The sequence below is a fragment of the Lampetra planeri genome, chromosome 63 (genome assembly GCF_965212315.1).
Source record: "Lampetra planeri chromosome 63, kcLamPlan1.2.h2, whole genome shotgun sequence".
Lineage (NCBI taxonomy): Eukaryota > Metazoa > Chordata > Hyperoartia > Petromyzontiformes > Petromyzontidae > Lampetra > Lampetra planeri.
Window position 1 is genome coordinate 3369925 of NC_136169.1, and position 69005 is coordinate 3438929.

The 69005-nt window shown below is 45.1% G+C and overlaps 7 protein-coding genes across 7 annotated transcripts; all 7 read right to left on the minus strand.

Annotated features, from left to right (window-relative positions):
- Positions 1 to 3281: 3281 nt before the first annotated feature.
- On the minus strand, positions 3282 to 7276 carry LOC144736815 (ZP domain-containing protein-like). The gene is made up of 8 exons (XM_078619459.1): positions 7125 to 7276; positions 6057 to 6128; positions 5181 to 5365; positions 4985 to 5085; positions 4319 to 4621; positions 4131 to 4227; positions 3658 to 3829; positions 3282 to 3439 (listed from the first exon to the last, which is right to left on the minus strand). The coding sequence occupies exons 4-8, from the start codon at positions 4996 to 4998 to the stop codon at positions 3336 to 3338; spliced, it is 690 nt and encodes a 229-aa protein (XP_078475585.1). The 5' UTR covers positions 4999 to 5085; positions 5181 to 5365; positions 6057 to 6128; positions 7125 to 7276; the 3' UTR covers positions 3282 to 3335.
- Positions 7277 to 12363: 5087 nt separating this feature from the next.
- LOC144736818 (CUB and zona pellucida-like domain-containing protein 1) lies at positions 12364 to 16351 on the minus strand. The gene is made up of 8 exons (XM_078619461.1): positions 16205 to 16351; positions 15125 to 15196; positions 14250 to 14434; positions 14054 to 14154; positions 13398 to 13700; positions 13210 to 13306; positions 12740 to 12911; positions 12364 to 12521 (listed from the first exon to the last, which is right to left on the minus strand). The coding sequence occupies exons 1-8, from the start codon at positions 16275 to 16277 to the stop codon at positions 12418 to 12420; spliced, it is 1107 nt and encodes a 368-aa protein (XP_078475587.1). The 5' UTR covers positions 16278 to 16351; the 3' UTR covers positions 12364 to 12417.
- Positions 16352 to 22152: 5801 nt separating this feature from the next.
- On the minus strand, positions 22153 to 26122 carry LOC144736788 (CUB and zona pellucida-like domain-containing protein 1). The gene is made up of 8 exons (XM_078619423.1): positions 26016 to 26122; positions 24943 to 25014; positions 24056 to 24240; positions 23849 to 23949; positions 23183 to 23485; positions 22995 to 23091; positions 22529 to 22700; positions 22153 to 22310 (listed from the first exon to the last, which is right to left on the minus strand). Exons 1-8 carry the CDS (start codon positions 26086 to 26088, stop codon positions 22207 to 22209), a joined length of 1107 nt encoding a protein of 368 aa, XP_078475549.1. The 5' UTR covers positions 26089 to 26122; the 3' UTR covers positions 22153 to 22206.
- Positions 26123 to 31028: 4906 nt separating this feature from the next.
- On the minus strand, positions 31029 to 35018 carry LOC144736787 (CUB and zona pellucida-like domain-containing protein 1). Its single transcript, XM_078619422.1, has 8 exons — positions 34873 to 35018; positions 33793 to 33864; positions 32918 to 33102; positions 32722 to 32822; positions 32066 to 32368; positions 31878 to 31974; positions 31405 to 31576; positions 31029 to 31186 (listed from the first exon to the last, which is right to left on the minus strand). The coding sequence occupies exons 1-8, from the start codon at positions 34943 to 34945 to the stop codon at positions 31083 to 31085; spliced, it is 1107 nt and encodes a 368-aa protein (XP_078475548.1). The 5' UTR covers positions 34946 to 35018; the 3' UTR covers positions 31029 to 31082.
- A 5785-nt stretch (positions 35019 to 40803) lies between these two features.
- LOC144736819 (CUB and zona pellucida-like domain-containing protein 1) lies at positions 40804 to 44736 on the minus strand. Its single transcript, XM_078619462.1, has 8 exons — positions 44634 to 44736; positions 43561 to 43632; positions 42674 to 42858; positions 42463 to 42563; positions 41797 to 42099; positions 41609 to 41705; positions 41158 to 41329; positions 40804 to 40961 (listed from the first exon to the last, which is right to left on the minus strand). Exons 1-8 carry the CDS (start codon positions 44704 to 44706, stop codon positions 40858 to 40860), a joined length of 1107 nt encoding a protein of 368 aa, XP_078475588.1. The 5' UTR covers positions 44707 to 44736; the 3' UTR covers positions 40804 to 40857.
- Positions 44737 to 52742: 8006 nt separating this feature from the next.
- LOC144736820 (CUB and zona pellucida-like domain-containing protein 1) lies at positions 52743 to 56723 on the minus strand. Its single transcript, XM_078619464.1, has 8 exons — positions 56570 to 56723; positions 55495 to 55566; positions 54623 to 54807; positions 54425 to 54525; positions 53759 to 54061; positions 53571 to 53667; positions 53116 to 53287; positions 52743 to 52900 (listed from the first exon to the last, which is right to left on the minus strand). The coding sequence occupies exons 1-8, from the start codon at positions 56640 to 56642 to the stop codon at positions 52797 to 52799; spliced, it is 1107 nt and encodes a 368-aa protein (XP_078475590.1). The 5' UTR covers positions 56643 to 56723; the 3' UTR covers positions 52743 to 52796.
- Positions 56724 to 62019: 5296 nt separating this feature from the next.
- On the minus strand, positions 62020 to 66017 carry LOC144736776 (CUB and zona pellucida-like domain-containing protein 1). The gene is made up of 8 exons (XM_078619393.1): positions 65906 to 66017; positions 64813 to 64884; positions 63912 to 64096; positions 63716 to 63816; positions 63060 to 63362; positions 62872 to 62968; positions 62396 to 62567; positions 62020 to 62177 (listed from the first exon to the last, which is right to left on the minus strand). The coding sequence occupies exons 1-8, from the start codon at positions 65976 to 65978 to the stop codon at positions 62074 to 62076; spliced, it is 1107 nt and encodes a 368-aa protein (XP_078475519.1). The 5' UTR covers positions 65979 to 66017; the 3' UTR covers positions 62020 to 62073.
- Positions 66018 to 69005: the final 2988 nt, after the last annotated feature.

A 69005-nucleotide genomic window follows, 5' to 3' on the forward strand; every position in this document is an offset into this window, starting at 1 on the left:
GTTGTAGCCCAGCAGGACGCTATTTCGCGATATTCGCAGTCACTCTCATTGACGCACTTCATCACGTAGGCGACCTGTAAAGACGTTCAATGGAGACCCATGGGACAGTCATGGAATTTAGCACTGCACAGGGATGTGCAAAGTGTCTAATGATGGCACACACACGAAGAAGAGCCCAATACATTTGTTCTGCCTCACGGCAGGTGTTGTGCTCTGTGGAAGGAGTGGGGGTGCAAGAACACAGGAACTTCCTGTTTTGAGGTCGAGTTTGGTCACGTGAACAGGAAGTTCGATTCGACAGCCTTTCAGCCACGAGGCTGGGGGTCCGCCATTACAGAGTTCAAGATGGCGGCACACATCGCATCCCAGTGAAGCCAGCTGTAATTGTACGTTGTGGGACTTTAAGAAGCATTTTATGCAAGTTCGTTTGTGTTGTAATACTGGGAATGCTGTAATGTTAGAATTCTGTAAATGCCTTTATAATGCTGTTAAATTGTTACGATAAATACGAGGCCTAGTCAACGAAGCCTGCAACTTTCCTCATTGTGAATGTTACTTGTAATTTAATAAGTCGAGTCAAACTTGTACCCAAGTAACTATATTGCGATCTTGAGAGCAAGGATGACGAAATAGCTCATCCACAATTTAGTGTTGTGTAGTACTGTGCATCTGGGGTGCAGTGTGATGATTAAACGATGTGCCTTTAACACAGTATCTTATTCTCTCGTATAGCTATTCAGTACGAATGTGGATCGACCAGGTGCCTGGTCGATCCAGGATCTATTGTCGAGTTCAGGCTATCCAAGGCAATGTTATGATGATGTAGTGTTCATTAATTGTATTGATATTACCAAGTATTAACATATGCTGTATTTGTGCTGCGTTTATCCATCAGTTTTACCTCGTTCAATTCAATAAATTACGTTTGGAGTCGAATGTTCACCCTGGCTCGAGGGTTTATTTGATGCGAGGTTAACTACTCGGATAGCAGTGCACCGCAGCGCACAGCGAGGCCGAGACAACATTTATACAATGAGAAACCCCCACAATCGTGCAGGTCAGAATTAATGCCACGAAGTGCATTGCATGTTGACCAAATTTTGCGCTTTGAGCTGGTGCTCCGTATAAAAGCAAAAGAGTGTGAATATTGAAAGCTTTGTATATTTAACCTTTACAATGCAAAATATTTCTACGTAGTGCAGATAATGCGTTTGTGCCCTTTTCAGAACTGTTCCAATATTAAAGTTAATGCCTGCTTGGACCACCAGCACTAGAACTACAAATCTGCAATGATAGTTAAACCAGTGTATATTCTTTTGGTAAAGCCACGTATAGAAACAAAAATATCACGACGTTTCGATCAAAATACAAGCAATCATCAGGTGAAAAATAGCGGGAGCTGCAGAGGCATGATGTTAAAGGTTTGAGATGGTGTAGCCCAAGGGTCATAAGCGAAGTGGGCGAGGCTAGAGATGAAATTTGCAGACCAGGTATAATGCATCGCAATTGAGAGATTGTCTTAGGTGGCAGTTGTGTCACTTGCACAGCAGTGTTTATTACCCGCAAGGATCATAGATGGGGACAGTTCCTCAATCATGATAGCTCTCAAGCCACGTTTGGCAGCTCGATGTCCTTCAAGAAGTACACCAGCAGGGTTAAATTTGGCATTTAAAAATCACAGGTACAAATCTTGCACTCGTGCAACAGAATTTCCTCCATTTAGTCCTAAAGTCATGAAGCTTGCTTGAGGAGTGTTCCACTCGTCTTGACCGATATTTCATGTTGATAACCAAGGAGATCCACATTTATTAAGACGTTAAACCTTACTTTACAGGAATAGACGATTCTAAAGGATTGCATATGCATGGAGGCGTTGATGAACGGCAAGCAAAAGGAGAAACAAGTTGGCTACTATTATGCACAAGCGAACGCAATTGGTATTGAGTAAACATTCTAACAAACCACACCAAAACCCTGCCCATGGCGTTGGTTTCAGGTCGACAAATCCGAAATTTGCACGAAAAAAATGCTTTTGAAAATCAGGTTCGATTTTTTAAATTACCACCCCTCTTGTTTAAGGTTACTCTACACCAGGAGCGTGGAACCTTTTTATGCCAAGGGCCATTTGGATATTTATAACATCATTCGCAGGCCATACAAAATTAGCAACTTAAAAATTAGCCTGTTATTGAACGAGTCCTACACCTGCGGTTGCCTTGACAGGGCCAGACCAAATGATTTTGCGGGACTTATACGGCCCAGACATTCCCCACACCTGATCTAGATTGACAAACTAATTTCTTTAGAACTGCTTTGTTGTCGAGTTTGTTCTACTCCCCCCTGCACCTCCACTTAGCACAGTTGGCCAATGTACGGTGCGAAAGTTAACATACAGTACATACCACCGCGACAATATACTGCTCTTGACGCAGTTGTTTGCCAGCCGGAATGTGGAATTGGAAGCAGTAGTCGTCTTTGCGTGTACGTAACACAAAATAAACGACCCTAGTTGTTGCAAACGATGCATCGCTATCCTCCACTGATGCTCCCCTGCTTTTCGGCAGGCTCTGGCATTCGTGCGAGGCCGCTACTGCCATAGTAGCACCCTTGTGCCTCTTTCCCAGGCCTGGAGCCGTACGACGCCAAGCACAGGCCCAGGTGCAAGAGCAGGAGGAGCAGACGGCATGAGAACAGACACCTACTCGCACGCAGAGACGTTGCCACCCCTCTACCAGCACTGACGATGATACCAGTGATGAAGACGAACACGTTCCTTCAGAGTGGGCAGTTAGAACTTGGTTGGACAGCACATTCGTGCACGACAGACAGACAAATAATCCCTAGTGGGCAGTGTGGAACTGTTGTGCCTACCTGTATGCCTCTATAAGGCCCACACCAAGCACATGCTCGCACACCCAATATTATCATCGATGTCCTTAGAGCAAACACCACAGCCAAGTGGTAAGGTGGTCACGTGTACAGCAAATCCACATTCATAATTGAGAACGGTTTCAAGCAATTGCAACTATAAAAACAGGCAACAGCATGTTTTGTTAAGATCTTTCCCAATTGCTCAACGTTGCAAGACGCCACTGGTCTGATGCTGGGCCTCAAACCGCAAAATTTGTAGCTACAAGCAGTCACACCATGAAGGTCACCAAGATCTGGAAAAATGTAACCTTTAAAATCCCATGTTTATGTCAGCCAGTGTCACAAGTGGAAAGCGCGCAAGGCGACCAGGTGAAGAAGTTTCATAAAATAAGCGCCATTGAAGTCATAAATCAGTTTGAATCCATGCTTTATTTTCTATCACGTGCACACGTTATACATCTGCATCACTTCTTAGCCAGCATCTTCTTTGAAGCAAAGCCCAAAGCCACAAGGACGATGGAAGCAATCGCTGCAATGGCCACAACACCAGGGTAGTCCAGGACCTCCGCTGCAAATTGGAAAAGGCAACTGGGTAAGGCAATGTATAGAAACATGTCTGCAACTAGACATTTGTATACGTTTAGCATGAAAATTGGTTTCCAAATATAGAACCCTGTAAGACCCATTTTTAGCCTGTGGTAGGAGTTCTAAAATTCGGATTTAACAGTATAGACCCCAAAGTAAATTAGGAAACCGTATTGAACTGGTAAAACGTAAAAATCGCACAGCGGGATAGGGCGGCATCCTCGCTGTAGACAAAGGGTCCTCTGGTGAAGATGTAGACCGGGGTATCCACGGTTTCCAAGCTGCTCCTCCTTTTTCTGGCCAGACATCCTTGATGGCAGCGAGAGGCAGTCAAAGAAGCCTTGCAAGCTATCAATGCAGCGTGGATGTACACCTGCAGGAGTGAAAGGGAGGTTTACAATAAAAAAAAACAGCACGTGCAATTTAAGGGGATGTGAACGCCCCAGGAGACACCCAACAGAATCATTAGCAAGCAATGTTTTACCATTGGGGCCAGTCCAAGTTGATAAAATGAGGAAAACCCATTGCACAACAGAAGTTCTAAATTAGACAAATGAGGCAAAGTTGTAAATTCTCCAGGCCATTTTTGATGCAAGGCAAAGCATAGCGCCAAGGCTCGACCCTAGCACTCGAAGTTTATGATAGCTTTTACCATGATGGGACATTGAGCTCACGTATTTTTTATCTTGAGCAGTGAAGGCAAAGGCTGGGAAGGTGAAGCGGCGGGCAGTGGCGGTGACGGTGACGTTCACAGTGCTGTCACGCAGACACCTACAGAAAGACAGGCCACAGATTAGGCAAGAAATAGAGGCTCAAGGACACTTCAGCCAGTGTCAAGCGCGAGAAAAGAAAAACGACGCACCCTTCTTTCACGAGATAATATTTCAGCGGATCAAGGGGGCTAATGGTGGGAGTTGCGTAGAGGTCGACGGTGAACAGGGAAAGGTCGAGGCCGGTCTTGAGGGACAACTGGAGATAGAGGGTTTGACGCAGCTGCACCACTAGGGGGTAGTCGGTGGGCAGGTATGGCGCCAGGAACGTTGAGCTTTTGTAGAAATCCATCTTCAGTTCCAGTTCGGCATAGACGGTCTGGTTGAGCACAACCTTGGTGCTGTTGGGCTGGAGTGCTAAAGACGACAAGAGCTCCGTCCTCGGAATCTTGCAGCTATTATAAAAATGAAGGGGATAATGCAAAGAAAAGCGCATCAGTGTCTCGGTCTGAACAAATTAAATCCTATCATTACAATAGCAGAGTTTAGTTCAAATTACGGTGCATCAAGCCATTCTCCTCAAAAATGGGTCACGTAAACAAGTACCAATCATGTTTTTCAGTTCGGCAGTCAGTTGTGAAACTGATGATAAAATGTAGCTTTTGGATAAGATCTTTCATTTGAAGGCATGCCAATATCCAGGAAATTAACAGAAGGGGTGGTTACCACAGGCTTGGTCACGCCATTACGTGGCATTGCAAGAATGACATTTAGGTAACTGAGAATCTACGTGTCAAGCATGGGTTTTGGTCACATACATTGCATTGACCATGATGTACACGAAGTCGTAGGTGATGATGCCGAACGTGGTACTGGGCAGAGAAATCGTTTGAGAGAAGACGAGGTCTGTGCTTGTTTCCTGTGGGGGGGAAGATACAAGGCCGATTAGAACCGATTGAAAAAAAGTAGGAAGTCAAGTTAAAGCACTTTATATTTAAAGTGAATATTGGAGACCTCAAAGACGGTGCCACATTCTCCGAGCGAGATGTTGAACGTGATGTACGGCCCAGATTATGTCAATCTGCATGCAGGAGCTGCAGAGTTCATGACGAGATCAGAAGCGCCATAGCCCAGCAGAACGCTTTTCGCGATCTTCGCAGACATCCTCTCCTTGATGCACTCCACCTCATAGGTGACACCTGTAAAGACAATCAATGAGACCCACGGACAGTGATTAAATTTAGCAAAGCACACGGTTATACAAAGTGTCTAATGATGGCACACGCAAAGAACAGCCCAATACGTTTCTAAAAATGAGAAACCTCACAAATAAGAGTACAGGTCAGAATTAATTTTACTTAATGCATTGCATGTCGATTAAATGTTTCCCCTTGAGCTAGTGCTCCGTGTAAAAGCAGAAGGGTGGGCCCATCGCAAACTTTGCATATTTAACCCTCCATGTAAAAATGAGATTTCTACGTAGTGCGGAACATGCGTTTGTACCCTTTTGAATACTGTTGTAATATAGCAAATACAAATTTAAAGCTTGTTTGTACCAACTGCACATCATGCAGCTTCATTGCCTTCCCCCACCACCAAACCTCCAAATCTGCAATAGGAGTTAAACCAGTGCACATTCTTTGGGTCTTTCCGTAAAGCCACGTAGAAAATAAAATAAAGTTTCGATCGCAACAAGCAATCGTCGTGAGGTGAAAATAGGAGCTGCCGAGGCAGGATGTTATAAAGGCTTGAGATGGGTGTAGCCCAAGGATCAGCGAAGTAGGTGGGGCCAGAGATGAAATTGCCAGACGAGGTATACTGCTCGCAATCGAGATTGTCTTAGGTGGCAGTCCCGTGTCACGTGGACACGTGCACAGCATTGTGTATTACCCGCAGGGATCGTAGATGGGGGCAATTCCTCATCATCGATAGCCCTCAAGCCACGGTTGGCAGCTCGATGGCCTTCAAGTAGAAACACAACAGCAGGGTTAAATTTTGACATTTAAAAATCAATGGGTACAAAGCTTTCACCCGCGCAACAGCATTTCCTCCATTTAGTCCTGACGCTTGCTTGAGGAGTGTTCCACACCACTCTTGACATATTTTGTCCCGGTAACCCGGGAGATCCACGTTTGTTAGGACGTTTCCAGGAATACTAGACGAGTCGAAAGGATTGCATGCATGGAGGCGTTGATGAACGGCAAGCAAACAATAAGAAACAATTTGGCTATCATTATGCAAAAGCGAACGCAACTGGTATTGGGCAAACATTCTAAGGACACGAAAACCCTGCCCATGGCGGTAGTTTCGGTCGACAAATCTGACTTTTTACGAAAGAACGTTCGAATCACCGTCTCACTTCAGGTTAATCCAAATAGGACCAAAAAAGGCAGGATGTAAAGTAGGACTAATATTTCGTGAACTTTTTTCAACATGTGTTGCATAGTAAGCGTGTCGAATAAAAATACCCCCTACAAGTAGCGTGTAGCACACGTACTGCACACCACGATAAGCGTACGTGGCTGAAACGAACACACGACCTGGAACCAGCAATGGGCTGCATTGGAGACAAGATGGCACGTGTGCGTCTGCAGCAACGCAGGACTAAATGTATACGCGAATGTTGCAGTCAAATTAACTAGGGCCACCATTAGAGTTCACTCAATGTGGATTGCACGTAACACCAGACGTTTATTAAAACTTGCCAGGCAAAGTCTGAGAAATGAAATAGATTCTTAGGCGACGTTCCGAGTAGATGACTAATAACAGAGAACGCAAGACAGTCTGATACATTGCAGCAATTAAAAAAATATTGTACTGCATTTCTGTTCGATAGGTTCTGAAATCAATAGGTTTCATTGCTAAGCGTACGAGTTGCCATGAGAGCTGTACTACGCTTAACAACTTACTCTTCACAAGCTTAAAATTACGCTGCGAGTGACGCGTGAGAAGCCTCACCTACGAAGTCCGGATCCGCAGACAAAACACCGACTGCGCAGAGCACCACGACCCAGGAAAGCAGAGACTCCATGTTAATTATCAAGTGAGAGACAAGAGAACGGGGGTCTTATTCGGCCATTTATAGTCGCTGAGGTGTTCCTTCTGATTGGTAGCAGTGGCACGCTGTTCAATTACCTCGTGTCTCTCATCGATGCTTTGTGTTTCGATTACAATGCACTTACTTGAATCTGGTATGCAGGCATTACCCCTCAATTAAGGAGCGTACAGTCCACTGTGCTCAGGTGTACGAGAACATGTTGCTCGCTTGTAGTAATTCAATGATTTGATTATTTTTCAACAATAAGGGGTGTGGAATCACTTATGGAACCTAATTGAATTTGTTTAAATTGTATACATCAATACAAACAAGTAAACCCGTAAAAACAAAGTTTTTCACTCTAAATCCTTTATACGCGTGGCGGCTAGAGTCCTCTCGTCCTCTGGCTTGAAAAAAAAATTTCACGAAAATTAATTGTCACACACAACGAGTCTGTGTGGAAAATGTCAGCTCGATTGGATCACGGGAAGTGGGTTAAAAAACGAGCGAAATATTTGCACGGTCCTAAGCAAGCAAGCGAACTTAATATAAAGGATTTAAAATATATTCGCCTGTGGAGGACGCGGGGATCAATCCCGCGACCTTTGGCATGGGAAGCAAGGGCGCTACCAACTGCACTACTCCGCCACGGCCTGTGGAGGGGTTACGCTCTGGGCTCTTATACTGTGACGTTCAGCCAAAGCGATGAATGAGTTCTATTTGAATATATGTAAAATAAAAACATTTTGCCTAAAAAGTGTAAAATTTTGGGAATTTTTTTTCACGAACATTAATTGTCTGGCACAACGAGTCTGTGTGGAAAATGTCAGCTCGATTGGATCACTGGAAGTGGGTTAAAAAACGACCGAAAGATTTGCACGGTCGTAAGCAAGCAAGCAAGCACGCAAGCAAGCAAGCACGCAAGCAAGCAAGCACGCAAGCAAGCAAGCAAGCACGCAAGCAAGCAAGCACGCAAGCAAGCAAGCACGCAAGCAAGCAAGCGAACTTAATATAAAGGATTTAAAAAATCACACTCGTCCCACTTTATGAACGTGCATATTTAAAGGATTCATGTAATCAAATCTATCTAAATGTGTGGAATCTCGCAAGTTCTGCAGGGACTAAGCCTGGTTTTGGATGGGTGCACACCAGTGCAAGATACCTCGGCCTTGCGATGAAGCCAAGACATGGTAGTACATAAATTGACGCATTTTACGGAAAGAGTTTTGCATTAATTTGGTCTGTCTTAAGATTGAATCTATCTTTTTAAATCCTTTATATTAAGTTCGCTTGCTTGCGTGCTTGCTTGCTTGCGTGCTTGCTTGCTTACGACTGTGCAAATCTTTCGGTCGTTTTTTAACCCACTTCCCGTGATCCAATCGAGCTGACATTTTCCACACAGACTCGTTGTGCGAGACAATGAATGTTCGTGAAAAAAAAATTCCCAAAATTTTACACTTTTTAGGCAAAAAAAATTTATTTTACATATATTCAAATAGAACTCATTCATGGCTTTGGCTGAACGTCACAGTGTAAAAGCCCAGAGCGTAACCCCTCCGCAGGCTCTGGCGGAGTAGCGCAGTTGGTAGTGCCCTTGCTTCCCATGCCAAAGGTCGCGGGATCGATCCCCGCGTCCTCCACAGGCGAATATATTTTTAAATCCTTTACATTAAGTTCGCTGCCACGCATATAAAGGATTTATAGTGAAAAACTTTGTTTTTACGGGTTAAACTTATTATAGCTTCAAATGCTATGTTCTTGTATTCGTGGGTTTTCTTTGGTTACTCTGGAATCCTCCCACGTGTCTTAAGAATGGAAGTGGCTAAACAACCCAGAGCAAAACATCTGCCTTAAGGGGCCGTCCATAAATGACATCACGCGATTTTGGACGATTTTTTACTCCCCCCCCCCCACCATCGGCACACGGCATCACAAATATTCAGACCCCCCCTCATATATGACGTCACAAAGCTCTTCCCCCCCAAATCGCTTTAAACTATTGTCATTGTAGTGCGTATTTAATGTGCCCCTGCACTGATGGTGTAAGAGAATACATTTTTTAAAAAGTATATTTAATTAAATAGAACGTGTTGATGTGACGTCCCATTTCTCAACCCCCCCCTCCTCACACATCGTCACAAATGTCTGACCCCCCCCCCAGGTGCGTGACGTCATTTATGGACGGCCCCTAAGACTTATCGCGGCTTCCCTGGTGGGATATATAGCATTGCAAAAGTGTATTATTACTCTATTGGTACCTCATTTGCCAGTAAAAATATGAGAATTGGTTTATTACCCTTTTATCTGTCAACAATGTTTTTTTACTGGCAAATGAGTTACCAATGGTGTAAAGGCTTACCCCGAACTCTCATACTCTGATGGTGCATTGTCTTTGAGTTGTGCGCCTTTTGGCGTCATCTGGTCCAACCAATGTGAGACTAGGCTCGAAGGAAAGTTGTCTCGGGTGTGGGCCAATCAACTTCAAGGACAGTGCATACATTATCAGAGTTATGTTTTTGTTTGCATTATGACTGCATGTATTGTGGTCTATGCAAACATGACTCCTCGTAAAAAGGTGTCAGTTTTGTTGCCAGATAAAAGGGTAAAAAAACTATTATCATTGTATTATTACTCTTCATAATGCAATCATCATTATCAACGTTAAATCCGCGATTGGATGAAAGCCTCGACAAAACGCAGCCACTTTTCACGACCCCGTGGTGCAATAATCTGCCTCGCACCTGCAAATGAACTGATTTTCTCGCTCCATCTCCCTGCCGGATTACCCTCTCAGATGCGTTGCATTGCTTGAATGTCTCGGTTATTCAATTCCCCCAATCATAAGTAACTCCCTGTAGGAGAATCTAAACGATTATTTACAGACCACTAACGTAATTTACACAATTGCAATAAAAGACTCCGTCAGGCACTTCTGGTCTCCGTTGGTCTTTTATTCAAGTTATTTTTCCGCACCCCGTTGGTCTCCTCCGCGGACCAGCATCATCTGGCACATGCCCCGCACGCGCTTCCTCCTCAGCTCCTCCACTCGTCCTCAAACCCAGCTGGTCCTGACAAGGGATCAGCATCTCCTCTCGCGTGCCACGCACGCTCCTCTCGCGTGCCCCGCACGCTTCTCTCACGTGCGCCACACGCTCCTCCGTTAGATCCTCCTCGCGTGCGCCCCGCACGCACTCTCCTGTTAGTCGCTCCGATCCTCCCCGCTCCGCACACCGCTGGCCGATGGTGTGCCGAAGCCCCATCAGCCACGTGGCTGATGGCGCGGCGGCCCCCCAACGTGGTCCTGCTTCTTCACTCCATCAACTGGCCCCGATCTCTCCCGGGCTCCCCTCTATTTCGTCTCTCCCACGTGACCCTGACTCCTCCCTTTCCGGATCGTCAGATCCGGCCTTCCCATACTACCCCGCTGGCTCCACCTCCATTCACCTCGCTTCCCATTGGAGCCGAGGTGAACGGTGGCCCCTCCCACACGCCCCCCATACCGGGCTCCGCCCCCAATACCCTGGGCCGTGTGATTCGGCCAGAGCCCAGCAGCAACCCCATTTACGCTCGCATTACACAATTACTGGTGACTTTCCTATAAAGCAGATATCTGCATGTTGTTAATGTGTGAACGCTGATGGACCAATTTAATAGCGAAGACAAACATCGTTTTGCTAAAAAAATCTATATAGATGTTATTGGAAGGCAGTACATCTCATTATACACACAGGGATAATCTTAATAATATTTTAATTACTTTCACTTTTATTTGAAATTAAACTGTCTATCAAGTTCTAACATTTCAATTGGACCTCATAGACTGTCAAGAAATTCGTGCGTTTTCGTCAAGGTGCAATCCATTATTTTTTCAAACCACGTTTGTGAAAAACCTTTCAAGTTGCCTACTTGGCATTGGAAAAATTTGGTCACCTTGTATGTAATGTTGCCAAAAGTGTAGCAATTAAATCGTTGTGCAATTCCGATTATACCATGTTTCAAGCCAATAATATTGGCGTCCAAGAGCTTTGATGATCAGCCATTTCTATTTGTAATCCACAAAGCTCAAGCACAATGTAAAACCTACATCTTATTAGCTCTAGCGTGGATCATAGGCCACTAAAGATCAAATGGTCACTTCGAGGATGGCGTGTGAGTGCAGACACGAATAGCATTGACCAGTGCCAGATTATCCTAGGAGCAAAAGTAGCTACATATGCTACTGGCTCCGTACCTGCTGCCTTGCGCCAAATGCTTTGAAGCTATCAATTTCGGTTCAGCGATTCTTCACTTGCTCTGTTACGATTGCCTTCAACTTTTATGAACGACCGGTTTCAAGGTTAGTTAATTTGTCATCAGCCGACTGCATCGCAAGTGAAACGAGTATTTAAAAAGTAGAATAAAAAAATTGGACTTTTTTTTTTTTATTTCGAGTCCAAGATATGCTACATGACCTGCACGAGCTTCTTCCGGCACGGATCTTGGCATAGAGTTCCAGGATTTTAGGCATTTTCAAAGGGACAGTCCCTGTAAAAATGTGAAGCAATGTAGCCCTGAACACGTTCCTTCGGAGTGGACAGGTAGGAACTTCGTTGGACAGCGCATTCATGCGATCCGTGTCACGCGGCGTAAGCTGCGTGGTGCGGCACGTCACGTGGTGCCGAGCCCACCCAGAGCACTCCATGAAATACAAATAGAGGGCGTGGCTATGCACGACAGACAAAATCCCTGGTGGGCAGTGTGGAACTGTTGCTCCTACCTCTATATAATGGTCCACAACAGCTAGCACAACCAATATTATCATATGTCCTTCGACCAAACACCACAGCCAAGTAGTAAGCTTTGGTCACGTGTACAGCACTGGAGCAAATCCATTCATAAGTCAGAATGGTGTCAAGCAATTGCAACTATAAAAACAGGCAACAGCATGTTTTGTTAAGATCTTTCCCAATTGCTCAACGTTGCAAGACGCCACTGGTCTGATGCTGGGCCTCAAACCGCAAAATTTGTAGCTACAAGCAGTCACACCATGAAGGTCACCAAGATCTGGAAAAATGTAACCTTTAAAATCCCATGTTTATGTCAGCCAGTGTCACAAGTGGAAAGCGTGCAAGGCGACCAGGTGAAGAAGTTTCATAAAATAAGCGCCATTGAAGTCATAAATCAGTTTGAATCCATGCTTTATTTTCTATCACGTGCACACGTTATACATCTGCATCACTTCTTAGCCAGCATCTTCTTTGAAGCAAAGCCCAAAGCCACAAGGACGATGGAACCAATCGCTGCAATGGCCACAACACCAGGGTAGTCCAGGACCTCCGCTGCAAATTGGAAAAGGCAACTGGGTAAGGCAACGTATAGAAACATGTCTGCAACTAGACATTTGTATACGTTTAGCATGAAAATTGGTTTCCAAATATAGAACCCTGTAAGACCCATTTTTAGCCTGTGGTAGGAGTTCTAAAATTCGGATTTAACAGTATAGACCCCAAAGTAAATTAGGAAACCGTATTGAACTGGTAAAACGTAAAAAACGCACAGCGGGATAGGGCGGCATCCTCGCTGTAGACAAAGGGTCCTCTGGTGAAGATGTAGACCGGGGTATCCACGGTTTCCAAGCTGCTCCTCCTTTTTCTGGCCAGACATCCTTGATGGCAGCGAGAGGCAGTCAAAGAAGCCTTGCAAGCTATCAATGCAGCGTGGATGTACACCTGCAGAGTGAAAGGGAGGTTTACAATAAAAAAACAGCACGTGCAATTTAAAGGGATGTGAACGCCCCAGGAGACACCCAACAGAATCATTAGCAAGCAATGTTTTACCATTGGGGCCAGTCCAAGTTGATAAAATGAGGAAAACCCATTGCACAACAGAAGTTCTAAATTAGACAAATGAGGCAAAGTTGTGAATTCTCCAGGCCATTCTTGATGCAAGGCAAAGCATAGCGCCAAGGCTCGACCCTAGCACTCGAAGTTTATGATAGCTTTTACCATGATGGGACATTGAGCTCACGTATTTTTTATCTTGAGCAGTGAAGGCAAAGGCTGGGAAGGTGAAGCGGCGGGCAGTGGCGGTGACGGTGACGTTCACAGTGCTGTCACGCAGACACCTACAGAAAAGCAGGCCACAGATTAGGCAAGAAATAGAGGCTCAAGTACACTTCAGCAAGTGTCAAGCGCGAGAATAGAAAAACGACGCACCCTTCTTTCACGAGATAATATTTCAGCGGATCAAGGGGGCTAATGGTGGGAGTTGCGTAGAGGTCGACGGTGAACAGGGAAAGGTCGAGGCCGGTCTTGAGGGACAACTGGAGATAGAGGGTTTGACGCAGCTGCACCACTAGGGGGTAGTCGGTGGGCAGGTATGGCGCCAGGAACGTTGAGCTTTTGTAGAAATCCATTTTCAGTTCCAGTTCGGCATAGACGGTCTGGTTGAGCACAACCTTGGTGCTGTTGGGCTGGAGTGCTAAAGACGACAAGAGCTCCGTCCTCGGAATCTTGCAGCTATTATAAAAATGAAGGGGATAATGCAAAGAAAAGCGCATCAGTGTCTCGGTCTGAACAAATTAAATCCTATCATTACAATAGCAGAGTTTAGTTCAAATTACGGTGCATCAAGCCATTCTCCTCAAAAATGGGTCACGTAAACAAGTACCAATCATGTTTTTCAGTTCGGCAGTCAGTTGTGAAACTGATGATAAAATGTAGCTTTTGGATAAGATCTTTCATTTGAAGGCATGCCAATATCCAGGAAATTAACGGAAGGGGTCGTTACGACAGGCTTGGTCACGCCATTGCAATTATGACGTTTAGGTAACTGAGAATCTACGTGTCAAGCATGGGTTTTGGTCACATACATTGCATTGACCATGATGTACACGAAGTCGTAGGTGATGATGCCGAACGTGGTACTGGGCAGAGAAATGGTTTGAGAGAAGACGAGGTATGTGCTTGTTTCCTGTGGGGGGGAAGATACAAGGCCGATTAGAACCGATTGAAAAAAAGTAAGAAGTCAAGTTAAAGCACTTTATATTTAAAGTGAATATTGGAGACCTCAAAGACGGTGCCACATTCTCCGAGCGAGATGTTGAACGTGATGTACGGCCCAGATTCTGTCAATCTGCATGCAGGAGTTGCAGAGTTCATGACGAGATCAGAAGCGCCATAGCCCAGCAGAACGCTTTTCGCGATCTTCGCAGACATCCTCTCCTTGATGCACTCCACCTCATAGGTGACACCTGTAAAGACAATCAATGAGACCCACGGACAGTGATTAAATTTAGCAAAGCACACGGTTATACAAAGTGTCTAATGATGGCACACGCAAAGAACAGCCCAATACGTTTATAAAATGAGAAACCGCACAAATAAGAGTACAGGTCAGAATTAATTTTACTTAATGCAATGCATGTCGACTAAATTTGTCCCCTTGAGCTAGTGCTCCGTGTAAAAGCAGAAGGGTGGGCCCATCGCAAACTTTGCATATTTAACCCTCCATGTAAAAATGAGATTTCTACATAGTGCAGAACATGCGTTTGTGCCCTTTTGAATACTGTTGTAATATAGCCAATACAAATTTAAAGCTTGTTTGTAACAACTGCACATCATGCAGCTTCATTGCCTCCCCCCACCCCCAGCACCAAACCTCCAAATCTGTAATAGGAGTTAAACCAGTGCACATTCTTTGGGTCTTTCGGTAAAGCCACGTAGAAAATAAAATATCAAAGTTTCGATCGCAACAAGCAATCGTCGTGAGGTGAAAATAGGAGCTGCCGAGGCAGAATTATAAAGGCTTGAGATGGGTGTAGGCCAAGGATCAGCGATGTAGGTGGGGTCAGAGATGAAATTTCCAGACGAGGTATAATGCGTCGCAATCGAGATTGTCTTAGGTGGCAGTCCCGTGTCACGTGCACAGCATTGTGTATTACCCGCAGGGATCGTAGATGGGGGCAATTCCTCATCATCGATAGCCCTCAAGCCACGGTTGGCAGCTCGATGGCCTTCAAGGAGAAGCAAAACAGCAGGGTTAAATTTTGACATTTAAAACTCAATGGGTACAAAGCTTTCACCCGCGCAACAGCATTTCCTCCATTTAGTCCTGACGCTTGCTTGAGGAGTGTTCCACACCACTCTTGACATATTTTGTCCCGGTAACCCGGGAGATCCACGTTTGTTAGGACGTTTGCAGGAATACTAGACGAGTCGAAAGGATTGCATGCATGGAGGCGTTGATGAACGGCAAGCAAACAATAAGAAACAATTTGGCTATCATTATGCAAAAGCGAATGCAACTGGTATTGGGCAAACATTCTAAGGATACGAAAACCCTGCCCATGGCGGTAGTTTCGGTCGACAAATCTGACTTTTTACGAAAGAACGTTCGAATCACCGTCTCACTTCAGGTTAATCCAAATCAATTCAAACAGGACCAAAAAAGGCAGGATGTAAAGTAGGACTAATATTTCGTGAACTTTTTTCAACATGTGTTGCATAGTAAGTGTGTCGAATAAAAATACCCCCTACAAGTAGCGTGTAGCACACGTACTGCACACCACGATAAGCGTACGTGGCTGAAACGAACATACGACCTGGAACCAGCAATGGGCTGCATTGGAAACAAGATGGCGCGTGTGCGTCTGCAGCAACGCAGGACTAAATGTATACGCGAATGTTGCAGTCAAATTAATTAGGGCCACCATTAGAGTTCACTCAATGGGGATTGCACGTAACACCAGACGTTTATTAAAACTTGCCAGGCAAAGTCTGAGAAATGAAATAGATTCTTAGGCGACGTTCCGAGTAGATCACTAATAACAGAGCACGCAAGACAGAGTCCGATACATTGCAGCAATTAAAAAAATATTGTACTGCATTTCTGTTCGATAGTTTCTGAAATCAATAGGTTTCATTGCCAAGCGTACGAGTTGCCAGGAGAGCTGTACTACGCTTAACAACTTACTCTTCACAAGAGTAAAATTACGCAGCGAGTGACGTGTGAGAAGCCTCACCTACGAAGCCCGGATCCGCAGACAAAACACCGACTGCGCAGAGCACCACGACCCAGGAAAGCAGAGACTCCATGTTAATTATCAAGTGACAGACAAGAGAACGGGGGTCTTATTCGGCCATTTATAGTCGCTGAGGTGTTCCTTCTGATTGGTAGCAGTGGCACGCTGTTCAATTACCTCGTGTCTCTCATCGATGCTTTGTGTTTCGATTACAATGCACTTACTTGAATCTGGTATGCAGGCATTACCCCTCAATTAAGGAGCGTACAGTCCACTGTGCTCAGGTGTACGAGAACATGTTGCTCGCTTGTAGTAATTCAATGATTTGATTATTTTTCAACAATAAGGGGTGTGGAATCACTTATGGAACCTAATTGAATTTGTTTAAATTGTATACATCAATACAACCAAGTAAACCCGTAAAAACAAAGTTTTTCACTCTAAATCCTTTATATGCGTGGCGGCTAGAGTCCTCTCGTCCTCTGGCTTGAGATGGCTGCAATCTATGGGTCAGATGATTGTCTGCCAGTATTAAGCAATTGGTAATTAAATATTTAATTTGTTTTCCCTAAACAGTGTAAAATTTTGGAAAAAAAATTTCACGAAAATTAATTGTCACACACAACGAGTCTGTGTGGAAAATGTCAGCTCGATTGGATCACGGGAAGTGGGTTAAAAAACGAGCGAAATATTTGCACGGTCCTAAGCAAGCAAGCGAACTTAATATAAAGGATTTAAAATATATTCGCCTGTGGAGGACGCGGGGATCGATCCCGCGACCTTTGGCATGTGAAGCAAGGGCGCTACCAACTGCGCTACTCCGCCACGGCCTGTGGAGGGGTTACGCTCTGGGCTCTTATACTGTGACGTTCAGCCAAAGCGATGAATAAGTTCTATTTGAATATATGTAAAATAAAAACATTTTGCCTAAAAAGTGTAAAATTTTGGGAATTTTTTTTCACGAACATTAATTGTCTGGCACAACGAGTCTGTGTGGAAAATGTCAGCTCGATTGGATCACGGGAAGTGGGTTAAAAAACGACCGAAAGATTTGCACGGTCGTAAGCAAGCAAGCAAGCACGCAAGCAAGCACGCAAGCAAGCAAGCACGCAAGCAAGCAAGCAAGCACGCAAGCAAGCAAGCACGCAAGCAAGCAAGCACGCAAGAAAGCAAGCACGCAAGCAAGCAAGCACGCAAGCAAGCAAGCGAACTTAATATAAAGGATTTAAAAAATCACACTCGTCCCAGTTTATGAACGTGCATATTTAAAGGATTCATGTAATCAAATCTATCTAAATGTGTGGAATCTCGCAAGTTCTGCAGGGACTAAGCCTGGTTTTGGATGGGTGCACACCAGTGCAAGATACCTCTGCCTTGCGATGAAGCCAAGACATGGTAGTACATAAATTGACGCATTTTACGGAAAGAGTTTTGCATTAATTTGGTCTGTCTTAAGATTGAATCTATCTTTTTAAATCCTTTATATTAAGTTCGCTTGCTTGCGTGCTTGCTTGCTTGCGTGCTTGCTTGCTTGCTTACGACTGTGCAAATCTTTCGGTCGTTTTTTAACCTACTTCCCGTGATCCAATCGAGCTGACATTTTCCACACAGACTCGTTGTGCGAGACAATGAATGTTCGTGAAAAAAAAATTCCCAAAATTTTACACTTTTTAGGCAAAAACAAATTATTTTACATATATTCAAATAGAACTCATTCATGGCTTTGGCTGAACGTCACAGTGTAAAAGCCCAGAGCGTAACCCCTCCGCAGGCTCTGGCGGAGTAGCGCAGTTGGTAGTGCCCTCGCTTCCCATGCCAAAGGTCGCGGGATCGATCCCCGCGTCCTCCACAGGCGAATATATTTTTAAATCCTTTACATTAAGTTCGCTGCCACGCATATAAAGGATTTATAGTGAAAAACTTTGTTTTTACGGGTTATACTTATTATAGCTTCAAATGCTATGTTCTTGTATTCGTGGGTTTTCTTTGGTTACTCTGGAATCCTCCCACGTGTCTTAAGAATGGAAGTGGCTAAACAACCCAGAGCAAAACATCTGCCTTAAGGGGCCGTCCATAAATGACATCACGCGATTTTGGACGATTTTTTACTCCCCGCCCCCCCCCACCATCGGCACACGGCGTCACAAATATTCAGACCCCCCCTCATATATGACGTCACAAAGCTTTTCCCCCCCAAATCGCTTTAAACTATTGTCATTATAGTGCGTATTTAATGTGCCCCTGCACTCTGATGGTGAGAATACATTTTTAAAAAAGTATATTTAATTAAATAGAACGTGTTGATGTGACGTCCCATTTCTCAACCCCCCCCTCCTCACACATCGTCACAAATGTCTAACCCCCCCCCCCCCCCAGGTGCGTGACGTCATTTATGGACGGCCCCTAAGACTTATCGCGGCTTCCATGGTGGGATATATAGCATTGCAAAAGTGTATTATTACTCTATTGGTACCTCATTTGCCAGTAAAAATATGAGAATTGGTTTATTACCCTTTTATCTGTCAACAATGTTTTTTTACTGGCAAATGAGGTACCAATGGTGTAAAGGCTTACCCCGAGCTCTCATACTCTGATGGTGCATTGTCTTTGAGTTATGCGCCTTTTGGCGTCATCTGGTCCAACCAATGTGAGACTAGGCTCGAAGGAAAGTTGTCTCGGGTGTGGGCCAATCAACTTCAAGGACAGTGCATACATTATCAGAGTTATGTTTTTGTTTGCATTATGACTGCATGTATTGTGGTCTATGCAAACATGACTCCTCGTAAAAAAGGTGTCAGTTTTGTTGCCAGATAAAAGGGTAAAAAAACTATTATCATTGTATTATTACTCTTCATAATGCAATCATCATTATCAACGTTAAATCCGCGATTGGATGAAAGCCTCGACAAAATGCAGCCACTTCTCACGACCCCGTGGTGCAATAATCCGCCTCGCACCTGCAAATGAACTGATTTTCTCGCTCCATCTCCCTGCCGGATTACCCTCTCAGATGCGTTGCATTGCATGAATGTCTCGGTTATTAAATTCCCCCAATCATAAGTAACTTCCTGTAGGTGAATCTAAACGATTATTTACAGACCGCTAACGTAATTTACACAATTGTAATAAAAGACTCCGTCAGGCACTTCTGGTCTCCGTTGGTCTTTTATTCAAGTTCTTTTTCCGCACCCCGCTGGTCTCCTCCGCGGACCAGCGTCATCTGGCACATGCCCGCACGCGCTTCCTCCTCAGCTCCTCCACTCGTCCTCAAACCCCGCTGGTCCTGACAAGGGACCAGCATCTCCTCTCACGTGCAACGCAAGCTCCTCCCGCGTGCCCGCACGCTCCTCTCGCGTGCCACGCATGCTCCTCTCGCGTACCCGCACGCTCCTCTCGCGTGCAACGCAAGCTCCTCTCGCGTGCAACGCAAGCTCTTCTCGCGTACCCCGCACGCTCCTCTCGCGTGCCACGCACGCTCCTCTCGCGTACCCCGCACGCTCCTCTCACGTGCCACGCACGCTCCTCTCACGTACCCCGCACGCTCCTCTCGCGTGCCACGCACGCTCCCCTCGCGTACCCCGCACGCTCCTCTCGCGTACCCGCACGCTCCTCCGTTATCTCCTCCTCGCGCGCGCCCCGCACGCAGTCTCCTGTTAGTCGCTCCGCTCCTCCCCGCTCCGCACGCCGCTGGCCGACGGTGTGCCGAAGCCCCATCAGCCACGTGGCTGATGGCGCGGCGGCCCCCCAACGTGGTCCTGCTTCTTCACTCCATCAACTGGCCCCGATCCCTCCCGGGCTCCCCTCTATTTCGTCTCTCCCACGTGACCCTGACTTCTCCCCTTCCGGATCGTCAGATCCGGCCTTCCCATACTACCCCACTGGCTCCACCTCCATTCACCTCGCTTCCCATTGGAGCCGAGGTGAACGGCGGCCCCTCCCACACGCCCCCCATACTGGGCTCCGCCCCCAATACCCTGGGCCGTGTGATTGGGCCAGAGCCCAGCAGCAACCCATTTACGCTCGCATTACACAATTACTGGTGACTTTCCTATAAAGCAGATATCTGCATGTTTGTCAATGTGTGAACGCTGATGGACCAATTTAATAGCGAAGACAAACATCGTTTTGCTAAAAATCTATATCGATGTTATTGGGAGGCAGTACAGCTCATTATACACACAGGAATAATCTTAATAATATTTTTTAATTACTTTCACTTTTATTTGAAATTAAACTGTCATTTTGATACCTGAGCACGTTGGCAGCCTTTTCTATCAAGTTCTAACATTTCAATTGGACCTCATAGACTGTCAAGAAATTCGTGCGTTTTCGTCAAGGTGCAAGCTGTTATTTTTTCAAACCACGTTTGTGAAAAACCCTTCAAGTTGCCTACTTGGCATTTGGAAAATTTGATCACCTTGTATGTAATTTTGCCAAAAGTGTGGCAATTAAAGCGTTGTGCAATTCCGATTATACCATGTTTCAAGCCAATAATATTGGCGTCCGATAGCTTAGATGATCAGCCATTCCTATTTGTAATCCACAAAGTGCAAGCACAATGTAAAACCTACATCTTATTAGCTCTAGCGTGGATCATAGGCCACTAAAGATCAAATGGTCACTTCGAGGATGGCGTTTGAGTGCAGACACGAATAGCATTGACCAGTTCCAGATTATCCTTGGAGCAAAAGTGCTACTGGCCCTGTATCTTCTGCCTCGCGCCAAATGCTTTCAAGCTATCAATTTCGGTTCAGCGATTCTTCACTTGCTCTGTTACGATTGCCTTCCACTTTTATGAACGAAGGGTTTTAAGGTTAGTTAATTTGTCAGCCGACTGTATAGCAAGTGAAACTAGTATTTAAGTAGAAAAAAAATTGGTGTCTTTTATTTATTTCGGGTCCAAGATATGCTACATGACCTGCACGAGCTTCATCCGGCACGGATCTTGGCATAGAGTTCCAGGATTTTAGGCATTTTCAAAAGGGACAGTCCCTGTAAAAATGTGAAGCAATGTAGCCCTAAAACACGTTCCTTCGGAGTGGACAGGTTGGAACTTCGTTGGACAGAGCAGTCCTGCGATCCGTGTCACGCGGCGCAAGCTGCGAGGAGCAGCACGTCACGTGATGCCGAGCCCACCCAGAGCACTCCATGAAATACAAATAGAGGGCGTGGCTATGCACAGACAAAATCCCTGGTGGGCAGTGTGGAACTGTTGCTCCTACCTCTATATAATGGTCCACAACAGCTAGCACAACCAATATTATCACATGTCCTTCGACCAAACATCACAGGCAAGTAGTAAGGTTTGGTCACGTGTACAGAACTGGAGCAATTCCATTCATAGTTGAGAATGTCAAGCAATTTCAACTGTAAAATAAGTATAACCCGTAAAAACAAAGTTTTTCACTATAAATCCTTCATATACGTGGCAGCTAGAGTCCTCTCGTCTGGCTTGAGAAGGCAGCCACCTATGGGTCAGATTATTGCATCGCACCATTAAGCAATTGGTAATTCAATATAATATTTTTTGTCCTAGAAAGTAAAATTTCGGAAAAAAATGTTCACGAACATTGTCACGCACAACGAGTTGTGGAAAATGTCAGCTCGATAGGATTACAGGAAGTGGGTTAGTAAACGACCGAAAGATTTGCACGGTCCTAAGCAAGCGAACTTAATATAAAGGATTTAAAAACAGGCAATAGCATGTTTTGTCAAGATATTTCCCAATTGCTCAACGTTACATCATGCAAGATGCCACTGGTCTGATGCTGGGCCTCAAACCGCAAAATTTGTAGGTACAAGCAGCATCGCGCCATGAAGGTCACCAAGATCTAGAAAAATGTAACCTTTAAAATCCCATGTTTATGTCAGCCAGTGTCCCAAGTGGAAAGCATGCAAGGCGACCAGGTGAAGAGGTTTCATAAAATAAGCGCCATTAAAGTCATAAATCAGTTTGAATCGATGCTTTATTTTCTATCACGTGCACACGTTAAACATCTGCATCACTTCTTAGCCAGCATCTTCTTTGAAGCAAAGCCCAAGGCCACAAGGACGATGGAAGCAATCGCTGCAATGGCCACAACACCAGGGTAGTCCAGGACCTCCGCTGCAAATTGGAAAAGGCAACTGGGTAAGGCAACGTATAGAAACATGTCTGCAACTAGACATTTGTATACGTTTAGCATGAAAATTGGTTTCCAAATATAGAACCCTGTAAGACCCATTTTTAGCCTGTGGTAGGAGTTCTAAAATTCGGATTTAACAGCATATCCCCTGAAGTAAATTAGGAAACCGTATTGAACTGGTAAAACGTAAAAAACGCACAGCGGGATAGGGCGGCATCCTCGCTGTAGACAAAGGGTCCTCTGGTGAAGATGTAGACCGGGGTATCCACGGTTTCCAAGCTGCTCCTCTTTTTCCTGGCCAGACATCCTTGATGGCAGCGAGAGGCAGTCAAAGAAGCCTTGCAAGCTATCAATGCAGCGTGGATGTACACCTGCAGAGGAGTGAAAGGGAGGTTAACAATAAAACAGCACGTGCAATTTAAGGGGATGTGAACGCCCCAGGAGACACCCAACAGAATCATTAGCAAGCAATGTTTTACCATTGGGACTGTTGGGCCAGTACAAGTTGATAAAATGAGGAAAACCATTGCAGAACAGAAGTTCTAAATTAGACAAATGAAGCAAAGTTGTAAATTTTCCCCAGGCCATTCTTGATGCAAGGCAAAGCTCGACCCTACCACTCGAAGTTCATGATAGCTTTTACCATGATGGGACATTGAGCTCACGTATTTTTTATCTTGAGCAGTGAAGGCGAAGGCTGGGAAGGTGAAGCGGCGGGCAGTGGCGGTGACGGTGACGTTCACAGTGCTGTCACGCAGACACCTACAGAAAAGCAGGCCACAGATTAGGCAAGAAATAGAGGCTCAAGGACACTTCAGCCAGTGTCAAGCGCGAGAATAGAAAAACGACGCACCCTTCTTTCACGAGATAATATTTCAGCGGATCAAGGGGGCTAATGGTGGGAGTTGCGTAGAGGTCGACGGTGAACAGGGAAAGGTCGAGGCCGGTCTTGAGGGACAACTGGAGATAGAGGGTTTGACGCAGCTGCACCACTAGGGGGTAGTCGGTGGGCAGGTATGGCGCCAGGAACGTTGAGCTTTTGTAGAAATCCATCTTCAGTTCCAGTTCGGCATAGACGGTCTGGTTGAGCACAACCTTGGTGCTGTTGGGCTGGAGTGCTAAAGACGACAAGAGCTCCGTCCTCGGAATCTTGCAGCTATTATAAAAATGAAGGAGATAATGCAAAGAAAAGCGCATCAGTGTCTCGGTCTTAACAAATTAAATCCTATCATTACAAGATCAGAGTTTAGTTCAAATTACGGTGCATCAAGCCATTCTCCTCAAAAATAGGTCACGTAAACAAGTACCAATCATGTTTTTCAGTTCGGCAGTCAGTTGTGAAACTGATGATAAAATGTAGCTTTTGGATAAGATCTTTCATTTGAAGGCATGCCAATATCCAGGAAATTAACGGAAGGGGTCGTCACGACAGGCTTGGTCACGCCATTACGTGGCATTGCAAGAATGACATTTAGGTAACTGAGAATCTACGTGTCAAGCATGGGTTTTGGTCACATACATTGCATTGACCATGATGTACACGAAGTCGTAGGTGATGATGCCGAACGTGGTACTGGGCAGAGAAATCGTTTGAGAGAAGACGAGGTCTGTGCTTGTTTCCTGTGGGGGGGGGGGGGGGGGGGAGATACAAGGCCGATTAGAACCGATTGAAAAAAAGCAAGAAGTCAAGTTAAAGCACTTTATATTAAAAGTGAATTTTGGAGACCTCAAAGACGGTGCCACATTCTCCGAGCGAGATGTTGAACGTGATGTACGGCCCAGATTCTGTCAATCTGCATGCAGGAGTTGCAGAGTTCATGACGAGATCAGAAGCGCCATAGCCCAGCAGAACGCTTTTCGCGATCTTCGCAGACATCCTCTCCTTGACGCACTCCACCTCGTAGGTGACACCTGTAAAGATATTCAATGAGACCCATGGACAGTGATTAAATTTAGCAAAGCACACGGTTATACAAAGTGTCTTATGATGGCACACGCAAAGAACAGCCCAATACGTTTTTAAAATGAGAAACCTCACAAATAAGAGTACAGGTCAGAATTAATTTTACTTAATGCATTGCATGTCGATTAAATGTTTCCCCTTGAGCTAGTGCTCCGTGTAAAATCAGAAGGGTGGGCCCATCGCAAACTTTGCATATTTAACCCTCCATGTAAAAATGAGATTTCTACGTAGTGCGGAACATGCGTTTGTGCCCTTTTGAATACTGTTGCAATATAGCAAATACAAATTTAAAGCTTGTTTGTACCAACTGCACATCATGCAGCTTCATTGCCTTCCCCCACCCCCAGCACCAAACCTCCAAATCTGCAATAGGAGTTAAACCAGTGCACATTCGTTGGGTCTTTCGGTAAAGCCACGTAGAAAATAAAATATCACAAAGTTTCGATCGCAACAAGCAATCGTCGTGAGGTAAAAATAGGAGCTGCCGAGGCAGGATGTTATAAAGGCTTGAGATGGGTGTAGCCCAAGGATCAGCGAAGTAGGTGGGGCCAGAGATGAAATTTCCAGACGAGGTATACTGCGTGGCAATCGAGATTGTCTTGGGTGGCAGTCCCGTGTCACGTGGACACGTGCACAGCATTGTGTATTACCCGCAGGGATCGTAGATGGGGGCAATTCCTCATCATCGATAGCCCTCAAGCCACGGTTGGCAGCTCGATGGCCTTCAAGGAGAAGCACAACAGCAGGGTTAAAGTGTGGCATTGAAAAATCAATGGGTACAAAGCTTTCACTCGCGCAACAGCATTTCCTCCATTTAGTCCTGACGCTTTCTTGAGGAGTGTTCCACACCATTGACAGATTTTGTCCCGGTAACCAGGGAGATCCACGTTTGTTAGGACGTTTACAGGAATATCAGACGAGTCGAAAGGATTGTATGCATGGAGGCGTTGATGAAGGGCAAGCAAACAATAAGAAACAAGTTGCTATTATCATGCACAAGCGAATGCAACTGTTATTGGGCAAAGTCTAACTACACCAAAACCCTGCCCATGGCGGTGGTTTCGGTCGACAAACCTGACTTTCCACGATAAAAAAGCGTTCAATTTTTTTTAAATCACCCTCCCGTTTCAGGTTACTTTATATCAATCCAAACAGGACGCAATAATTCAAAATGTAAAGTATTACTAATATTTTATGAATTATAGTCAACATGCGTTGCATAGTAAATGTATCGAATAAGCATACTCCCTCCAAGTAGCGTGTCGTACACGTACTGCACACCACAATTAGACTGCGTGGCTGAAACGAACACACGACCTGGAACCAGCAATGGGCTGCATTGGAGACAAGATGGCGCGTGTGCGTCTGCAGCAACGCAGGACTAAATGTATACGCGAATGTTGCAGTCAAATTCACGATGGCCACCATTAGAGTTCACTCAAATGGGGATTACATGTAACACCAGACGCTTATTATAACTTGCCAAGTCTGAGAAATGGATTCTTAGGCGACGTTGAGTAAACTTCTAATAACAAAGAACGCAAGACAGTTCGATACATTAAAGAAATTCAAATAATGTACTGCACTTCTGTTCGATAGTTGCTAAAATCAATAAGTCTCATTGCCAAGCGTACGAGTTGCCATGAGAGCTTCATTACGCTTAACAACTTTCTCTCCACAAGCTTAAAAACACGCATGGTGAGTGCCGTGTGATAAGCCTCACCTACGAAGCCTGGATCCGCAGACAAAACACCGACTACGCAGAGCACCACGACCCAGGAAAGCAGAGACTCCATCTTGATTCTCAGGCGAGAGACAGGAGAACGGTGGTCTTATTCGGCCATTTATAGTCGCTGAGGGTTCCCTCTGATTGGTCGCAGTGGCACGCTGTTCAATTACCTCGTGTCTCTCATCGATGCTTTGTGTTTCGATTACAATACACTTACTTGAATCTGGTATGCAGGCATTACCCCTCAATTAAGGAGCGTACAGTCCACTGTGCTCGCTTGTAGTAATTCAATGATTTGATTATTTTTCAACAATAAGGGGTGTGGAATCACTTATGGAACCTAATTGAATTTGTTTAAATTGTATACATCAATACAAACAAGTAAACCCGTAAAAACAAAGTTTTTCACTCTAAATCCTTTATATGCGTGGCGGCTAGAGTCCTCTCGTCCTCTGGCTTGAAATGGCTGCAATCTATGGGTCAGATGATTGTCTGCCAGTATTAAGCAATTGATAATTAAATATTTAATTTGTTTTCCCTAAACAGTGTAACATTTTGGAAAAAAAATTTCACGAAAATCAATTGTCACACACAACGAGTCTGTGTGGAAAATGTCAGCTCGATTGGATCACGGGAAGTGGGTTAAAAAACGAGCGAAATATTTGCACGGTCCTAAGCAAGCAAGCGAACTTAATATAAAGGATTTAAAATATATTCGCCTGTGGAGGACGCGGGGATCGATCCCGCGACCTTTGGCATGGGAAGCGAAGGCGCTACCAACTGAGCTACTCCGCCACGGCCTGTGGAGTGGTTACGCTCTGGGCTCTTATACTGTGACGTTCCGCCAAAGCGATGAATGAGTTCTATTTGAATATATGTAAAATAACATTTTTTTGCCTAAAAAGTGTAACATTTTGGGAATTTTTTTTCACGAACATTAATTGTCTGGCACAACGAGTCTCTGTTGAAAATGTCAGCTCCATTGGATCACGGGAAGTGGGTTAAAAAACGACCGAAAGATTTGCACGGTCGTAAGCAAGCAAGCAAGCACGCAAGCAAACAAGCACGCAAGCAAGCAAGCAAGCACGCAAGCAAGCAAGCACGCAAGCAAGCAAGCACGCAAGCAAGCAAGCACGCAAGCAAGCAAGCACGCAAGCAAGCAAGCACGCAAGCAAGCAAGCAAGCACGCAAGCAAGCAAGCACGCAAGCAAGCAAGCGAACTTAATATAAAGGATTCAAAAATCACACTCGTCCCACTTTATGAACGTGCATATTTAAAGGATTCATGTAATCAAATCTATCTAAATGTGTGGAATCTCGCAAGTTCTGCAGGGACTAAGCCTGGTTTTGGATGGGTGCACACCAGTGCAAGATACCACGGCCTTGCGATGAAGCCAAGACATGGTAGTACATAAATTGACGCATTTTACGGAAAGAGTTTTGCATTAATTTGGTCTGTCTTAAGATTGAATCTATCTTTTTAAATCCTTTATATTAAGTTCGCTTGCTTGCGTGCTTGCTTGCTTGCGTGCTTGCTTGCTTGCTTACGACCATGCAAATCTTTCGGTCGTTTTTTAACCCACTTCCCGTGATCCAATCGAGCTGACATTTTCCACACAGACTCGTTGTGCGAGACAATGAATGTTCGTGAAAAAAAATTCCAAAAAATTTACACTTTTTAGGCAAAATTTTTTTATTTTACATATATTCAAATAGAACTCATTCATGGCTTTGGCTGAACGTCACAGTGTAAAAGCCCAGAGCGTAACCCCTCCACAGGCCGTGTCGGAGTAGCGCAGTTGGTAGCGCCCTCGCTTCCCATGCCAAAGGTCGCGGGATCGATCCCCGCGTCCTCCACAGGCGAATATATTTTAAATCCTTTATATTAAGTTCGCTGCCACGCATATAAAGGATTTATAGTGAAAAACTTTGTTTTTACGGGTTATTCTTATTATAGCTTCAAATGCTATGTTCTTGTATTCGTGGGTTTTCTTTGGTTACTCTGGAATCCTCCCACGTGTCTTAAGAATGGAAGTGGCTAAACAACCCAGAGCAAAACATCTGCCTTAAGGGGCCGTCCATAAATGACATCACGCGATTTTGGACGATTTTTTACTCCCCGCCCCCCCCCCCACCATCGGCACACGGCATCACAAATATTCAGACCCCCCCTCATATATGACGTCACAAAGCTCTTCCCCCCCAAATCGCTTTAAACTATTGTAATTGTAGTGCGTATTTAATGTGTCCCTGCACTCTGATGGTGTAAGATAATACATTTTTTTAAAAAGTATATTTAATTAAATAGAACGTGTTGATGTGACGTCCCAATTCTCAACCCCCCCCTCCTCACACATCGTCACAAATGTCTGACCCCCCCCCAGGTGCGTGACGTCATTTATGGACGGCCCCTAAGACTTATCGCGGATTCCCTGGTGGGATATATAGCATTGCAAAAGTGTATTATTACTCTATTGGTACCTCATTTGCCAGTAAAAATATGATAATTGGTTTATTACCCTTTTATCTGTCAACAATGTTTTTTTACTGGCAACTGAGGTACCAATGGTGTAAAGGCTTACCCCGAGCTCTCATACTCTGATGGTGCATTGTCTTTGAGTTATGCGCCTTTTGGCGTCATCTGGTCCAAACCATGTGAGGCTAGGCTCTAAGGAAAGCTGTCTCGGGTGTGGACCAATCAACTTCAAGGACAGTGCATACATTATCAGAGTTATGTTTTTGTTTGCATTATGACTGCATGTATTGTGGTCTATGCAAACATGACTCCTCGTAAAAAAGGTGTCAGTTTTGTTGCCAGATAAAAGGGTAAAAAAACTATTATCATTGTATTATTACTCTTCATAATGCAATCATCATTATCAACGTTAAATCCGCGATTGGATGAAAGCCTCGACAAAATGCAGCCACTTCTCACGACCCCTTGGTGCAATAATCCGCCTCGCACCTGCAAATGAACTGATTTTCTCGCTCCATCTCCCTGCCGGATTACCCTCTCAGATGCGTTGCATTGCTTGAATGTCTCGGTTATTCAATTCCCCCAATCATAAGTAACTCCCTGTAGGAGAATCTAAACGATTATTTACAGACCGCTAACGTAATTTACACAATAACTGGTGACTTTCCTATAAAGAAGATGTCTGCATGTTGTTAATGTGTGAACGCTGATGGACCAATTTATTAGCGAAGACAAACATCGTTTTGCTAAAAATCTATATGATGTTATTGGAAGGCAGTACAGCTCATTACACACACAGGAATAATCTTAACCATATTTTAATTACTTTCACTTTCATTTGAATTTAAACTTTGACATTTTGATACCCGAGCACGTGTTGGCGGCCTTTTCTATCAAGTTCTAACATTTCAGGCAATACATTTTAATTGGACCTCATGGTTAATTGTCAAGGAATGTGTGCGTTTTCGTCAAGGTGCAAGCCGTTATTTTTTCAAACCACGTTTGTGAAAAACCCTCGAAGTTGTCTGCATGGCATTGGAAAAATATGGTCGCCTTGTATGTTATTTTGCCAAGTGTGGCCTCCGAAGAGAGATTTGATGATCAGCCATTTCTATTTGTTGTCCACAAAGCTCAAGCACAATGTAAAACCAAAACACCTTATTAGCTGTAGCATGGATCATAGGCCACTATAGATCAAAGTCACTTCGATGGCGTTTGAGAGCAGACATGAATAGCATTGACCAGTGCCAGATTATCCTAGGAGCAAAAGTAGCTACATATGCTACTGGCCCCGTACCTTCTGCATCGCGCCAAATGCTTTCAAGCTATCAATTCCGGTTCAGCGATTCCTCACTTGCTCTGTTACGATGCCTTCAACTTTCATGAACGACCGGTTTTAAGGTCAGTTAATTTGCATTATCTGCATGGCTGTGTAGCCAATGAATATATTACTTTGAAAGTAAAATACAAAAAATTGGTGTTGTATTTTTTTATTCAACGCCCAAGATATGCTACAGGGCCTGCACGAGCTTCATCAAAAACGGATATTGGCAGAGTTCCAGGAGTTTAGGTATTTCTAAAGGGACAGTCGCTGTACAAATGTGAAGCAATTTGTGGCCCTAAACACGTTCCTTCGGAGTGGGCAGCGCATTCGTGCGATCCGTGTCACGCGGCGCAAGCTGCGTGGGGCTGTGCATCACGTGGTGCCGAGCACACCCAAAGCGCTCTATGAAATACAAATAGAGGGCGTGGCTATGCACAGACAAAATCCCTGGTGGGCAGTGTGGAACTGTTGCTCCTACCTCTATATAATGGTCCACAACAGCTAGCACATGCTTGCACAACCAATATTATCATATGTCCTTCGACCAAACATCACAGCCAAGTAGTAAGGTTTGGTCACGTGTACAGAACTGGAGCAATTCCATTCATAGTTGAGAATGTCAAGCAATTTCAACTGTAAAATAAGTATAACCCGTAAAAACAAAGTTTTTCACTATAAATCTTTCATATACGTGGCAGCTAGAGTCCTCTCGTCTGGCTTGAGATGGCTGCCACCTATGGGTCAGATGATTGCATTGCACCATTAAGCAATCGGTAATTAAATATAATATTTTTTGTCCTAGAAAGTAAAATTTTGGAAAAAAATGTTCACGAACATTGTCACGCACAACGAGTTGTGGAAAATGTCAGCTCGATAGGATTACAGGAAGTGGGTTAGTAAACGACCGAAAGATTTGCACGGTCCTAAGCAAGCGAACTTAATATAAAGGATTTAAAAACAGGCAATAGCATGTTTTGTCAAGATATTTCCCAATTGCGCAACGTTACATCATGCAAGATGCCACTGGTCTGATGCGGGACCGCAAAATTTGTAGGTACAAGCAGCATCGCGCCATGAAGGTCACCAAGCTCTAGATAAATGGAACCTTTAAAATCCCATGTTTATGTCAGCAAGTGTCCCAAGTGGAAAGCATGCAAGGCGACCAGGTGAAGACGTTTCATCAAATAAGCGCCATTGAAGTCATAAATCAGTTTGAATCCATGCTTTATTTTCTATCACGTGCACACGTTATACATCTGCATCACTTCTTAGCCAGCATCTTCTTTGAAGCAAAGCCCAAAGCCACAAGGACGATGGAAGCAATCGCTGCAATGGCCACAACACCAGGGTAGTCCAGGACCTCCGCTGCAAATTGGAAAAGGCAACTGGGTAAGGCAACGTATAGAAACAGGTCTGCAACTAGACATTTGTATACGTTTAGCATGAAAATTGGTTTCCAAATATAGAACCCTGTAAGACCCATTTTTAGCCTGTGGTAGGAGTTCTAAAATTCGGATTTAACAGTATAGACCCCAAAGTAAATTAGGAAACCGTATTGAACTGGTAAAACGTAAAAAACGCACAGCGGGATAGGGCGGCATCCTCGCTGTAGACAAAGGGTCCTCTGGTGAAGATGTAGACCGGGGTATCCACGGTTTCCAAGCTGCTCCTCCTTTTTCTGGCCAGACATCCTTGATGGCAGCGAGAGGCAGTCAAAGAAGCCTTGCAAGCTATCAATGCAGCGTGGATGTACACCTGCAGAGGAGTGAAAGGGAGGTTTACAATAAAAAAACAGCACGTGCAATTTAAAGGGATGTGAACGCCCCAGGAGACACCCAACAGAATCATTAGCAAGCAATGTTTTACCATTGGGGCCAGTCCAAGTTGATAAAATGAGGAAAACCCATTGCACAACAGAAGTTCTAAATTAGACAAATGAGGCAAAGTTGTGAATTCTCCAGGCCATTCTTGATGCAAGGCAAAGCATAGCGCCAAGGCTCGACCCTAGCACTCGAAGTTTATGATAGCTTTTACCATGATGGGACATTGAGCTCACGTATTTTTTATCTTGAGCAGTGAAGGCAAAGGCTGGGAAGGTGAAGCGGCGGGCAGTGGCGGTGACGGTGACGTTCACAGTGCTGTCACGCAGACACCTACAGAAAAGCAGGCCACAGATTAGGCAAGAAATAGAGGCTCAAGTACACTTCAGCAAGTGTCAAGCGCGAGAATAGAAAAACGACGCACCCTTCTTTCACGAGATAATATTTCAGCGGATCAAGGGGGCTAATGGTGGGAGTTGCGTAGAGGTCGACGGTGAACAGGGAAAGGTCGAGGCCGGTCTTGAGGGACAACTGGAGATAGAGGGTTTGACGCAGCTGCACCACTAGGGGGTAGTCGGTGGGCAGGTATGGCGCCAGGAACGTTGAGCTTTTGTAGAAATCCATCTTCAGTTCCAGTTCGGCATAGACGGTCTGGTTGAGCACAACCTTGGTGCTGTTGGGCTGGAGTGCTAAAGACGACAAGAGCTCCGTCCTCGGAATCTTGCAGCTATTATAAAAATGAAGGGGATAATGCAAAGAAAAGCGCATCAGTGTCTCGGTCTGAACAAATTAAATCCTATCATTACAATAGCAGAGTTTAGTTCAAATTACGGTGCATCAAGCCATTCTCCTCAAAAATGGGTCACGTAAACAAGTACCAATCATGTTTTTCAGTTCGGCAGTCAGTTGTGAAACTGATGATAAAATGTAGCTTTTGGATAAGATCTTTCATTTGAAGGCATGCCAATATCCAGGAAATTAACGGAAGGGGTCGTCACGACAGGCTTGGTCACGCCATTGCAATTATGACGTTTAGGTAACTGAGAATCTACGTGTCAAGCATGGGTTTTGGTCACATACATTGCATTGACCATGATGTACACGAAGTCGTAGGTGATGATGCCGAACGTGGTACTGGGCAGAGAAATGGTTTGAGAGAAGACGAGGTCTGTGCTTGTTTCCTGTGGGGGGGAAGATACAAGGCCGATTAGAACCGATTGAAAAAAAGTAAGAAGTCAAGTTAAAGCACTTTATATTTAAAGTGAATATTGGAGACCTCAAAGACGGTGCCACATTCTCCGAGCGAGATGTTGAACGTGATGTACGGCCCAGATTCTGTCAATCTGCATGCAGGAGTTGCAGAGTTCATGACGAGATCAGAAGCGCCATAGCCCAGCAGAACGCTTTTCGCGATCTTCGCAGACATCCTCTCCTTGATGCACTCCACCTCATAGGTGACACCTGTAAAGACAATCAATGAGACCCACGGACAGTGATTAAATTTAGCAAAGCACACGGTTATACAAAGTGTCTAATGATGGCACACGCAAAGAACAGCCCAATACGTTTATAAAATGAGAAACCTCACAAATAAGAGTACAGGTCAGAATTAATTTTACTTAATGCAATGCATGTCGACTAAATTTGTCCCCTTGAGCTAGTGCTCCGTGTAAAAGCAGAAGGGTGGGCCCATCGCAAACTTTGCATATTTAACCCTCCATGTAAAAATGAGATTTCTACATAGTGCAGAACATGCGTTTGTGCCCTTTTGAATACTGTTGTAATATAGCCAATACAAATTTAAAGCTTGTTTGTAACAACTGCACATCATGCAGCTTCATTGCCTCCCCCCACCCCCAGCACCAAACCTCCAAATCTGTAATAGGAGTTAAACCAGTGCACATTCTTTGGGTCTTTCGGTAAAGCCACGTAGAAAATAAAATATCAAAGTTTCGATCGCAACAAGCAATCGTCGTGAGGTGAAAATAGGAGCTGCCGAGGCAGAATTATAAAGGCTTGAGATGGGTGTAGGCCAAGGATCAGCGATGTAGGTGGGGTCAGAGATGAAATTTCCAGACGAGGTATAATGCGTCGCAATCGAGATTGTCTTAGGTGGCAGTCCCGTGTCACGTGCACAGCATTGTGTATTACCCGCAGGGATCGTAGATGGGGGCAATTCCTCATCATCGATAGCCCTCAAGCCACGGTTGGCAGCTCGATGGCCTTCAAGGAGAAGCAAAACAGCAGGGTTAAATTTTGACATTTAAAACTCAATGGGTACAAAGCTTTCACCCGCGCAACAGCATTTCCTCCATTTAGTCCTGACGCTTGCTTGAGGAGTGTTCCACACCACTCTTGACATATTTTGTCCCGGTAACCCGGGAGATCCACGTTTGTTAGGACGTTTGCAGGAATACTAGACGAGTCGAAAGGATTGCATGCATGGAGGCGTTGATGAACGGCAAGCAAACAATAAGAAACAATTTGGCTATCATTATGCAAAAGCGAATGCAACTGGTATTGGGCAAACATTCTAAGGATACGAAAACCCTGCCCATGGCGGTAGTTTCGGTCGACAAATCTGACTTTTTACGAAAGAACGTTCGAATCACCGTCTCACTTCAGGTTAATCCAAATCAATTCAAACAGGACCAAAAAAGGCAGGATGTAAAGTAGGACTAATATTTCGTGAACTTTTTTCAACATGTGTTGCATAGTAAGTGTGTCGAATAAAAATACCCCCTACAAGTAGCGTGTAGCACACGTACTGCACACCACGATAAGCGTACGTGGCTGAAACGAACATACGACCTGGAACCAGCAATGGGCTGCATTGGAGACAAGATGGCGCGTGTGCGTCTGCAGCAACGCAGGACTAAATGTATACGCGAATGTTGCAGTCAAATTAACTAGGGCCACCATTAGAGTTCACTCAATGGGGATTGCACGTAACACCAGACGTTTATTAAAACTTGCCAGGCAAAGTCTGAGAAATGAAATAGATTCTTAGGCGACGTTCCGAGTAGATCACTAATAACAGAGAACGCAAGACAGAGTCCGATACATTGCAGCAATTAAAAAAATATTGTACTGCATTTCTGTTCGATAGTTTCTGAAATCAATAGGTTTCATTGCCAAGCGTACGAGTTGCCAGGAGAGCTGTACTACGCTTAACAACTTACTCTTCACAAGAGTAAAATTACGCAGCGAGTGACGTGTGAGAAGCCTCACCTACGAAGCCCGGATCCGCAGACAAAACACCGACTGCGCAGAGCACCACGACCCAGGAAAGCAGAGACTCCATGTTAATTATCAAGTGACAGACAAGAGAACGGGGGTCTTATTCGGCCATTTATAGTCGCTGAGGTGTTCCTTCTGATTGGTAGCAGTGGCACGCTGTTCAATTACCTCGTGTCTCTCATCGATGCTTTGTGTTTCGATTACAATGCACTTACTTGAATCTGGTATGCAGGCATTACCCCTCAATTAAGGAGCGTACAGTCCACTGTGCTCAGGTGTACGAGAACATGTTGCTCGCTTGTAGTAATTCAATGATTTGATTATTTTTCAACAATAAGGGGTGTGGAATCACTTATGGAACCTAATTGAATTTGTTTAAATTGTATACATCAATACAACCAAGTAAACCCGTAAAAACAAAGTTTTTCACTCTAAATCCTTTATATGCGTGGCGGCTAGAGTCCTCTCGTCCTCTGGCTTGAGATGGCTGCAATCTATGGGTCAGATGATTGTCTGCCAGTATTAAGCAATTGGTAATTAAATATTTAATTTGTTTTCCCTAAACAGTGTAAAATTTTGGAAAAAAAATTTCACGAAAATTAATTGTCACACACAACGAGTCTGTGTGGAAAATGTCAGCTCGATTGGATCACGGGAAGTGGGTTAAAAAACGAGCGAAATATTTGCACGGTCCTAAGCAAGCAAGCGAACTTAATATAAAGGATTTAAAATATATTCGCCTGTGGAGGACGCGGGGATCGATCCCGCGACCTTTGGCATGTGAAGCAAGGGCGCTACCAACTGCGCTACTCCGCCACGGCCTGTGGAGGGGTTACGCTCTGGGCTCTTATACTGTGACGTTCAGCCAAAGCGATGAATAAGTTCTATTTGAATATATGTAAAATAAAAACATTTTGCCTAAAAAGTGTAAAATTTTGGGAATTTTTTTTCACGAACATTAATTGTCTGGCACAACGAGTCTGTGTGGAAAATGTCAGCTCGATTGGATCACGGGAAGTGGGTTAAAAAACGACCGAAAGATTTGCACGGTCGTAAGCAAGCAAGCAAGCACGCAAGCAAGCACGCAAGCAAGCAAGCACGCAAGCAAGCAAGCAAGCACGCAAGCAAGCAAGCAAGCACGCAAGAAAGCAAGCACGCAAGCAAGCAAGCACGCAAGCAAGCAAGCGAACTTAATATAAAGGATTTAAAAAATCACACTCGTCCCAGTTTATGAACGTGCATATTTAAAGGATTCATGTAATCAAATCTATCTAAATGTGTGGAATCTCGCAAGTTCTGCAGGGACTAAGCCTGGTTTTGGATGGGTGCACACCAGTGCAAGATACCTCTGCCTTGCGATGAAGCCAAGACATGGTAGTACATAAATTGACGCATTTTACGGAAAGAGTTTTGCATTAATTTGGTCTGTCTTAAGATTGAATCTATCTTTTTAAATCCTTTATATTAAGTTCGCTTGCTTGCGTGCTTGCTTGCTTGCGTGCTTGCTTGCTTGCTTACGACTGTGCAAATCTTTCGGTCGTTTTTTAACCTACTTCCCGTGATCCAATCGAGCTGACATTTTCCACACAGACTCGTTGTGCGAGACAATGAATGTTCGTGAAAAAAAAATTCCCAAAATTTTACACTTTTTAGGCAAAAACAAATTATTTTACATATATTCAAATAGAACTCATTCATGGCTTTGGCTGAACGTCACAGTGTAAAAGCCCAGAGCGTAACCCCTCCGCAGGCTCTGGCGGAGTAGCGCAGTTGGTAGTGCCCTCGCTTCCCATGCCAAAGGTCGCGGGATCGATCCCCGCGTCCTCCACAGGCGAATATATTTTTAAATCCTTTACATTAAGTTCGCTGCCACGCATATAAAGGATTTATAGTGAAAAACTTTGTTTTTACGGGTTATACTTATTATAGCTTCAAATGCTATGTTCTTGTATTCGTGGGTTTTCTTTGGTTACTCTGGAATCCTCCCACGTGTCTTAAGAATGGAAGTGGCTAAACAACCCAGAGCAAAACATCTGCCTTAAGGGGCCGTCCATAAATGACATCACGCGATTTTGGACGATTTTTTACTCCCCGCCCCCCCCCACCATCGGCACACGGCGTCACAAATATTCAGACCCCCCCTCATATATGACGTCACAAAGCTTTTCCCCCCCAAATCGCTTTAAACTATTGTCATTATAGTGCGTATTTAATGTGCCCCTGCACTCTGATGGTGAGAATACATTTTTAAAAAAGTATATTTAATTAAATAGAACGTGTTGATGTGACGTCCCATTTCTCAACCCCCCCCTCCTCACACATCGTCACAAATGTCTAACCCCCCCCCCCCCCCAGGTGCGTGACGTCATTTATGGACGGCCCCTAAGACTTATCGCGGCTTCCATGGTGGGATATATAGCATTGCAAAAGTGTATTATTACTCTATTGGTACCTCATTTGCCAGTAAAAATATGAGAATTGGTTTATTACCCTTTTATCTGTCAACAATGTTTTTTTACTGGCAAATGAGGTACCAATGGTGTAAAGGCTTACCCCGAGCTCTCATACTCTGATGGTGCATTGTCTTTGAGTTATGCGCCTTTTGGCGTCATCTGGTCCAACCAATGTGAGACTAGGCTCGAAGGAAAGTTGTCTCGGGTGTGGGCCAATCAACTTCAAGGACAGTGCATACATTATCAGAGTTATGTTTTTGTTTGCATTATGACTGCATGTATTGTGGTCTATGCAAACATGACTCCTCGTAAAAAAGGTGTCAGTTTTGTTGCCAGATAAAAGGGTAAAAAAACTATTATCATTGTATTATTACTCTTCATAATGCAATCATCATTATCAACGTTAAATCCGCGATTGGATGAAAGCCTCGACAAAATGCAGCCACTTCTCACGACCCCGTGGTGCAATAATCCGCCTCGCACCTGCAAATGAACTGATTTTCTCGCTCCATCTCCCTGCCGGATTACCCTCTCAGATGCGTTGCATTGCATGAATGTCTCGGTTATTAAATTCCCCCAATCATAAGTAACTTCCTGTAGGTGAATCTAAACGATTATTTACAGACCGCTAACGTAATTTACACAATTGTAATAAAAGACTCCGTCAGGCACTTCTGGTCTCCGTTGGTCTTTTATTCAAGTTCTTTTTCCGCACCCCGCTGGTCTCCTCCGCGGACCAGCGTCATCTGGCACATGCCCGCACGCGCTTCCTCCTCAGCTCCTCCACTCGTCCTCAAACCCCGCTGGTCCTGACAAGGGACCAGCATCTCCTCTCACGTGCAACGCAAGCTCCTCCCGCGTGCCCGCACGCTCCTCTCGCGTGCCACGCATGCTCCTCTCGCGTACCCGCACGCTCCTCTCGCGTGCAACGCAAGCTCCTCTCGCGTGCAACGCAAGCTCTTCTCGCGTACCCCGCACGCTCCTCTCGCGTGCCACGCACGCTCCTCTCGCGTACCCCGCACGCTCCTCTCACGTGCCACGCACGCTCCTCTCACGTACCCCGCACGCTCCTCTCGCGTGCCACGCACGCTCCCCTCGCGTACCCCGCACGCTCCTCTCGCGTACCCGCACGCTCCTCCGTTATCTCCTCCTCGCGCGCGCCCCGCACGCAGTCTCCTGTTAGTCGCTCCGCTCCTCCCCGCTCCGCACGCCGCTGGCCGACGGTGTGCCGAAGCCCCATCAGCCACGTGGCTGATGGCGCGGCGGCCCCCCAACGTGGTCCTGCTTCTTCACTCCATCAACTGGCCCCGATCCCTCCCGGGCTCCCCTCTATTTCGTCTCTCCCACGTGACCCTGACTTCTCCCCTTCCGGATCGTCAGATCCGGCCTTCCCATACTACCCCACTGGCTCCACCTCCATTCACCTCGCTTCCCATTGGAGCCGAGGTGAACGGCGGCCCCTCCCACACGCCCCCCATACTGGGCTCCGCCCCCAATACCCTGGGCCGTGTGATTGGGCCAGAGCCCAGCAGCAACCCATTTACGCTCGCATTACACAATTACTGGTGACTTTCCTATAAAGCAGATATCTGCATGTTTGTCAATGTGTGAACGCTGATGGACCAATTTAATAGCGAAGACAAACATCGTTTTGCTAAAAATCTATATCGATGTTATTGGGAGGCAGTACAGCTCATTATACACACAGGAATAATCTTAATAATATTTTTTAATTACTTTCACTTTTATTTGAAATTAAACTGTCATTTTGATACCTGAGCACGTTGGCAGCCTTTTCTATCAAGTTCTAACATTTCAATTGGACCTCATAGACTGTCAAGAAATTCGTGCGTTTTCGTCAAGGTGCAAGCTGTTATTTTTTCAAACCACGTTTGTGAAAAACCCTTCAAGTTGCCTACTTGGCATTTGGAAAATTTGATCACCTTGTATGTAATTTTGCCAAAAGTGTGGCAATTAAAGCGTTGTGCAATTCCGATTATACCATGTTTCAAGCCAATAATATTGGCGTCCGATAGCTTAGATGATCAGCCATTCCTATTTGTAATCCACAAAGTGCAAGCACAATGTAAAACCTACATCTTATTAGCTCTAGCGTGGATCATAGGCCACTAAAGATCAAATGGTCACTTCGATGGCGTTTGAGTGCAGACACGAATAGCATTGACCAGTTCCAGATTATCCTTGGAGCAAAAGTGCTACTGGCCCTGTATCTTCTGCCTCGCGCCAAATGCTTTCAAGCTATCAATTTCGGTTCAGCGATTCTTCACTTGCTGTTACGATTGCCTTCCACTTTTATGAACGAAGGGTTTTAAGGTTAGTTAATTTGTCAGCCGACTGTATAGCAAGTGAAACTAGTATTTAAGTAGAAAAAAAAATTGGTGTCTTTTATTTATTTCGGGTCCAAGATATGCTACATGACCTGCACGAGCTTCTTCCGGCACGGATCTTGGCATAGAGTTCCAGGATTTTAGGCATTTTCAAAGGGACAGTCCCTGTAAAAATGTGAAGCAATGTAGCCCTAAAACACGTTCCTTCGGAGTGGACAGGTTGGAACTTCGTTGGACAGAGCAGTCCTGCGATCCGTGTCACGCGGCGCAAGCTGCGAGGAGCGGCACGTCACGTGATGCCGAGCCCACCCAGAGCACTCCATGAAATACAAATAGAGGGCGTGGCTATGCACAGACAAAATCCCTGGTGGGCAGTGTGGAACTGTTGCTCCTACCTCTATATAATGGTCCACAACAGCTAGCACAACCAATATTATCACATGTCCTTCGACCAAACATCACAGGCAAGTAGTAAGGTTTGGTCACGTGTACAGAACTGGAGCAATTCCATTCATAGTTGAGAATGTCAAGCAATTTCAACTGTAAAATAAGTATAACCCGTAAAAACAAAGTTTTTCACTATAAATCCTTCATATACGTGGCAGCTAGAGTCCTCTCGTCTGGCTTGAGAAGGCAGCCACCTATGGGTCAGATTATTGCATCGCACCATTAAGCAATTGGTAAGTCAATATAATATTTTTTGTCCTAGAAAGTAAAATTTCGGAAAAAAATGTTCACGAACATTGTCACGCACAACGAGTTGTGGAAAATGTCAGCTCGATAGGATTACAGGAAGTGGGTTAGTAAACGACCGAAAGATTTGCACGGTCCTAAGCAAGCGAACTTAATATAAAGGATTTAAAAACAGGCAATAGCATGTTTTGTCAAGATATTTCCCAATTGCTCAACGTTACATCATGCAAGATGCCACTGGTCTGATGCTGGGCCTCAAACCGCAAAATTTGTAGGTACAAGCAGCATCGCGCCATGAAGGTCACCAAGATCTAGAAAAATGTAACCTTTAAAATCCCATGTTTATGTCAGCCAGTGTCCCAAGTGGAAAGCATGCAAGGCGACCAGGTGAAGAGGTTTCATAAAATAAGCGCCATTAAAGTCATAAATCAGTTTGAATCGATGCTTTATTTTCTATCACGTGCACACGTCAAACATCTGCATCACTTCTTAGCCAGCATCTTCTTTGAAGCAAAGCCCAAGGCCACAAGGACGATGGAAGCAATCGCTGCAATGGCCACAACACCAGGGTAGTCCAGGACCTCCGCTGCAAGGCAACGTATAGAAACATGTCTGCAACTAGACATTTGTATACGTTTAGCATGAAAATTGGTTTCCAAATATAGAACCCTGTAAGACCCATTTTTAGCCTGTGGTAGGAGTTCTAAAATTCGGATTTAACAGCATATCCCCTAAAGTAAATTAGGAAACCGTATTGAACTGGTAAAACGTAAAAAACGCACAGCGGGATAGGGCGGCATCCTCGCTGTAGACAAAGGGTCCTCTGGTGAAGATGTAGACCGGGGTATCCACGGTTTCCAAGCTGCTCCTCTTTTTCCTGGCCAGACATCCTTGATGGCAGCGAGAGGCAGTCAAAGAAGCCTTGCAAGCTATCAATGCAGCGTGGATGTACACCTGCAGAGGAGTGAAAGGGAGGTTAACAATAAAACAGCACGTGCAATTTAAGGGGATGTGAACGCCCCAGGAGACACCCAACAGAATCATTAGCAAGCAATGTTTTACCATTGGGACTGTTGGGCCAGTACAAGTTGATAAAATGAGGAAAACCATTGCAGAACAGAAGTTCTAAATTAGACAAATGAAGCAAAGTCGTAAATTTTCCCCAGGCCATTCTTGATGCAAGGCAAAGCTCGACCCTACCACTCGAAGTTCATGATAGGACATTGAGCTCACGTATTTTTTATCTTGAGCAGTGAAGGCGAAGGCTGGGAAGGTGAAGCGGCGGGCAGTGGCGGTGATGGTGACGTTCACAGTGCTGTCACGCAGACACCTACAGAAAAGCAGGCCACAGATTAGGCAAGAAATAGAGGCTCAAGGACACTTCAGCCAGTGTCAAGCGCGAGAATAGAAAAACGACGCACCCTTCTTTCACGAGATAATATTTCAGCGGATCAAGGGGGCTAATGGTGGGAGTTGCGTAGAGGTCGACGGTGAACAGGGAAAGGTCGAGGCCGGTCTTGAGGGACAACTGGAGATAGAGGGTTTGACGCAGCTGCACCACTAGGGGGTAGTCGGTGGGCAGGTATGGCGCCAGGAACGTTGAGCTTTTGTAGAAATCCATCTTCAGTTCCAGTTCGGCATAGACGGTCTGGTTGAGCACAACCTTGGTGCTGTTGGGCTGGAGTGCTAAAGACGACAAGAGCTCCGTCCTCGGAATCTTGCAGCTATTATAAAAATGAAGGAGATAATGCAAAGAAAAGCGCATCAGTGTCTCGGTCTGAACAAATTAAATCCTATCATTACAAGAGCAGAGTTTAGTTCAAATTACGGTGCATCAAGCCATTCTCCTAAAAAATGGGTCACGTAAACAAGTACCAATCATGTTTTTCAGTTCGGCAGTCAGTTGTGAAACTGATGATAAAATGTAGCTTTTGGATAAGATCTTTCATTTGAAGGCATGCCAATATCCAGGAAATTAACGGAAGGGGTCGTCACGACAGGCTTGGTCACGCCATTACGTGGCATTGCAAGAATGACATTTAGGTAACTGAGAATCTACGTGTCAAGCATGGGTTTTGGTCACATACATTGCATTGACCATGATGTACACGAAGTCGTAGGTGATGATGCCGAACGTGGTACTGGGCAGAGAAATCGTTTGAGAGAAGACGAGGTCTGTGCTTGTTTCCTGTGGGGGGGGGGGGGGGGGGGGGGGAGATACAAGGCCGATTAGAACCGATTGAAAAAAAGCAAGAAGTCAAGTTAAAGCACTTTATATTAAAAGTGAATTTTGGAGACCTCAAAGACGGTGCCACATTCTCCGAGCGAGATGTTGAACGTGATGTACGGCCCAGATTCTGTCAATCTGCATGCAGGAGTTGCAGAGTTCATGACGAGATCAGAAGCGCCATAGCCCAGCAGAACGCTTTTCGCGATCTTCGCAGACATCCTCTCCTTGACGCACTCCACCTCGTAGGTGACACCTGTAAAGATATTCAATGAGACCCATGGACAGTGATTAAATTTAGCAAAGCACACGGTTATACAAAGTGTCTTATGATGGCACACGCAAAGAACAGCCCAATACGTTTTTAAAATGAGAAACCTCACAAATAAGAGTACAGGTCAGAATTAATTTTACTTAATGCATTGCATGTCGATTAAATGTTTCCCCTTGAGCTAGTGCTCCGTGTAAAATCAGAAGGGTGGGCCCATCGCAAACTTTGCATATTTAACCCTCCATGTAAAAATGAGATTTCTACGTAGTGCGGAACATGCGTTTGTGCCCTTTTGAATACTGTTGCAATATAGCAAATACAAATTTAAAGCTTGTTTGTACCAACTGCACATCATGCAGCTTCATTGCCTTCCCCCACCCCCAGCACCAAACCTCCAAATCTGCAATAGGAGTTAAACCAGTGCACATTCGTTGGGTCTTTCGGTAAAGCCACGTAGAAAATAAAATATCACAAAGTTTCGATCGCAACAAGCAATCGTCGTGAGGTAAAAATAGGAGCTGCCGAGGCAGGATGTTATAAAGGCTTGAAATGGGTGTAGCCCAAGGATCAGCGAAGTAGGTGGGGCCAGAGATGAAATTTCCAGACGAGGTATACTGCGTGGCAATCGAGATTGTCTTGGGTGGCAGTCCCGTGTCACGTGGACACGTGCACAGCATTGTGTTTTACCCGCAGGGATCGTAGATGGGGGCAATTCCTCATCATCGATAGCCCTCAAGCCACGGTTGGCAGCTCGATGGCCTTCAAGGAGAAGCACAACAGCAGGGTTAAATTGTGGCATTGAAAAATCAATGGGTACAAAGCTTTCACTCGCGCAACAGCATTTCCTCCATTTAGTCCTGACGCTTTCTTGAGGAGTGTTCCACACCATTGACAGATTTTGTCCCGGTAACCAGGGAGATCCACGTTTGTTAGGACGTTTACAGGAATATCAGACGAGTCGAAAGGATTGTATGCATGGAGGCGTTGATGAAGGGCAAGCAAACAATAAGAAACAAGTTGCTATTATCATGCACAAGCGAATGCAACTGTTATTGGGCAAAGTCTAACTACACCAAAACCCTGCCCATGGCGGTGGTTTCGGTCGACAAACCTGACTTTCCACGATAAAAAAGCGTTCAATTTTTTTTAAATCACCCTCCCGTTTCAGGTTACTTTATACCAATCCAAACAGGACGCAATAATTCAAAATGTAAAGTATTACTAATATTTTATGAATTATAGTCAACATGCGTTGCATAGTAAATGTATCGAATAAGCATACTCCCTCCAAGTAGCGTGTCGTACACGTACTGCACACCACAATTAGACTGCGTGGCTGAAACGAACACACGACCTGGAACCAGCAATGGGCTGCATTGGAGACAAGATGGCGCGTGTGCGTCTGCAGCAACGCAGGACTAAATGTATACGCGAATGTTGCAGTCAAATTCACGATGGCCACCATTAGAGTTCACTCAAATGGGGATTACATGTAACACCAGACGCTTATTATAACTTGCCAATTCTGAGAAATGGATTCTTAGGCGACGTTGAGTAAACTTCTAATAACAAAGAACGCAAGACAGTTCGATACATTAAAGAAATTCAAATAATGTACTGCACTTCTGTTCGATAGTTGCTAAAATCAATAAGTCTCATTGCCAAGCGTACGAGTTGCCATGAGAGCTTCATTACGCTTAACAACTTTCTCTCCACAAGCTTAAAAACACGCATGGTGAGTGCCGTGTGATAAGCCTCACCTACGAAGCCTGGATCCGCAGACAAAACACCGACTACGCAGAGCACCACGACCCAGGAAAGCAGAGACTCCATCTTGATTCTCAGGCGAGAGACAGGAGAACGGTGGTCTTATTCGGCCATTTATAGTCGCTGAGGGTTCCCTCTGATTGGTCGCAGTGGCACGCTGTTCAATTACCTCGTGTCTCTCATCGATGCTTTGTGTTTCGATTACAATACACTTACTTGAATCTGGTATGCAGGCATTACCCCTCAATTAAGGAGCGTACAGTCCACTGTGCTCGCTTGTAGTAATTCAATGATTTGATTATTTTTCAACAATAAGGGGTGTGGAATCACTTATGGAACCTAATTGAATTTGTTTAAATTGTATACATCAATACAAACAAGTAAACCCGTAAAAACAAAGTTTTTCACTCTAAATCCTTTATATGCGTGGCGGCTAGAGTCCTCTCGTCCTCTGGCTTGAAATGGCTGCAATCTATGGGTCAGATGATTGTCTGCCAGTATTAAGCAATTGATAATTAAATATTTAATTTGTTTTCCCTAAACAGTGTAACATTTTGGAAAAAAAAATTCACGAAAATTAATTGTCACACACAACGAGTCTGTGTGGAAAATGTCAGCTCGATTGGATCACGGGAAGTGGGTTAAAAAACGAGCGAAATATTTGCACGGTCCTAAGCAAGCAAGCGAACTTAATATAAAGGATTTAAAATATATTCGCCTGTGGAGGACGCGGGGATCGATCCCGCGACCTTTGGCATGGGAAGCGAAGGCGCTACCAACTGAGCTACTCCGCCACGGCCTGTGGAGTGGTTACGCTCTGGGCTCTTATACTGTGACGTTCCGCCAAAGCGATGAATGAGTTCTATTTGAATATATGTAAAATAACATTTTTTTGCCTAAAAAGTGTAACATTTTGGGAATTTTTTTTCACGAACATTAATTGTCTGGCACAACGAGTCTCTGTTGAAAATGTCAGCTCCATTGGATCACGGGAAGTGGGTTAAAAAACGACCGAAAGATTTGCACGGTCGTAAGCAAGCAAGCAAGCACGCAAGCAAACAAGCACGCAAGCAAGCAAGCACGCAAGCAAGCAAGCACGCAAGCAAGCAAGCACGCAAGCAAGCAAGCACGCAAGCAAGCAAGCACGCAAGCAAGCAAGCACGCAAGCAAGCAAGCAAGCACGCAAGCAAGCAAGCACGCAAGCAAGCAAGCGAACTTAATATAAAGGATTCAAAAATCACACTCGTCCCACTTTATGAACGTGCATATTTAAAGGATTCATGTAATCAAATCTATCTAAATGTGTGGAATCTCGCAAGTTCTGCAGGGACTAAGCCTGGTTTTGGATGGGTGCACACCAGTGCAAGATACCACGGCCTTGCGATGAAGCCAAGACATGGTAGTACATAAATTGACGCATTTTACGGAAAGAGTTTTGCATTAATTTGGTCTGTCTTAAGATTGAATCTATCTTTTTAAATCCTTTATATTAAGTTCGCTTGCTTGCGTGCTTGCTTGCTTGCGTGCTTGCTTGCTTGCTTACGACCATGCAAATCTTTCGGTCGTTTTTTAACCCACTTCCCGTGATCCAATCGAGCTGACATTTTCCACACAGACTCGTTGTGCGAGACAATGAATGTTCGTGAAAAAAAATTCCAAAAAATTTACACTTTTTAGGCAAAATTTTTTTATTTTACATATATTCAAATAGAACTCATTCATGGCTTTGGCTGAACGTCACAGTGTAAAAGCCCAGAGCGTAACCCCTCCACAGGCCGTGTCGGAGTAGCGCAGTTGGTAGCGCCCTCGCTTCCCATGCCAAAGGTCGCGGGATCGATCCCCGCGTCCTCCACAGGCGAATATATTTTAAATCCTTTATATTAAGTTCGCTGCCACGCATATAAAGGATTTATAGTGAAAAACTTTGTTTTTACGGGTTATTCTTATTATAGCTTCAAATGCTATGTTCTTGTATTCGTGGGTTTTCTTTGGTTACTCTGGAATCCTCCCACGTGTCTTAAGAATGGAAGTGGCTAAACAACCCAGAGCAAAACATCTGCCTTAAGGGGCCGTCCATAAATGACATCACGCGATTTTGGACGATTTTTTACTCCCCGCCCCCCCCCCCCACCATCGGCACACGGCATCACAAATATTCAGACCCCCCCTCATATATGACGTCACAAAGCTCTTCCCCCCCAAATCGCTTTAAACTATTGTAATTGTAGTGCGTATTTAATGTGTCCCTGCACTCTGATGGTGTAAGATAATACATTTTTTTTAAAAGTATATTTAATTAAATAGAACGTGTTGATGTGACGTCCCATTTCTCAACCCCCCCCTCCTCACACATCGTCACAAATGTCTGACCCCCCCCCCCCAGGTGCGTGACGTCATTTATGGACGGCCCCTAAGACTTATCGCGGATTCCCTGGTGGGATATATAGCATTGCAAAAGTGTATTATTACTCTATTGGTACCTCATTTGCCAGTAAAAATATGATAATTGGTTTATTACCCTTTTATCTGTCAACAATGTTTTTTTACTGGCAACTGAGGTACCAATGGTGTAAATGCTTACCCCGAGCTCTCATACTCTGATGGTGCATTGTCTTTGAGTTATGCGCCTTTTGGCGTCATCTGGTCCAAACCATGTGAGGCTAGGCTCTAAGGAAAGCTGTCTCGGGTGTGGACCAATCAACTTCAAGGACAGTGCATACATTATCAGAGTTATGTTTTTGTTTGCATTATGACTGCATGTATTGTGGTCTATGCAAACATGACTCCTCGTAAAAAACGTGTCAATTTTATTGCCAGATAAAAAAACAATTATCATTGTATTATTACTCTTCATAATGCAATCATCATTATCAACGTTAAATCCGCGATTGGATGAAATCATCGACAAAATGCAGCCACTTCTCACGACACCTTGGTGCAATAATCCGCCTCGCACCTGCAAATGAACTGATTTTCTCGCTCCATCTCCCTGCCGGATTACCCTCTCAGATGCGTTGCATTGCTTGAATGTCTCGGTTATTCAATTCCCCCAATCATAAGTAACTCCCTGTAGGAGAATCTAAACGATTATTTACAGACCACTAACGTAATTTACACAATTGCAATAAAAGACTCCGTCAGGCACTGCTGGTCTCCGTTGGTCTTTTATTCAAGTTATTTTTCCGCACCCCGCTGGTCTCCTCCGTGGACCAGCATCATCTGGCACATGCCCCGCACGTGCTTCCTCCTCAGCTCCTCCACTCGTCCTCAAACCCCGCTGGTCCTGACAAGGGATCAGCATCTCCTCTCGCGTGCAACGCAAGCTCCTCTCGCGTAACCCGCACGCTCCTCTCGCGTGCCACGCACGCTCCTCTCGCGTGCCCTGCACGCTTCTCTCGCGTGCGCCGCACGCTCCTCCGTTAGCTCCTCCTCGCGTGCGCCCCGCACGCACTCTCCTGTTAGTCGCTCCGCTCCTCCCCGCTCCGCACACCGCTGGCCGATGGTGTGCCGAAGCCCCATCAGCCACGTGGCTGATGGCGCGGCGGCCCCCCAACGTGGTCCTGCTTCTTCACTCCATCAACTGGCCCCGATCTCTCCCGGGCTCCCCTCTATTTCGTCTCTCCCACGTGACCCTGACTCCTCCCTTTCCGGATCGTCAGATCCGGCCTTCCCATACTACCCCCGCTGGCTCCACCTCCATTCACCTCGCTTCCCATTGGAGCCGAGGTGAACGGTGGCCCCTCCCACACGCCCCCCATACCGGGCTCCGCCCCCAATACCCTGGGCCGTGTGATTCGGCCAGAGCCCAGCAGCAACCCCATTTACGCTCGCATTACACAATTACTGGTGACTTTCCTATAAAGCAGATATCTGCATGTTGTTAATGTGTGAACGCTGATGGACCAATTTAATAGCGAAGACAAACATCGTTTTGCTAAAAAAAATCTATATAGATGTTATTGGAAGGCAGTACATCTCATTATACACACAGGGATAATCTTAATAATATTTTAATTACTTTCACTTTTATTTGAAATTAAACTGTCTATCAAGTTCTAACATTTCAATTGGACCTCATAGACTGTCAAGAAATTCGTGCGTTTTCGTCAAGGTGCAATCCATTATTTTTTCAAACCACGTTTGTGAAAAACCTTTCAAGTTGCCTACTTGGCATTGGAAAAATTTGGTCACCTTGTATGTAATGTTGCCAAAAGTGTAGCAATTAAATCGTTGTGCAATTCCGATTATACCATGTTTCAAGCCAATAATATTGGCGTCCAAGAGCTTTGATGATCAGCCATTTCTATTTGTAATCCACAAAGCTCAAGCACAATGTAAAACCTACATCTTATTAGCTCTAGCGTGGAACATAGGCCACTAAAGATCAAATGGTCACTTCGAGGATGGCGTTTGAGTGCAGACACGAATAGCATTGACCAGTGCCAGATTATCCTAGGAGCAAAAGTAGCTACATATGCTACTGGCTCCGTACCTTCTGCCTTGCGCCAAATGCTTTGAAGCTATCAATTTCGGTTCAGCGATTCTTCACTTGCTCTGTTACGATTGCCTTCAACTTTTATGAACGACCGGTTTCAAGGTTAGTTAATTTGTCATCAGCCGACTGTATAGCAAGTGAAACGAGTATTCAAAAAGTAGAAAAAAAAAATTGGTGGCTTTTTTTTTTTATTTCGGGTCCAAGATACGCTACATGATTCTAGATTTGAAGCTTTCGTGACTGCAATGATTCATATTCTCAGGTTTTTTCGGTAAAGTCACGTAGGTAAAAACATTAAAATTAATGAAAGTAAAATAAAACAAAACAAAAATAAAATTCACGACGTTTCGGAGGCAACACAAGTCTCCGTCATCAGGTGGGACCGTCACAGCCGAATTAGCTGCATCAAGTGAAGCAATGATTCAAGATGTAATCCCTTATAAGCAAGTTGAAGGGAGGTGGAGAGGGGGGGGGGAGAGCTTATCAGGCTGTGGTAGCCAATGAATGGAAACGTATCGGGAGGGAGGAGGAGCGGTGATCAAAGACTGCACGCAGTGCTCAACACAATGAATGGAGACGTGTCGGGACGGAGGGCGAGCGGCGATCAAAGACTGCACGCAGTGCTCAACACAATGAATGGAGACGCGCCGGGACGGAGGGCGAGCGGTGATCAAAGACATCACGTAGTGCTCAACACAATGAATGGAAACGTGGCGAGCGGTGATCAAAGAACAATGAAGAGATTACTGTTAAACACTGTGGATGTTAACACTCGGTGAAGTAAATTAAAATAGTGCCTGTCAGATAAGATGGTCCAAAAAGTGTAAGTAAGTCTTTTTTGCGTGGTTAATAACATCTTTCCAGTGATTACTGAGTTTGTACCCATCATCACGGTTGAAATTATGTCTGTGTTTGTATATTTGTATGGCTTCGTGTACAAACCTTTGATGGTAGCCCGGAGGTTTGCAGAGAACCTTGGTCTCGGAAAAGACAATTTCATGAGAGCCCGCCGAGTTATAGCCAACATGTTCATGGAAAAGTTTGAATCAGACGCCATCCAGACATCCACCCTGCGTCCTTCCCTGTGGAAGAGATATGTGGATGACACTTTCGTCATCTGGCCACATGGCCTCCCAGAATTGAACCACTTCTTGGACCACATCAATTCTAGACACCCATCTATCAGATTCACCATGGAAGTGGAGAAAGACGGTAAACTACCATTCTTGGATATTCTGTTTAAGAGGAGGCTTGACGGATCCTTGGGACATTCTGTCTACAGGAAAGCCACCCACACAAATTCCTACTTGAAACCGGATTCCCACCACCACCCATCTCAAAAGAATTCTCTCATCAAAACGCTATACCACAGAGCTCATGGCATTTCTGACCAACACCACCTGACTGATGAATTAAGACATGTACATCGGGCCCTCAGGATGAACGGATACTCTGACCGCACTATCCGCCAAGCTGTCTCTCCCACCACACAGAAACAACCACATGAAACTCCGACCAAAACTATCACGTTACCATACATAGCAGGCGTGACCAAAAAGATCTCCAAAATTCTAAACAAACATAAGATCCAAGTCCGATTCAGTACAGTGCATAAAATCCGTGATCTGATTCCATCTGTGAAGGATGTCGTTCCTGACTTACAGTATCCTGGAGTCTACAAATTGAGTTGCATTTGTGGTGATTGCTACATTGGAGAAACAAAACGTCATGTTGCTGATCGTGTCCGCGAGCACAAGTCAGATCTGAAACACGGCAGAACTGATTCTTCGGCCGTTGCCGATCATTGCTACAACTCGGCGGGCTCTCATGAAATTGTCTTTTCCGAGACCAAAGTTCTCTGCAAACCTCCGGGCTACCATCAAAGGTTTGTACACGAAGCCATACAAATATCCAAACACAGACATAATTTCAACCGTGATGATGGGTACAAACTCAGTAATCACTGGAAAGATGTTATTAACCACGCAAAAAAGACTTAATTACACTTTTTGGACCATCTTATCTGACAGGCACTATTTTAATTTACTTCACCGAGTGTTAACATCCACAGTGTTTAACAGTAATCTCTTCATTGTTCTTTGATCACCGCTCGCCACGTTTCCATTCATTGTGTTGAGCACTACGTGATGTCTTTGATCACCGCTCGCCCTCCGTCCCGGCGCGTCTCCATTCATTGTGTTGAGCACTGCGTGCAGTCTTTGATCGCCGCTCGCCCTCCGTCCCGACACGTCTCCATTCATTGTGTTGAGCACTGCGTGCAGTCTTTGATCACCGCTCCTCCTCCCTCCCGATACGTTTCCATTCATTGGCTACCACAGCCTGATAAGCTCTCCCCCCCTCTCCACCTCCCTTCAACTTGCTTATAAGGGATTACATCTTGAATCATTGCTTCACTTGATGCAGCTAATTCGGCTGTGACGGTCCCACCTGATGACGGAGACTTGTGTTGCCTCCGAAACGTCGTGAATTTTATTTTTGTTTTGTTTTATTTTACTTTCATTAATTTTAATGTTTTTACCTACGTGACTTTACCGAAAAAACCTGAGAATACGCTACATGACCTGCATGAGCTTCTTCCGGCACGGATCTTGGCATAGAGTTCCAGGATTTTAGGCATTTTCAAAGGAACAGTCCCTGTAAAAATGTGAAGCAATGTAGCCCTGAACACGTTCCTTCGGAGTGGACAGGTTGGAACTTCGTTGGACAGCGCATTCGTGCGAGCCGTGTCACGCGGCGCAAGCTGCGTGGGGCTGTGCATCACGTGGTGCCGAGCCCACCCAAAGCGCTCTATGAAATACAAATAGAGGGCGTGGCTATGCACAGACAAAATCCCTGGTGGGCAGTGTGGAACTGTTGCTCCTACCTCTATATAATGGTCCACAACAGCTAGCACAACCAATATTATCACATGTCCTTCGACCAAACATCACAGCCAAGTAGTAAGGTTTGGTCACGTGTACAGAACTGGAGCAATTCCATTCATAGTTGAGAATGTCAAGCAATTTCAACTGTAAAATAAGTATAACCCGTAAAAACAAAGTTTTTCACTAAATCCTTCATATACGTGGCAGCTAGAGTCCTCTCGTCTGGCTTGAGATGGCTGCCACCTATGGGTCAGATTATTGCATTGCACCATTAAGCAATTGGTAATTAAATATAATATTTTTTGTCCTAAAAAGTGTAAAATTTTGGAAAAAAATTCTCACTAACATTGTCACGCACAACGAGTTGTGGAAAATGTCAGCTCGATAGGATTACAGGAAGTGGGTTAGTGAACGACCGAAAGATTTGCACGGTCCTAAGCAAGCGAACTTAATATAAAAGATTTAAAAACAGGCAATAGCATGTTTTGTCAAGATATTTCCCAATTGCTCAACGTTATATCATGCAAGATGCCACTGGTCTGATGCTGGGCCTCAAACCGCAAAATTTGTAGGTACAAGCAGCATCACGCCATGGTCACCAAGATCTAGAAAAATTTAACCTTTAAAATCCCATGTTTATGTCAGCCAGTGTCCCAAGTGGAAAGCATGCAAGTCGACCAGGTAAAGAGGTTTCATAAAATAAGCGCCATTAAAGTCATAAATCAGTTTGAATCCATGCTTTATTTTCTATCACGTGCACACGTCAAACATCTGCATCACTTCTTAGCCAGCATCTTCTTTGAAGCAAAGCCCAAGGCCACAAGGACGATGGAAGCAATCGCTGCAATGGCCACAACACCAGGGTAGTCCAGGACCTCCGCTGCAAATTGGACAAGGCAACTGGGTAAGGCGACGTATAGATACATTTCTGAAACCAGACATTTGCATAAGTTTAACATTAAAATAGGTTTCCCAAATATAACCCTGTAATACCCATTTTTAGCCTATGGTAGGAGGTGTAAAATACGGCTCACAGTTTAGACCCTAAAGTAAATTAGGAAACCGTATTGAACTGGTAAAACGTAAAAAACGCACAGCGGGATAGGGCGGCATCCTCGCTGTAGACAAAGGGTCCTCTGGTGAAGATGTAGACCGGGGTATCCACGGTTTCCAAGCTGCTCCTCCTTTTCCTGGCCAGACATCCTTGATGGCAGCGAGAGGCAGTCAAAGAAGCCTTGCAAGCTATCAATGCAGCGTGGATGTACACCTGCATGAGTGAAAGGGAGGCTTACAATAAAACAGCACGTGCAATTTAAGGGGATGTGAACGCCCCAGGAGACACCCAACAGAATCATTAGCAAGCAATGTTTTACCATTGGGGCCAGTCCAAGTTGATAAAATGAGGAAAATCCATTGCAGAACAGAAGTTCTAAATTAGACAAATGAGGCAAAGTTGTAAATTCCCCAGGCCATTCTTGATGCAAGGCAAAGCATAGCGCCAAGGCTCGAAGTTTATGATAGCTTTTACCATGATGGGACATTGAGCTCACGTATTTTTTATCTTGAGCAGTGAAGGCAAAGGCTGGGAAGGTGAAGCGGCGGGCAGTGGCGGTGACGGTGACGTTCACAGTGCTGTCACGCAGACACCTACAGAAAAGCAGGCCACAGATTAGGCAAGAAATAGAGGCTCAAGGACACTTCAGCCAGTGTCAAGCGCGAGAATAGAAAAACGACGCACCCTTCTTTCACGAGATAATATTTCAGCGGATCAAGGGGGCTAATGGTGGGAGTTGCGTAGAGGTCGACGGTGAACAGGGAAAGGTCGAGGCCGGTCTTGAGGGACAACTGGAGATAGAGGGTTTGACGCAGCTGCACCACTAGGGGGTAGTCGGTGGGCAGGTATGGCGCCAGGAACGTTGAGCTTTTGTAGAAATCCATCTTCAGTTCCAGTTCGGCATAGACGGTCTGGTTGAGCACAACCTTGGTGCTGTTGGGCTGGAGTGCTAAAGACGACAAGAGCTCCGTCCTCGGAATCTTGCAGCTATTATAAAAATGAAGGGGATAATGCAAAGAAAAGCGCATCAGTGTCTCGGTCTGAACAAATTAAATCCTATCATTACAAGAGCAGAGTTTAGTTCAAATTACGGTGCATCAAGCCATTCTCCTAAAAAATGGGTCACGTAAACAAGTACCAATCATGTTTTTCAGTTCGGCAGTCAGTTGTGAAACTGATGATAAAATGTAGCTTTTGGATAAGATCTTTCATTTGAAGGCATGCCAATATCCAGGAAATTAACGGAAGGGGTCGTCACGACAGGCTTGGTCACGCCATTACGTGGCATTGCAAGAATGACGATTAGGCAACTGAGAATCTACGTGTCAAGCATGGGTTTTGGTCACATACATTGCATTGACCATGATGTACACGAAGTCGTAGGTGATGATGCCGAACGTGGTACTGGGCAGAGAAACCGTTTGAGAGAAGATGAGGTCTGTGCTTGTTTCCTGTGGGGGGGGGAAGATACAAGGCCGATTAGAACCGATTGAAAAAAAGCAGGAAGTCAAGTTAAAGCACTTTATATAAATAGTGAATATTGGAGACCTCAAAGACGGTGCCACATTCTCCGAGCGAGATGTTGAACGTGATGTACGGCCCAGAGTCTGTCAATCTGCATGCAGGAGTTGCAGAGTTCATGACGAGATCAGACGCGCCATAGCCCAGCAGAACGCTTTTCGCGATCTTCGCAGACATCCTCTCCTTGACGCACTCCACCTCGTAGGTGACACCTGTGAAGACATTCAATGAGACCCACGGACAGTGATTAAATTTAGCAAAGCACACGGTTATACAAAGTGTCTAATGATGACACACGCAAAGAACAGCTCAATACGTTTCTAAAATGAGAAAGCTCACAAATAATAGTACAGGTCAGAATACATTTTTCTTAATGCATTGAATGTCGACCAAATTTTGCCCCTTGAGCTAGTGCTCCGTGTAAAAGCAGAAGGGTGGGCCCATTGCAAACTTTGCATATTTAACCCTCCATGTAAAAATGAGATTTCTACGTAGTGCAGAACATGCGTTTGTGCCCTTTTGAATACGGTTGTAATATAGCAAATACAAATTTAAAGCTTGTTTGTACCAACTGCACATCATGCAGCTTCATTGCCTTCCCCCCCACCAAACCTGCAATAGGAGTGAAACCAGTGCACATTCTTTGGGTCTTTCGGTAAAGCCACGTAGAAAATAAAATATCACAAAGTTTCGATCGCAACAAGCAATCGTCGTGAGGTAAAAATAGGAGCTGCCGAGGCAGGATGTTATAAAGGCTTGAGATGGGTGTAGCCCAAGGATCAGCGAAGTAGGTGGGGCCAGAGATGAAATTTCCAGACGAGGTATACTGCGTGGCAATCGAGATTGTCTTGGGTGGCAGTCCCGTGTCACGTGGACACGTGCACAGCATTGTGTTTTACCCGCAGGGATCGTAGATGGGGGCAATTCCTCATCATCGATAGCCCTCAAGCCACGGTTGGCAGCTCGATGGCCTTCAAGGAGAAGCACAACAGCAGGGTTAAAGTGTGGCATTGAAAAATCAATGGGTACAAAGCTTTCACTCGCGCAACAGCATTTCCTCCATTTAGTCCTGACGCTTTCTTGAGGAGTGTTCCACACCATTGACAGATTTTGTCCCGGTAACCAGGGAGATCCACGTTTGTTAGGACGTTTACAGGAATATCAGACGAGTCGAAAGGATTGTATGCATGGAGGCGTTGATGAAGGGCAAGCAAACAATAAGAAACAAGTTGCTATTATCATGCACAAGCGAATGCAACTGTTATTGGGCAAAGTCTAACTACACCAAAACCCTGCCCATGGCGGTGGTTTCGGTCGACAAACCTGACTTTGCACGAAAAAAAAGCGTTCAATTTTTTTTAAATCACCCTCCCGTTTCAGGTTACTTTATACCAATCCAAACAGGACGCAATAATTCAAAATGTAAAGTATTACTAATATTTTATGAATTATGGTCAACATGCGTTGCATAGTAAATGTATCGAATAAGCATACTCCCTCCAAGTAGCGTGTCGTACACGTACTGCACACCACAATTAGACTGCGTGGCTGAAACGAACACACGACCTGGAACCAGCAATGGGCTGCATTGGAGACAAGATGGCGCGTGTGCTTCTGCAGCAGTACAGTACTTAATGCATACGCGAATGTTGCAGTCAAATTCAAGATGGCCACCATAAGAGGTCACTCAAATGGGGATTACATGTAACACCAGACGCTTATTATAACTTGCCCATTCTGAGAAATGGATTCTTAGGCGACGTTGAGTAAACTTCTAATAACAAAGAACGCAAGACAGAGTTCGATACATTAAAGAAATTCAAATAATGTACTGCATTTCTGTTCGATAGTTGCTAAAATCAATAAGTCTCATTGCCAAGCGTACGAGTTGCCATGAGAGCTGTACTACGCTTAACAACTTACTCTTCACAAGCTTAAAATTACGCATGGTGAGTGCCGTGTGATAAGCCTCACCTACGAAGCCCGGATCCGCAGACAAAACACCGACTACGCAGAGCACCACGACCCAGGAAAGCAGAGACTCCATCTTGATTCTCAGGCGAGAGACAGGAGAACGGTGGTCTTATTCGGCCATTTATAGTCGCTGAGGGTTCCCTCTGATTGGTCGCAGTGGCACGCTGTTCAATTACCTCGTGTCTCTCATCGATGCTTTGTGTTTCGATTACAATACACTTACTTGAATCTGGTATGCAGGCATTACCCCTCAATTAAGGAGCGTACAGTCCACTGTGCTCAGGTGTACGAGAACATGTTGCTCGCTTGTAGTAATTCAATGATTTGATTATTTTTCAACAATAAGGGGTGTGGAATCACTTATGGAACCTAATTGAATTTGTTTAAATTGTATACATCAATACAAACAAGTAAACCCGTAAAAACAAAGTTTTTCACTCTAAATCCTTTATATGCGTGGCGGCTAGAGTCCTCTCGTCCTCTGGCTTGAAATGGCTGCAATCTATGGGTCAGATGATTGTCTGCCAGTATTAAGCAATTGATAATTAAATATTTAATTTGTTTTCCCTAAACAGTGTAAAATTTTGGAAAAAAAATTTCACGAAAATTAATTGTCACACACAACGAGTCTGTGTGGAAAATGTCAGCTCGACTGGATCACGGGAAGTGGGTTAAAAAACGAGCGAAATATTTGCACGGTCCTAAGCAAGCAAGCGAACTTAATATAAAGGATTTAAAATATATTCGCCTGTGGAGGACGCGGGGATCGATCCCGCGACCTTTGGCATGGGAAGCGAAGGCGCTACCAACTGAGCTACTCCGCCACGGCCTGTGGAGTGGTTACGCTCTGGGCTCTTATACTGTGACGTTCCGCCAAAGCGATGAATGAGTTCTATTTGAATATATGTAAAATAACATTTTTTTGCCTAAAAAGTGTAACATTTTGGGAATTTTTTTTCACGAACATTAATTGTCTGGCACAACGAGTCTCTGTTGAAAATGTCAGCTCCATTGGATCACGGGAAGTGGGTTAAAAAACGACCGAAAGATTTGCACGGTCGTAAGCAAGCAAGCAAGCACGCAAGCAAGCAAGCACGCAAGCAAGCAAGCAAGCACGCAAGCAAGCAAGCAAGCACGCAACAAAGCAAGCACGCAAGCAAGCACGCAAGCAAGCAAGCACGCAAGCAAGCAAGCAAGCACGCAAGCAAGCAAGCACGCACGCAAGCAAGCAAGCACGCAAGCAAGCAAGCAAGCACGCAAGCAAGCAAGCACGCAAGCAAGCAAGCGAACTTAATATAAAGGATTCAAAAATCACACTTGTCCCACTTTATGAACGTGCATATTTAAAGGATTCATGTAATCAAATCTATCTAAATGTGTGGAATCTCGCAAGTTCTGCAGGGACTAAGCCTGGTTTTGGATGGGTGCACACCAGTGCAAGATACCACGGCCTTGCGATGAAGCCAAGACATGGTAGTACATAAATTGACGCATTTTACGGAAAGAGTTTTGCATTAATTTGGTCTGTCTTAAGATTGAATCTATCTTTTTAAATCCTTTATATTAAGTTCGCTTGCTTGCGTGCTTGCTTGATTGCTTACGACTGTGCAAATCTTTCGGTCGTTTTTTAACCCACTTCCCGTGATCCAATCGAGCTGACATTTTCCACACAGACTCGTTGTGCGAGACAATGAATGTTCGTGAAAAAAAAAATTCCAAAAATTTTACACTTTTTAGTCAAAATTTTTTTATTTTACATATATTCAAATAGAACTCATTCATGGCTTTGGCTGAACGTCACAGTGTAAAAGCCCAGAGCGTAACCCTTCCGCAGGCTCTGGCGGAGTAGCGCAGTTGGTAGTGCCCTCGCTTCCCATGCCAAAGGTCGCGGGATCGATCCCCGCGTCCCCCACAGGCGAATATATTTTTAAATCCTTTACATTAAGTTCGCTGCCACGCATATAAAGGATTTATAGTGAAAAACTTTGTTTTTACGGGTTATACTTATTATAGCTTCAAATGCTATGTTCTTGTATTCGTGGGTTTTCTTTGGTTACTCTGGAATCCTCCCACGTGTCTTAAGAATGGAAGTGGCTAAACCACCCAGAGCAAAACATCTGCCTTAAGGGGCCGTCCATAAATGACATCACGCGATTTTGGACGATTTTTTACTCCCCCCCCCCCCACCATCGGCACACGGCATCACAAATATTCAGACCCCCCCTCATATATGACGTCACAAAGCTCTTCCCCCCCAAATCGCTTTAAACTATTGTAATTGTAGTGCGTATTTAATGTGTCCCTGCACTCTGATGGTGTAAGATAATACATTTTTTTTAAAGTATATTTAATTAAATAGAACGTGTTGATGTGACGTCCCATTTCTCAACCCCCCCCTCCTCACACATCGTCACAAATGTCTGACCCCCCCCCCCCAGGTGCGTGACGTCATTTATGGACGGCCCCTAAGACTTATCACGGATTCCCTGGTGGGATATATAGCATTGCAAAAGTGTATTATTACTCTATTGGTACCTCATTTGCCAGTAAAAATATGATAATTGGTTTATTACCCTTTTATCTGTCAACAATGTTTTTTTACTGGCAACTGAGGTACCAATGGTGTAAAGGCTTACCCCGAGCTCTCATACTCTGATGGTGCATTGTCTTTGAGTTATGCGCCTTTTGGCGTCATCTGGTCCAAACCATGTGAGGCTAGGCTCTAAGGAAAGCTGTCTCGGGTGTGGACCAATCAACTTCAAGGACAGTGCATACATTATCAGAGTTATGTTTTTGTTTGCATTATGACTGCATGTATTGTGGTCTATGCAAACATGACTCCTCGTAAAAAACGTGTCAATTTTGTTGCCAGATAAAAAAACAATTATCATTGTATTATTACTCTTCATAATGCAATCATCATTATCAACATTAAATCCGCGATTGGATGAAAGCCTCGACAAAATGCAGCCACTTCTCACGACACCTTGGTGCAATATTCCGCCTCGCACCTGCAAATGAACTGATTTTCTCGCTCCATCTCCCTGCCGGATTACCCTCTCAGATGCGTTGCATTGCTTGAATGTCTCAGTTATTCAATTCCCCCAATCATAAGTAACTCCCTGTAGGAGAATCTAAACGATTATTTACAGACCACTGACGTAATTTACACAATTGCAATAAAAGACTCCGTCAGGCACTGCTGGTCTCCGTTGGTCTTTTATTCAAGTTATTTTTCCGCACCCCGCTGGTCTCCTCCGCGGACCAGCATCATCTGGCACATGCCCCGCACGTGCTTCCTCCTCAGCTCCTCCACTCGTCCTCAAACCCCGCTGGTCCTGACAAGTGATCAGCATCTCCTCTCGCGTGCAACGCAAGCTCCTCTCGCGTGCCACGCACGCTCCTCTCGCGTGCCCCGCACGCTCCTCTCGCGTGCGCCGCACGCTCCTCCGTTAGCTCCTCCTCGCGTGCGCCCCGCACGCACTCTCCTGTTAGTCGCTCCGCTCCTCCCCGCTCCGCACACCGCTGGCCGATGGTGTGCCGAAGCCCCATCAGCCACGTGGCTGATGGCGCGGCGGCCCCCCAACGTGGTCCTGCTTCTTCACTCCATCAACTGGCCCCGATCTCTCCCGGGCTCCCCTCTATTTCGTCTCTCCCACGTGACCCTGACTCCTCCCTTTCCGGATCGTCAGATCCGGCCTTCCCATACTACCCCGCTGGCTCCACCTCCATTCACCTCGCTTCCCATTGGAGCCGAGGTGAACGGTGGCCCCTCCCACACGCCCCCCATACCGGGCTCCGCCCCCAATACCCTGGGCCGTGTGATTCGGCCAGAGCCCAGCAGCAACCCCATTTATGCTCGCATTACACAATTACTGGTGACTTTCCTATAAAGCAGATATCTGCATGTTGTTAATGTGTGAACGCTGATGGACCAATTTAATCGCGAAGACAAACATCGTTTTGCTAAAAATCTATATAGATGTTATTGGAAGGCAGTACATCTCATTATACACACAGGGATAATCTTAATAATATTTTAATTACTTTCACTTTTATTTGAAATTAAACTGTCTATCAAGTTCTAACATTTCAATTGGACCTCATAGACTGTCAAGAAATTCGTGCGTTTTCTTCAAGGTGCAAGCCAATATTTTTTCAAACCACGTTTGTGAAAAACCCTTCAAGTTGCCTACTTGGCATTGGAAAAATTTGGTCACCTTGTATGTAATTTTGCCAAAAGTGTGGCAATTAAATCGTTGTGCAATTCCGATTATACCATGTTTCAAGCCAATAATATTGGCGTCCGAGAGCTTTGATGATCAGCCATTTCTATTTGTAATCCACAAAGCTCAAGCACAATGTAAAACCTACATCTCATTAGCTCTAGCGTGGATCATAGGCCACTAAAGATCAAATGGTCACTTCGAGGATGGCGTTTGAGTTCAGACACGAATAGCATTGACCAGTGCCAGATTATCCTAGGAGCAAAAGTAGCTACATATGCTACTGGCTCCGTACCTTCTGCTTTGCGCCAAATGCTTTGAAGCTATCAATTTCGGTTCAGCGATTCTTCACTTGCTCTGTTACGATTGCCTTCAACTTTTATGAACCACCGGTTTTAAGGTTAGTTAATTTGTCATCAGCCGACTGTATAGCAAGTGAAACGAGTATTTAAAAAGTAGAAAAAAAAAATTGGTGGTTTTTTTTTTATTTCGGGTCCAAGATATGCTACATGACCTGCACGAGCTTCTTCCGGCACGGATTTTAGGCATTTTAAAAGGGACAGTCCCTGTAAAAATGTGAAGCAATGTAGCCCTAAAACACGTTCCTTCGGATTGGACAGGTAGGAACTTCGTTGGACAGCGCATTCATGCGATCCGTGTCACGCGGCGCAAGCTGCGTGGAGCGGCACGTCACGTGGTGCCGAGCCCACCCAGATCACTCCATGAAATACAAATCGAGGGCGTGGCTATGCACGACAGACAAAATCCCTGGTGGGCAGTGTGGAACTGTTGCTCCTACCGCTATATAAATGGTCCACAACAGCTAGCACATGCTTGCGCAACCAATATTATCATATATGTCCGTAGACCAAACACCACAGCCAAGTAGTAAGCTTTGGTCAAGTGTACAGCACTGGAGCAAATCCATTCATAATTCAGAATGGTGTCAAGCAATTGCAACTATAAAAACAGGCAACAGCATGTTTTGTTAAGATCTTTCCCAATTGCTCAACGTTACATCATGCAAGATGCCACTTGTCTGATGCTGGGCCTCAAACCGCAAAATTTGTAGGTACAAGCAGCATCACGCCATGAAGGTCACCAAGATCTAGAAAAATGTAACCTTTAAATCCCATGTTTATGTCAGCCAGTGTCCCAAGTGGAAAGCATGCAAGGCGACCAGGTGAAGAGGTTTCATAAAATAAGCGCCATTAAAGTCATAAATCAGTTTGAATCCATGCTTTATTTTCCATCACGTGCACACGTCAAACATCTGCATCACTTCTTAGCCAGCATCTTCTTTGAAGCAAAGCCCAAGGCCACAAGGACGATGGAAGCAATCGCTGCAATGGCCACAACACCAGGGTAGTCCAGGACCTCCGCTGCAAATTGGACAAGGCAACTGGGTAAGGCGACGTATAGAAACAGGTCTGCAACTAGACATTTGTATACGTTTAACATGAAAATTGGTTTCCAAATATAGAACCCTGTAAGACCCATTTTAGCCTGTGGTAAGAGTTCTAAAATACGGATTTAACAGTATAGACCCTAAAGTAAATTAGGAAACCGTATTGAAGTGGTAAAACGTAAAAAAACGCACAGCGGGATAGGGCGGCATCCTCGCTGTAGACAAAGGGTCCTCTGGTGAAGATGTAGACCGGGGTATCCACGGTTTCCAAGCTGCTCCTCCTTTTCCTGGCCAGACATCCTTGATGGCAGCGAGAGGCAGTCAAAGAAGCCTTGCAAGCTATCAATGCAGCGTGGATGTACACCTGCAGAGGAGTGAAAGGGAGGTTTTAAATAACAAAAACAGCACTTGCAATTTAAGGGGGTGTGAACGCCCCAGGAGACACCCAATCGAATCATTACCAAGAAATGTTTCACCATTGGGACTGTTGGGCCAGTACAAGTTGATAAAATGAGGAAAACCCATTGCAGAACAGAAGTTCTAAATTAGACAAATGAAGCAAAGTTGTAAATTTTCCCCAGGCCATTCTTGATGCAAGGCAAAGCAAGGCTCGACCCTACCACTCTAAGTTCATGATAGCTTTTACCATGGTGGGACCATGAGCTCACGTATTTTTTATCTTGAGCAGTGAAGGCGAAAGCTGGGAAGGTGAAGCGGCGGGCAGTGGCGGTGACGGTGACGTTCATAGTGCTGTCACGCAGACACCTACAGAAAGACAGGCCACAGATTAGGCAAGACATAGAGGCTCAAGTACACTTCGGCCAGTGTCAAGCGCGAGAATATTAAAACGACGCACCCTTCTTTCACGAGATAATATTTCAGCGGATCAAAGGGGCTATTCGTGGGAGTTGCGTAGAGGTCGACGGTGAACAGGGAAAGGTCGAGGCCGGTCTTGAGGGACAACTGGAGATAGAGGGTTTGACGCAGCTGCACCACTAGGGGGTAGTCGGTGGGCAGGTATGGCGCCAGGAACGTTGAGCTTTTGTAGAAATCCATCTTCAGTTCCAGTTCGGCATAGACGGTCTGGTTGAGCACAACCTTGGTGCTGTTGGGCTGGAGTGCTAAAGACGACAAGAGCTCCGTCCTCGGAATCTTGCAGCTATTATAAAAATGAAGGGGATAATGCAAAGAAAAGCGCATCAGTGTCTCGGTCTGAACAAATTAAATCCTATCATTACAATAGCAGAGTTTAGTTCAAATTACGGTGCATCAAGCCATGCTCCTCAAAAATGGGTCACGTAAACAAGTAGCAATCATGTTTTTCAGTTCGGCAGTCAGTTGTGAAACTGATGATAAAATGTAGCTTTTGGAGCAGATCTTTCATTTGAAGGCATGCCAATATCCAGGAAATTAACGGAAGGGGTCGTTACGACAGGCTTGGTCAAGCCATTGCAAGAATGACGTTTAGGTAACTGAGAATCTACGTGTCAAGCATGGGTTTTGGTCACATACATTGCATTGACCATGATGTACACGAAGTCGTAGGTGATGATGCCGAACGTGGTACTGGGCAGAGAAACCGTTTGAGAGAAGACGAGGTCTGTGCTTGTTTCCTGTGGGGGGGAAGATACAAGGCCGATTAGAACAGATTGAAAAAAAGCAGGAAGTCAAGTTAAAGCACTTTATATTAAAAGTGAATATTGGAGACCTCAAAGATGGTGCCACATTCTCCGAGCGAGATGTTGAACGTGATGTACGGCCCAGATTCTGTCAATCTGCATGCGGGAGTTGCAGAGTTCATGACGAGATCAGATGCGCCATAGCCCAGCAGAACGCTTTTCGCGATCTTCGCAGACATCCTCTCCTTGACGCACTCCACCTCGTAGGTGACACCTGTAAAGACATTCAATGAGACCCACGGACAGTGGTTAAATTTAGCAAAGCACACGGTTATACAAAGTGTCTAATGATGGCACACGCAAAGAACAGCCCAATATGTTTCTAAAATGAGAAACCTCACAAATAAGAGTACAGGTCAGAATTAATTTTACTTAATGCATTGAATGTCGACTAAATTTTTCCCCTTGAGCTAGTGCTCCGTGTAAAAGCAGAAGGGTGGGCCCATCGCAAACTTTGCATATTTAACCTCCCCCCCCCCCCCCCCCATGTAAAAATGAGATTTCTACGTAGTGCAGAACATGCGTTTGTGCCCTTTTGAATACTGTTGCAATACAGCAAATACAAATTTAAAGCTTGTTTGCACCAACTGCACATCATGCAGCTTCATTGCCTTCCCCCACCCCCAGCACCAAACCTCCAAATCTGTAATAGGAGTTAAACCAGTGCACATTCTTTGTGTCTTTCGGTAAAGCCACGTAGAAAATAAAATATCACAAAGTTTCGATCGCAACAAGCAATCGTCGCGAGGTGAAAATAGGAGCTGCTGAGGCAGGATGTTATAAAGGCTTGAGATGGGTGTAGCCCAAGGATCAGCGAAGTAGGTGGGGCCAGAGATGAAATTTCCAGACGAGGTATACTGCGTGGCAATCGAGATTGTCTTAGGTGGCAGTCCCGTGTCACGTGGACACGTGCACAGCATTGTGTATTACCCGCAGGGATCGTAGATGGGGGCAATTCCTCATCATCGATAGCCCTCAAGCCACGGTTGGCAGCTCGATGGCCTTCAAGGAGAAGCACAACAGCAGGGTTAAATTGTGGCATTGAAAAATCAAGGTACAAAGCTTTCACTCGCGCAACAGCATTTCCTCCATTTAGTCCTGACGCTTTCTTGAGGAGTGTTCCACACCATTCTTGACAGATTTTGTCCCGGTAACCAGGGAGATCCACGTTTGTTAGGACGTTCAATCTTCACTTTACAGGAATACTAGACGAGTCGAAAGGATTGCATGCATGGAGGCGTTGATGAACGGCAAGCAAACAAAGAGAAGCAAGTTGGCTATTATTATGCACAAGCGAATGTAACTGGTATTGGGCAAACATTCTAAGGACACGTAAACCCTGCCCATGGCGGTAGTTTCGGTCGACAAATCGGACTTTTTACGAAAGAACGTTTATTTTTAATCACCCTCCCTTGTTAGGTTAATCCAAATCAATTAAAACAGGACCAAATAAGTCTGGATGTAAAGTAGGATTAATATTTTATGAATTCTTTTCAACACGTGTTGCATAGCAAGTGTGACCAATAATAAAATATCCCCTCCAAGTAGCGTGTAGTAAACGTACTACACACCACGATAAGCGTACGTGGCTGAAACGAACACACGACCTTGCACCAGCAATGGGCTGCATGGGAGACAAGATGGCGCGCGTGTGCTTCCGCAGCAGCACAGTACTTAATGCATACGCGAATGTTGCAGTCAATTCACGATGGCCACCATTAGAGTTCACTCAAATGGGGATTTCACGTAACATCAGACGCTTATTATAACTTGCCAGGCAAAGTCTGAGAAAGGGAATAGATTCTTAGGCGACGTCGAATAAATCACTAATAAACAAATAACACAAGACCGAATTCGATACATTACAGCAATTCAAATATTGTACTGCATTTCTGTTCGATGGTTTTTGAAATCAATAGGTTTCATTGTCAAGCGTACGAGTTTCCATGAGAGCTTCATTACGCTTAACAACCTTCTCTTCACAAGCTTAAAAACACGCAGCGAGTGACGTGAGAAGCCTCACCTACGAAGCCCGGATCCGCAGACAAAACACCGACTACGCAGAGCACCACGACCCAGGAAAGCAGAGACTCCATGTTAATTATCAAGTGAGAGACAAGAGAACGGGGGTCTTATTCGGCCATTTATAGTCGCTGAGGGTTCCCTCTGATTGGTCGCAGTGGCACGCTGTTCAATTACCTCGTGTCTCACATCGATGCTTTGTGTTTCGATTACAATGCACTTACTTGAGTCTGGTATGCAGGCATTACCCCTCAATTAAGGAGCTCAGGTGAATGAGAACATGTTGCTTGCTTGTAGTAATTAAATGATTTGATTATTTTTCAACAATAAGGGGCGTGGCATCACTTATGGGACCTTAATTGAATTTGCTAAAATTGTATACATCAATTAAAAATCACACTCTTCCCATATTATAAACGTACATATTAAAAGGATTCATGTAATCAAATATTTCTCCCCCACATGACGCCTGGTTTTGGATGGGTGCACACCAGTGCAAGAGACCTCGGCCTTGCGATGAAGCCAAGACATGGTAGTACATAATTTGACGCATTTTACGGAAAGAGTTTTGCATTAATTTGGTCTGTCTTAGGATTGATTATAGCTTCAAACGCTATGTTCTTGTATTCGTGGGTTTTCTTTGGTTACTCTGGCATTCTCCCACGTACCTTAAGAATGGAAGTGGCTAAACAACCCAAAGCAAAACATCTGCCTTAAGGGGCCGTCCATAAATTACGTCACGTGATTTTGTACAATTTTTTACCCCCCCCCCCCCATCGTCACATGGCGTCACAAATAGTCAGACCCCCCCCCTCATCTATGACGTCACAAAGCTCTGCCCCACCACAAAAAACATACTTCAAATCGCTTTACACTATTGTCATTGTAGTGCGTATTTAATGTGCTGCTGCACTCTGATGTTGTCGGAGAAAACATGTATTAAAAAGTAGGCTTTCGTCCGTGAATATTTGTCCTTTGAAAACGTGACACATTTTTTACTGTTTGGCTGTGTCGGGTAGTGGAGGGTTACGACACATTTATAAATAACGCGATCTGACCCAAAAACTTATTTTATGAATAAATAGAACGTGTTGACTATATTTATTTAATGTTGCGCATTTTGATGTGACGTCACATTTCTCAAACCCCCCCCTCCCTCGGCACACATCGTCACAAATGTCTAATCCCCCCCCCCCCCAGGTGCATGACGTCATTTATGGTCGGCCCCTAAGATTTATCGCGGCTTCCCTGGTTTAATATGTGGTGGGTAATTGTTGGGCGTAATACGCCGCCACCACTAGCCCTCGGCAAGGTAAGGTAAAATAATACGGTAAAAAAAACAAGACTAGCTTTACCCTACCTTTTACCTTACCACAATACAATCGTTCTACCCTACCCTTTACCCTTTAGCAGGTAAGGTAAAAGGTAAAAAGCAACGAGCCTACCTTTACCCTACCTTTTACCCTTATCCCATACAAATTACCCGATTACAGGGAAATTACTGTGGTACAACACATTTAAAAGGTTCATAACGATAAATGCGAGGTAGAGTACTTTATTCATATAGAATACTCTCGAATCGGGCATTGAGGCTGTCGACGACACCGTCCTCCATAACCTCCTCGTCCCAGTCGTCTTGGTTGATGACGATCTCATCAACAGCCTGATCAAGTTCGTAATTGCCATCGTCCTCGGACGAACAACAGGAAACAATATCCTGCACCGCTCCGAGCCAAGTTAGACGGAACCTTCAGGCAGCCGACGCCGACGTCCCGAACTCGCTGGCTGGGGCGAGCACGTTGTGCTTCTTGAAGTGGGCTTTCCACCCGACGCATTCGTGTGGGTGGAAAACCACTTGCGGCAGTGCACGCACTGCCGCTTCCCTTACTGTACATGGGGATCACCCTCCATCCAATCGTGCGTGTGCTGCCACGGGAATGCATGCCGTTGCTGGCATCATCGTCCTCTAGTACCTCTACCTCAAGAACGTGGACCATCTCCATCTGGTCCGAACATCAATTATCACAATTTAAAATGGAGGCCACAGACTGCGCCACGGAGCTTTTAGCGGTAAACAAGGTAATGTATTTACCGGGTAATTATTCGCGCTACCTTTACCCTACCAGGTAATTTTTCTGAGCTACCTTTACCCTACCCTTTACCTCACCCCTTGGCATGTCGAAACTTTTACCCTTTACTTTTACCTTTTACCCGGTAAAAAAGGTAATTTACCTTGCCTTGCCGAGGCCTAGCCACCACTGTGGTTGAGCTGGTACTTCCAGTCAGGCCCCGACAGGGAGCAGTAGCGAGTCCAACCGGTGACAAGCAGGACTCTTGGGTCAGGCATCCCAGGGGGGATAGTTGGGAACCGGAGAGGGACACCCCATGACCCCGAGTGGGGGGCTGGGGGGGATTGCGCAACAATCCAGGTCCCTTGAGAAGGTTCCAGATGGGGGGTGTGGCCAGGGGCGGGGTGACCCTGGGAGCCCCATAAAAGCCAGACCCCAGAGCAGCTGAGGGAGTTCGCCTAAAGCCGAAGTCAAGAAGCCGCCTGAAAATAGGAACCTGGACCCCAAGTCCCGACGTCCTTTTCAGGGCCGGGGTTCAGTGAGGCCAGTGGTCAGTAGGCTAGAACCCTGAGGATCCCTCAACCCGACGTCCTTCTAAGGGCCGGGTATGGATGGGCCAGGGTTATGACTCGCACCTGGGCTGGGTCGAGTCAGCCTCCCCTAGGTCCCGCTAGCAAGAGGGCTACAGGAGCAGTTAGCCCCAGTGGCTAGGGTACGTTAGCCCGGAGGCTGTACCTCCCTAGGTTGTGGGTGGAAGGGGCCATTACCTCTTCGTGTTAGGGACCTAGTGTTGTGTTACTGTTACGTTATAAAATGAACGTGTTGCCTCCTACGAAGACTCCGTCTCCATACAAACCCACTACAAATATATAGCATTGCAAAAGTGTATTATTATTCTTCATAATGCAATCATCATTATCAACGTTAAATCCGCGGCGGGATGAAAGCCTCGACAAAATGCAGCCACTTCTCACGACCCCGTGGTGCAATAATCCACCTCGCACCTGCAAATGAATTTATTTTCTCGCTCTA

Coding starts and splice junctions, on each gene's coding strand:
- LOC144736815 (XM_078619459.1), bottom strand. Junction 4,228..4,318: donor TATTATCTCGTGAAAGAAGG/GTGCGTCGTTTT, acceptor GTCTTTCTGTAG/GTGTCTGCGTGACAGCACTG. Junction 3,830..4,130: donor CTGCTCAAGATAAAAAATAC/GTGAGCTCAATG, acceptor TCACTCCTGCAG/GTGTACATCCACGCTGCATT.
- LOC144736818 (XM_078619461.1), bottom strand. CDS start 16,277: ATGGAGTCTCTGCTTTCCTGGGTCGTGGTGCTCTGCGCAGTCGGTGTT. Junction 14,155..14,249: donor AATGTGGCACCGTCTTTGAG/GTCTCCAATATT, acceptor TCCCCCCCACAG/GAAACAAGCACATACCTCGT. Junction 13,307..13,397: donor TATTATCTCGTGAAAGAAGG/GTGCGTCGTTTT, acceptor GCTTTTCTGTAG/GTGTCTGCGTGACAGCACTG.
- LOC144736788 (XM_078619423.1), bottom strand. CDS start 26,088: ATGGAGTCTCTGCTTTCCTGGGTCGTGGTGCTCTGCGTAGTCGGTGTT. Junction 23,486..23,848: donor TACATCATGGTCAATGCAAT/GTATGTGACCAA, acceptor TTTTTATAATAG/CTGCAAGATTCCGAGGACGG. Junction 22,701..22,994: donor CTGCTCAAGATAAAAAATAC/GTGAGCTCAATG, acceptor ACTCCTCTGCAG/GTGTACATCCACGCTGCATT.
- LOC144736787 (XM_078619422.1), bottom strand. CDS start 34,945: ATGGAGTCTCTGCTTTCCTGGGTCGTGGTGCTCTGCGCAGTCGGTGTT. Junction 33,865..34,872: donor TGCGGATCCGGGCTTCGTAG/GTGAGGCTTCTC, acceptor TTCTCCTTGAAG/GCCATCGAGCTGCCAACCGT. Junction 31,975..32,065: donor TATTATCTCGTGAAAGAAGG/GTGCGTCGTTTT, acceptor GCTTTTCTGTAG/GTGTCTGCGTGACAGCACTG.
- LOC144736819 (XM_078619462.1), bottom strand. CDS start 44,706: ATGGAGTCTCTGCTTTCCTGGGTCGTGGTGCTCTGCGTAGTCGGTGTT. Junction 43,633..44,633: donor TGCGGATCCAGGCTTCGTAG/GTGAGGCTTATC, acceptor TTCTCCTTGAAG/GCCATCGAGCTGCCAACCGT. Junction 42,564..42,673: donor AATGTGGCACCGTCTTTGAG/GTCTCCAAAATT, acceptor CCCCCCCCACAG/GAAACAAGCACAGACCTCGT.
- LOC144736820 (XM_078619464.1), bottom strand. CDS start 56,642: ATGGAGTCTCTGCTTTCCTGGGTCGTGGTGCTCTGCGTAGTCGGTGTT. Junction 53,668..53,758: donor TATTATCTCGTGAAAGAAGG/GTGCGTCGTTTT, acceptor GCTTTTCTGTAG/GTGTCTGCGTGACAGCACTG. Junction 53,288..53,570: donor CTGCTCAAGATAAAAAATAC/GTGAGCTCAATG, acceptor TCACTCATGCAG/GTGTACATCCACGCTGCATT.
- LOC144736776 (XM_078619393.1), bottom strand. CDS start 65,978: ATGGAGTCTCTGCTTTCCTGGGTCGTGGTGCTCTGCGTAGTCGGTGTT. Junction 64,097..64,812: donor CCCATCTACGATCCCTGCGG/GTAATACACAAT, acceptor ATGTCTTTACAG/GTGTCACCTACGAGGTGGAG. Junction 63,363..63,715: donor TACATCATGGTCAATGCAAT/GTATGTGACCAA, acceptor TTTTTATAATAG/CTGCAAGATTCCGAGGACGG.